Source organism: Leptosomus discolor, chromosome 8, assembly GCF_034619465.1.
Source record: "Leptosomus discolor isolate bLepDis1 chromosome 8, bLepDis1.hap2, whole genome shotgun sequence".
NCBI lineage: Eukaryota > Metazoa > Chordata > Aves > Leptosomiformes > Leptosomidae > Leptosomus > Leptosomus discolor.
This window is the reverse complement of record NC_141398.1, coordinates 20,020,435-20,092,523: the sequence shown is the minus strand read 5'-3', so window position 1 is coordinate 20,092,523 and position 72,089 is coordinate 20,020,435.

The following is a 72,089-nucleotide window of genomic DNA, read 5'->3' as shown; positions in this document are numbered from 1 at the left end:
CATATCAAATCGAAGTAACCATGTGCCTGTGTTACTTATGATTGTTAAGACCAGTAATATGCACATAGAACCTTGACAAAATTAATGTTTTTTCTTCCTCATCTAATATCCTGCTCATTCTGAAGCAGGAGCCAGCCTGCCAGGATGTCACTAAGAATTGCATAGCTGTGAAGGGACCCCAAATTTGCCAGTACCCTGAGGTGGGTCTGTCAGCACCTATTTCTCAGAGCAATGGCCCCCAGAGCCAGGCTGTGCTTGCAAGCTCTAGAGCCAGGCTGCATCACAACACGAACAAGAATAAACATTTAAAACACAGAAAGCTCAGAATGAGACAGTTTATAAATAAAAATGTTTCATAGATGAGTCTCCCCCTGTCCACTGTGTCCTTGTATTGAGATCCTTTGTCTCTAGGCCTGATCTTAGTTCAAAAACTCAGTTGCTTTTTGGACAAGACTGAGATTTGCACAGTACTGAAGTTTGCACATTCCCTTCTGGGTTTCTTGGGGGAAAAAAATATCTCATGACCCCTGGGGCTTGGCTTTTTCTGCTCCCTATTTTTACTGTCTGTCTTCCACTGTCTGCTCTGCTGTAGGCTCCTAACTCTGTTGTCTTTCAAATGCTCTGCCTGCCCTACTTTACTATTAGCAAGGGTGCCCCTCAGCTGTGCACAGTTGGAGGGTCAGTCTCCCCTTTCCTCCAGAAGGCTTCACATGACCCAGCACGCAGCCGCCGGGTCAAGGAATGTTCAGCCTCCTTCCCCAACAATTAACCACAGCCTCTGATTAGAAACAAACATTCTTTAACAAAATAAAAAGGAAAGATTTAAAATGAACAGCAAGCACCATGAATCTAATTGTGATCTCCCATCACTTGAACGGACCCTTTGAATCTCTGCTACCTATGCTGAAGTCCTGAGTTATATAACTTTAACCAGAAGCAAAAACGTTCATCCTGCACTTTGTCCTCTCCATCCTGTCCACCAGTGCATTTGGCAGACGCCACAGCTTTCTTCAAGCCCTCCCTCTAGTAGTGGTGTTCTTGCTGACTGTGTATTTAACCTGCTCTCAGAGAGCTCAAGTGGGCCTTTTCAGACAATAGCAATTCGGCACATCAAATGCGACAAGAATATCCCTCCTGCAACTGTGAAATGTAGCCCAAGATTATCACCCTAACTGTTTGCTTTGGTAGCCACTTCTCAATCCAACCTTTGCTTAATTAAGGGTTTGAACTTTGGGCTTCTTTTAGTTCAGCAAGAAGCAGCAACTGTTTTTTTAAGTTCTAATAAACAGCTATCAGAATGGGCACATCTATGCGTCCGTACTCAGGTGATGCTGCTCCTTCAGAACATCTCCAGAACTGCTTTTCATTTGTCAAGTAATTCATTTACAGATCTTTACCTGTCAATCCCTGTGCAGAAGTAAATCAGTTTCTGAAGAGCAGGTTTTTAATTCACATTGACACTCAGTGCACTTTTCAGTTTCACAACGTTGTTATCAAACAAAATAGTACATGTTCACATTGTACACAGAGGAAGGAGGGTTACAATTACCAAGACGACAAATTAATGGACTGCACTTTTGAGAAGAGTTATGAATTTTTGCTCTGCTCTATTTGCCTAGCTCCCCAGCAATCTTTAAACATAGACACAATTGACAGAGTGTCTCCTGCAGCAAGCACTGAAAAACCCAAGCAGCCATTTTGGTCTCTTCTGAGGCTTTTACAGAAATGCCATACATTTTTAACGAGGAAAAAAAGACCCATTTCCACTACCAGGAGTTCAATATTCTATGTTCTGTGGTCTCCTTTCTTTACTACCATTGCTTCACATTTTGGTTTTGTTTTTCTTTAATGGCAAAAACATGCATGTTGAAATAGCCTGGTTAGAAATATGTATTTTTAAAAAATGTTTAATCCTGCTTATCTGCATGTGTAAGTTGCTATCAAGTAAACTATCAAGACTATGCATCTCAGACCACACCTCTGTCAAAGGGCAGAATAATTCTCTCATAAATAAAAGGCAATGATGTAGTAATGTTCAGAAGACTAAAGCACGCACAGGTTAAGATGTCTGCAGTATCAGCCTTTGTTTAAGTACATCCAAGAAGGGAAATCAATATTCCTCAGGAGAGCTTTTTATTGGTACAGCTGCTGTTGCTAAGATTGGCTCAGTGTCATGTTCTCATTAATACAGTCTAATGGCAACCGTCAGATTGAGAATGTGCAGACAGACATAATGAATTTATACTAAAAACACCACAAGGTAGAAATTCTAATTGCTTTGGCCTAATTGGGCACTTTATATCTTGAAAGAATCATGTTTTTAAATTAGAGTTTAATGGTATTTATGAATCACAAAATTAAGTCCTTCCTTGTAGCAATCATTAGCATGAAAGTAATCGCTGCTGCAGTTCGTCATTTAAGAGCTTCGGCACAAAGAAACAGGCATACTCGAAAGCAGTTTTGCGTTTTAGAGCAAATTGTCACTATTGCAAAGAAAATGTAAGTTTTTAGTTATACAAGCATTTTTGCTAGTGTTGAAATAGCTCTTTGAAGCCCACGTCTCTTAGAGGAAGGTATATGCATTGTGTCCTGCCATTCTGTGAAAGGAAAAAATCCCTTTGTATCAAGCGTTATCAGAACTCCTCACACTCTCTCTAAACACACGCACTGCCATGGATGTCATTTGTCATTCAGCTGCTAGTTTCTCTGTTGGTGCTCTGGAAGCTGGAGAAGTGCAGGCAAGAAACATGAAAAAAGCTACTGGAAAAAAATTTGAGAATCAATGCCATCGGGAGCTTGAGCAGAAAAAAACAAAACAAAACAAAAAAAAACAAAACACACCAAAATTGAAGACAGATATGACATCCAGGGAGCACAGAGCTGACAGCCTCAAAATGATTACTGATCAAACACAGGTTACAACCCTGAGAAAGAACCCTGGAGGTGAAATTTGACATCCCCCTTTGCAAAATGGCTACATCTTGAATTAAGGAAACATTTGTAATGAGGCTAGATGATTAATTACAATCTTGCAATGAGAGTTACACAAGCATCAAGCATACATGCAAGCACAATGTGCAAGGTGTACGTTCATGGACCACCACGCTTCTGCCCCATCCTTTCTTCATTAGCAGTGTCTGAAGCAGCCTGTGCTCTTTGTGATGCAGCATGGGACACACTCTGCCTCCAGTGGCCCCCAAGACCTGTTTGTCCTTACTCCCTAGGACTTCAACATCCTATAGTTTAGACTAATAGGGGTAGCGCATCAGTCTTTACAGCCATTTGTGCAAATTTGTTCCGCTGGACAAATCTTTCAGTATATGTTTTAATTAAAGCACAGAATTGCACCATAGTAAAAAGTCCCAAACTTTGCCCCACGTGTATGCCTATCAATAATCAGACACAAGTGTGAAGTCTGTGAAGTAACTGTCTCCACTGTCTAGACTAAGATGGTATGTTTATTGTCTGGTATGCCTCCATAAATTATTTGACTTTATTTATTTAACGAAACATTATTTCAAGGATTATTAGGGTTTTTTTTTAGTTAGACAAGCCAAAATAAGGATGCCTGAGAGTGCATGTAACTTGTACAACCTAAATTAATCTGCTTGGACACATATACTACCTAATGATTGGGCTGTATTACAGCATGGGTTACTCTGAGACTCATTCATGTGTTCAACAGGCCTGCTTCAGTCTCAGAAAGCATGTGCACCATTGTCAGCTAAATTTACAGATGGTATTTTAATATCCCAGTATTATTTCCTATCACCTAATGTTTCAGCATCCTGCCTCCAATGCAAGGCTTCACAGCATCATATACACATGCACCCACTCCCCTATACAAGGAGGGAACTAACTCTAAAGGAAAGCTTCAGGAAGGCAACACACTGAGCAGGCAGCCAACGGGAGCTATTAACGACGGGTGCATTTCTTACATTCCACTACTTTCTACAAAGTAGACATTTTATTTTGAACTGTAGAGAAGCATCTTTGAGGATCTCCTCTGGGAGAGGGCCTTGAGGCCCCTTTGTAACAGATGCCCAAACCTTCCCTTTAAAATGAAATGTGAAAAGTGCTCTGGTCTTTTACTGAATGACTGAAAAAAGCCATTTCCCACATGCACACACTTCTTATCTCGTAACTTGGTGCTCAGACAATACACACTGAAGATTATACAGTCAGCGTGAATGCACTATGCTTTGTAAAGAAATAACAATTGAGGTCTTAAATCACGCTTATTTGTACACACACACTCCTCCATTGTTTAATTACTCCTGTACTAACAATTCCATGAAAGGCCAGTTGTTTCAGCTGATGAAACAGGGCACACCCATACCAGAAAGCACCTTAATCTAATATACAGAAGACACCAGCTTTCTGTCTGCTTATTATGCACACATCTGTATTCCTATTTTTCTGGAAGGCATTTATGTGGAAAGAAAATGAATTAATTATTATCTTGAGCTGAACAGTACCTAGGCTGTGTGAAATCAGGAAACCAACAAACAGAAATCCCCCAACATCAGTACAAATGGTATTTGAGCATCTTAATACCCCTAATAAAGGGGATCTGGTCAGGTGCTCTATTTTACTCCACATGTGTCCAGGCACAGCAAGGAACAGCTGGGGAACCATGGTCAGACACAGCTAGGCAGGCCCACAGCAATGAGCCAGGTCCAAGGCCAAGCCAGGAAGCCAGCCACAGGCTGGAGCACAGCTTGGTGAGGCCTGTGGCCAGGCAGGGCAGGGCTGTGAAGAGCTGGAGACCAGCCCAGCTTGCAGCATCACGGGGGCTGACAAGGGGTCAAGGGTCTTGAGCAGGTGTGGGCAGCCACAGAGAGTGGGCAGGGATAGTCAGAGCCAGTGGTGCTCTCAGGTCTTAGAAATCCTCACAGAAGACAATTACTGCCACATCCCTAAGAAACATGCTTCTGCAAACAGGGCAAGAGCAGACTTCACATCCTAGCAGATGGCATGTGGCTCAGGAGGGGCTGAGGTGCTGGGCAGCGATTCAGTCGAGCTGTGTCTCATTAAGCCTCACAAAGCCCAGCCTGCAGACCTCAAGTGTTTCTGGATTCAGGTGACTCTTAAGTAGAGTCCTGAGAAGCACATCCTTTAGTCTGCTGGTGTCAAAGGAGCAGCTGGGGACTAGCTCAGAGACCAGCATGCCCATGGGTGACCACTTCTGGATGGACCTGGCTCTCAGTACTCGTACCTGCAACCAGCACCAACAGAAGACATGAGGCACAGAAATTAAATGCTAGTATGATTCAAACTACTCCGTAAAAACTGGGTCATAGGTATTTTTCAGGTTGTCAGCTCAAATCAAAGGGCACTTAAGGCTGAGTTTCTGTTGTCCATACGTATTTAATACCCCTTAAAATATCCAAGGCCTGAACCACAAGTCCAGACAAGCATATGTTGTCTTTTTTTTTTTTTACCCTGATGTGGATGCCTTGAATTCCTCTAAATCCCTGTGTTAGAAAACAGAACCAAGCCCCCCAATATCCTCTCTACCTTAGAAGTTATCTGTAAAATGGGCATGACAAATTATTGCAAAGGTTTCTTATAAAATTTAATGTTTCTGAAGCTTCCAGATAGTTTAGTGTTTAAGGTAAAAAATATTTATGAAGAATCTAATATCTAATATTTCCTTCTTCAATGCTTTAAAATAAGTTTACCACATTCAATGGAGAGAAAAAAATGTTGAAGATCTACCCATTCAACTTCTAGCTTATAGGTCATACTCCACCCAGAGGAAGACTCATTAACTTGTCCCATTTACTCTGTGGAACTGGTGTGCTTTTATTCAAAGTCAAGTTATAATCTTTGTGTTTAAGATTTCACATAGAATTTTTGTTAAGGAGGTTTTTTCCTGCCATAATGTACCTTTTAATCTAAAAAGTAGCATTATGAAGTTACATTCATTTTAAACAGCTTCAAACAATGTGTTTGGAGGGCTGCAAAATAACCTTTTATTTTTCCTCTTCTTACTTTTGCTGAGTGGTAGGAAGCCATTCTTAGACTAAGATAAGGTCAGGTGTTATCAGTAGCTTAATGAGACTGGTACAAGCTGATGGGGAAAAAAAATCCTACGCTATGGGGTAGTGAGGTGTCCCAAAATTTGTTTTCCCCAATCTTGATGAAAATTCAGTTATTCATTACTTACACCAAGAAGAGACAGAAGGGCTAGCCTAAACACACACAGATTGCTACCAGCAGTTCATCAAATGGCAGAGCAAAAGATTTCGTTGTAGAAAAATGCTTTTTTGAGTGAGCTCTACTATTTAGAGAGAGTACTTTGGCCTAGCTGGTTCCCCTGAAAAATTATTAGAGCACTCAGCTGCTTTCAGCTCCTTTCCATTTCATTACAGTGTAGTTGGAGACAGACCACCTGCAGAGACACTAATTCAATCTAGGCAGACGGTACAAAGCAGAGTGACAGAACTGTGGCTGAATTACGCCTCTTCAGAGGCGGAACCGTATCAAGAGTGCTGAGGAGATGTACCAACTGAATGCAAGGCACTGCACTGGCCAGAAGCAGTAAGACTATGCAACTCAGATTGCTCCCAGAAGTACCTGAAGGATTCAGTTGAAAGGTGGCCGCAGCTACACTGTTCCCAAAGAAAAAGTAACAGGGATCTTTTCAGCTCACAGAGTATGTGTCACTGGACTGAATTAAAATATTTTTTTTTAAAAAGAAGGCATGAGTACACTTATTTAGAGGAAGAAGTGTTTGTACAGAGCAGAAGATGGAGGAGACATAGATAGAACAGGAAACTGGGCCAAAGACTAGGCCAGGCTACTTCAGAACTGCGACTTACTCTTACTTTGTGTGCTGCCATTAGGATAAAACAACGAGGAAAGATCCTATGTGCTTTTTGTTGGGACCTCACAACGCTGTACTTGCCCACATTCACTTTTCTACCACTTTTGAAAGTGCTGCAGAAGTGACAGGAGATGAGTTAAATACATAATGGCAGAGAGAACTCAATTCATACTCTACAAGAAAGACTACAACAATTCCACAAGGGTTTGTGAAATTAAGTCTGTTAGACTTGGTATGTAATCCAATAGCCAGAAGCACAAATTCACAAGGTAGAATTCAGAGGAGGGACTTCACACCTGCTGCCAAAGAATCCCCACAATAGAGAGTTTCACAAACAAGCACCAGAGTGTCAACTTGTAGGATAAAAGGGAACTGTTCAGGTTTGAGAAAGCTACTTGGGATTTAAGCCTGCATGATCCGTGACAAATTTACTACTGAAACCTTCTCTGAGGAGGTTAGTTGCAAATAGCAACTAGCAATTAGACAACACCACCACACTAGTACCTGAGCAACCAGCAGGAACACTAAGTGCTAAACAGGAAGTACCTAGTGTCTACATTTAGGCTGTACCAGAAGCTAAACTGTAACAGTTGTTTTAACACCTGACAAACCCTCACCAGCCAGGAAGGAAAATCAGGAAAAAGTAGAGCAGACCTGTGGGTAGAAGTGAAACAGATTTAATGGAACATCACAAATACCAAGCAAGACACACAAACTTATACTCAGCCAAACAAACAATCAGTTGCCACAACTGACCATAGAGAAGCCCTTAGGAAAAGCCAGAGCAGGACCAGAAGAAACCTCAACAGGAACCCCACAGTGGCTCTCTCTCCTTTGCAAACCTTCCCCCTTTATAATGACCATGGCATGATGGGATGGGCTGCACCTGTACCTCACTCAGGTCAGCTGCCCTGACTGACTTGAATCCGCTAACAGCGTGCCTGGCATGGCTGGGCTGTGATTCTGTCCCAGCTGAATCAGGACACCTGGAAACAGTTGGCCAATAACAAAAACAAAACCAAATTTTTGTGGGGGTCCTCAGTGCAACAGTTCTGGAGTCATTAGAGTCTGGGACCTCCGGTTTCTCTCTAAATATATTTGGCTGTATTGTGCTACCTGGTAGCCCAAGGTGCCAAAAGTGAGTCTTACCATTGTATCCCAAATAAGCATGTGTGGCCTCACAAACTAATTCAGCCATGGTTAGAAACTGCAAAAGTATCTGCTGGATGTCCTCAGATAACCTTTACTAGCTTGACAGAAAGACCTTGCCGCTCATCCTGATGCATTGTCTCTGCTTGACAAAATATAAAGCAGATTTGGAAACCCAAAATATTGACTGACTGCTTGATTGCAAGCTTATCCTGCTGAAGCAACTGACTTTGAAAACAGCACTTGTGTGCAAGAGACACGGCCCTTCAGCTTTGTCCTGCTCTCCAGGAGGGAATGGGGAACGTGGGGATATGGCAAGAACCAAAGCAAGTCTTCTGGATCCAGGCCTGAATTAGGATTAGTCAGATGCACTGAGGGCTGCAGCTCAGTCCAGAGGTGAGGGGATCCTGGCAGGGGGGGATGGACAGCACAGAACAGCTGCTAGATTCAGCTTTTCGGTGGGCAAGTCAGAAACAGCATACGATTCCTACATATAGCTTAACCAGGGAAGTCTGGATATGCTCCAGAAAAGCCTTGCTCAAACCTTTACATAGAAACAGCTTGATAAATAAGAACTGCTGCTTTTGTTTCACTGTTTCCATGTAATCAGGGCTGTGCTTGTGTTAGTTAAGATCACTTCACAACTTCTTCCACGAGCCCGTTTTTCACTTGTTTGCCTGCAGTATCTGCCTGCTATCAGCTGTGATTGGAAGCTCTTCATAACAGGGGCTAGTTGTGCTTGTGCATGTTGTACTGCTTGATTGAAGTCGCTGAGTGTTCATGAAAAGTCAGAACACCATATTAAGAGCAGGACCCCCTTACTAATTCATTGCATTGAATTTTCTACATTTTTCTTAAAATACTGAGTAAACTAATTCATCATATTCCCAGTTTTAAAAGAAAAAAAAAATCTAAAAGTGCCTTGATATGTAAAGAAGAAAATGCATATGAAGGTGAATGACAGTCTCCAAGTGCTGACAGGCACAGTAAAGGCAGAAGTTTAGAAATTACTAAATAAGTGTCCTGTGGCTTCATTGGGTTGATTTGGTGTAAATGACACAGTAAAAAACACTGGTTTAATTCATTTTCTGCTCTTTTAAGTCTCTCCCTGAAAAACTGTCCTTAATTCTTTTATTTGTAAAAGGACAACCAGAGAAAAAAAAAAGGCAAAGTGTCTAAAATGTCAAGATATAAAGCTGAATGATATTTTTTGCATTGGTCAATGGATTTAATTGGAGATAGCTCATCCAGAGTCTTCAAGTGAACATTTTTAAGCTTTTTTTTTCCTAAATAATTACAATAAGATTAGTTTAAGTCACTAAACTTCATATAGTCATACCAGAAATGTTCAATTAATTTTCAGATGTTATCCTCCCAGTCTTTTCATAAAAGCTTGTATACAAAAGCATCCATTTACCAGCATGAATACGGACTTTGAAGTAGAGTACTTAAGCAGCAGCAGAGTTTCCTCTTCTGCTTTAAAGAATTAAGTTTTCCTTCTTCAGCCTGTATGGCCATTCTCTATTAGATGCACACTTATTGTCCTATGTATAATGTTAATTCAAGAAACTGCAAGAATTGTGAAACCATTTTTTTTAAGCTGGGCCTGTTTGTCCAGTTCTTTAAACTGGAATCACTTTTACCATGTTCTTATATCATGTTCTTATAAACAGCATTTTACAGTAGTTTGTGTTCACTTAACATTCATAATCGATAAGGTGCAAGACACTAGGGAATAGGTCTATGCTGTGTTATATTCATTTAGCATTTGGCCTCTATCCTATCAGATTTTAATATCCTGTTTGAATGTTATTATTTGTATCCTGTTCCAGCTAGTATTATCATGAGATGCCAATAAACCACTGATCAACTGATCTATGGTTGATCTGTCTACTCTATGCCGCTGAAAAAATTGTAAGTGAAACTCTTGCAAATGTTACTATCGGACAAAAAGAAAGGAGAACTTAAAACTAAATGGTGTGAAATGCTCTGCTGAGACCAGACTAAGAAATTCAGGTTTATGCGTTCACTGTTGTGTTTTGGCTGTGCAGACATTTCAAAATCCTGCACAATGTACAGATGAGATAAAACAGTCGAACGGCATTATCACACATAAAAGTACATTTTCTTCCTGTAAAACCAAGCTGTGTCAAACATGGCCTGCTTACTTGCCTACCACCAACAACACTGTTTAAATAATATTGCTCTGTATTCAGCATCCTCCACTGCCACATCATAACTCAGTATTTCCATTTAATCTGATTTCACAGTGACAGACTATGCCAGGTTTCCATATATTCAAATGCACCTGAAAATGTCTGCTTCCTGCAAGACTTCTCAGTAGCTTGCAGATAATGTAGGATATAAATATCAAAACCCTTACAGAAGTATGTACCACCAGCTTTTTATCACAAGGTAAACTTCTTTCCCTGTGGCTTACATTCAGCAATGTAAGCATTCTGCTTTTTGAAGCTGAGGTGTTTCTGAATATGCACGGTATGCTCTTTTAAAGCAGGACATGACTCTGTTTTGGCTGATTCACTCCATTGTTGGATTGTGCACCCCTCAAGATCACACAATGGTGAGTCAGTCATTTATAAACAGGGGAGGAAAAAAACAAATGAATAGAGACAATCACAGGCTTCATTTTTGTGATCAAAGGCCTCAAAGAAACCATGCAAAAGGAGCAGAATTATTTATTGAACGAAACCCATAGCATGATCTTTCCTGTACAACCTTGTCGGTGCCTGCAGCTGGCCTTACCCGCTATTGAACTAAGAAATCATTTGCCCCTCAGGAAAAGATAACACACATTTTGGATCCCCACTTTGGGAGAGCAGGATGAACTATGTGTAATGCCTGCTGTTCATTTTCTTCTGATGGACTGCAGTGTGGGTGTTTAAACTAAGTCATTTTCAAGGACAGAGACATTATTTTAGGTGTATTTCATAAAGAAAAGTTAAGTAAGTATAATGTGTTGGTTTTGCAGGCCTGAGCACTGGAATAGCACAGGACGAGTTCCAGTAGAGGTTTATATGATTTCTTACAAGCAGAATCAGTCTGAAGAGGCTTTAAAAAACAACACTGCTAAGAAAGGATTTTTGCAAACACAGAGCTAACGAGACTACTTGGTACTATGTCAGATGTATAATGTTTCAGTGTAGTTTTTTGGCAGTGATGGTTTGGTTTTCCTGGGCTCAGAGCCCAGTTTCTGTTTAATTTTCTTTAAAGTTTCATAGCAGCCTAGGCATGCAGAGATGGCTTGCTTGCAAATAACCATGTATCTCAGTATACATATTGATTAGAATTTAAACACACCCAGCAGGCTGTTGGATGGACAAGCATTGCCTGCTTACGACATCTTCATCAAAAAAATCTCTTCTTGAAACTAATAGGAATTTTGTCTATGGAAGAAGCAGTAAGGTTATACATTAAAAAGAATAGATGGAATAAAAATGGAACAGATGGAATAAAAATTTAAAAGGTAAACTTCACATATTAAAAATACATTGACTCATCATTACAACTTTGAGCCTAAATCCTATCCCAGTTCTGAACAGTTTTGTACACCTGCAGTGACCTCCAAGGTTTATTAGGTCCAAAGCAAGGTGCCAAAACAAACAGAAGACTTTTTTCCCAGGGTACCAGCAGTCTTTCAGGTCCACTTGCTTCCAAACATCTTGTTTGAGGCAAAGGTTCTTGAAGCGGAGTTTCCTGAGGCACTGCAGTTCCCAGGCAGTTCAATCCAACTCACAGATGTATTAGCTCAGATCCAAATGGACCCTACCTGCTTGTATCCAGTGTTATTCCCAAGCTAATGAGCCTCACGAGACAATAAGCTCTTGGCAGAAGAGCCAAGACTCCTGCGGAGTCAACCCTAGGGCCAGCTCCCATTGCCCTCCCCACCTTCAGCATTACCTTGTGTGACACAAGCATGAATGCTCTGCATTTGCACTCCGCTAATAATCTGTGCATTTGTATGTAGCTGCAGCTCTATATGTAGCTTAAGACAGCGACACTGAAAGCTCTACACCCAGTTCTACACCTCCTTGAAAACTGGAGCCATTTTTTATATTAAAAGGTGAATATATCCCTCAATAGTGCACTTATATACAAACATATTCATCTTGTTTGAGAAGCCTATTGATTCACCAAAGGCTAGAATGTGTAATTAAAGTTGGATGGACAACGAAAAATAATTAAGATATGTAAATGACTGTTTACTGTAGCTGTATACATCTTGCGCTTGCTTTCTGTGAAAGGTATATTTTTGAAATTTTCTTTCTGGAAAAAGTTAATGGAATGGCATACCTTTTATTGTCCATAGCAAACAGTACATGTAATTTTTTTGCAAGCAATTTTTGTATATGCATTCAATCACAGAGGAGAAACTATTTTGTGTCACATTTTTGACAAGTGCGAGAAAGTGATACAATTCCCAGTTATAAAATTTTAAGAAAAGATTTTGAATGGATACATGGACACTATGACATGGATGGAGCTGAAGACATTTTGATCTGCTTATGGCTATTTGCAGAAGAGCGGAAAAGATACTACGTATATATATATATAAACTGGGATGACAGGCTGTGACTTTGGGTCTTTGCATTAAAAATGTGTACTCATCACTTCCTTTCCCCTCTGCCCACCATGTCCACCCATTTGTTTTATATCATCCCTCAGTGACTGCTTTGAATAGAATTTTTTGAATTAGGCACCATCTCTTTTTGTGATGAGCCTCTGTTATATCATTCAGGTTTGTCTCGTAATGGCCACTAGTAATCAAACACATTGTCCACTTTATTATGCAAAAGTACCTTTCTTACAGCTGTTTAGAGCATTTGTGTTGTCCTAATCACTGGTTTCCCTTTTCTGCTAATGAAAATTACAATAATTGAATATGATAATAACGGAGTATGTGGTGAAAACGAGTGAAGAAAAATACCTGTTCATTTTTTCTTGCCCAACGAAACTGCTAGGATAAGTAGTAGTGCGCAAAGACACTGTTCTCTTTTCTGCACTAGCTTTCATTACACAAAGTCACCTTTAAGTTACATAGCAGAAAAGAAAATCCTTAAATTAAAACATTTGAGCTTCGGTATCTCTTGCTTTGAAATGTCTTCAGTTCAGACTTTGTATATTTGTGTGCAGTAGGAGATCATTATCCTGGAGCTGCAGTCTGATCCAGAGGCTCTGTCTTGATCTTATCATCTCGGACTTTCAAAAAGCCCAAAAAAAAATCCCAAGAGAAAGAGAACTATTGGTGAACTATTTAGCCCATCCAATCAGGTCTTCAGACTATTATGGTTATAAGGCTGTCTCAAAATACAAGAAAATACACTTTTATTAAACATATTAAAATCTTCCTAATAGACACATGGTATTGTTTGTTGCTTGAATATCAAAGTCGGATGTCTTTCCAGATTATGTGTTCTCATCCAAAAATTATACATGAAAGAGAAATTATTTGATTAAGATTTTGGCATAGATTATGCCAAAGAAAGACGAAATAATTTCATTGGATACATCTCACCCAAAAATGATAGGCAGATAAAAATTAGAGCTGGGAGTGATATAAAACAGTGGGTCACTAGCAACCAAATGTCATTAAGCACATTGCTCCCTTCATAATGTACAGGCATCCAGACAATTGAACTCACCATTACAATTAGTCCTAATTACCCCCATTGTTGACAGCCTTGGTAAAGAAACCAGAGAATTAATTACATGTTGAGCCTACCACCGATCACTGTAGACACACATTGGCAAAAATCATACTTTGATTTATTCCTTGCTGATGTGGTCCTGTACTTGTTCTATTTAGTGGACTTCTATTTCTATTGCACTTCCACCAATCAATTAAAATTCAATTAAAGATAAAAATAGAACTGCAAAAACTCAACATCCTGGTAGCTGGAGGATTTGTTGGTTTTTTCCCCCTTCTCCTTTCAAAATCTTATATAAATTCAATTGGTAAAAATCGGGGGGGGGGGGGGGGGGAATAAGTTAGTGTAAGTTATTTTTGTCAAAATATATGTGCTCTAAAATTAAGTTTCACAAACTGCGCTTAACGTGATGGGCAGGTGAAAAAAAAAAGTCTCTTTTTTACTAGTTTACTTGGTACTTTATCAATAAGCAGTTCCATTTTAAAAACCTAGAAATGTAAGTCATTATGGAGTTAAGCATCAGAAAACATGTAAAAGAATTAGGTCCTTTATTAGTCACTTTCTGGATTTATGACTCACAGAGATAGTAGGGATGGATTTTTTCAGCTCTGTGGAGATTTTATTTGGTTTTATCCCTTCTAACACTAGGGGAAATCTAACATGGGAAATGCCTGCTATTGAATGCAAATAGAAGTTTAGTTCTTAAATTCGAATTGAATACCTCCTCCCAGATTACATGCTCTTTGCTTTTTTACTGTTTGGTATCAAAACACGTTTCTGTAAAAGAAATATCCTGATCTAGTTATTCATAGTCTAATAGTGATTTGAGGACACCTTGGTGAAGTCTAAATTTTGCTAATATATGAGACTTATCCTTTCTTATACCATCTCAAACGAAAATCCATGTGACGCTGTCCGTAACTGTGTGGTCATAATCTGAAGTAGTGCAAATCAGTTCTTTTTTCTTACTGTTCAGCTTGATTATTGACCTTGCACCTCTGACATGCCTAGTACCAATGATTACAGATGCTTCTTCTTTTGACACAACACAGCATGTGAAAAAGTATCCTTCATTTAGTGTAGTAACTTAATTGTCAAACTATACACCATAGCCTTGCTGATACAAATAGCAGTTCTCAAATCCCCTAGCAACAACAGAATCACAGATGATCTTTTCCCTTCTCTATTCATGTCCTTTAATTAGAATGTAACAATATAAATGGGGTTCAATACGTAGAGTGTTCATATAAATTATTTTAGTGATACGATAACTCAGCTGGTGCCACAGCATCTTTACATTATGTAGTACGCATTCAAATGCATGCTACACTGACAGAAAGAAAAATTCTCAAATTGACTGTATTTCATTCTGTTGGGTCTGATGGTGGTTCCAGCAGGTACACCCAAAGCTGAAAACAGTGTGGAGAAAAATATCTGAGGAATGTTTCCAACAACAGTCTCTAGTTTTCAGAGAACAGTGATGAAGTCAGGGCTGGAGCACAGCTGGAAACAGGGCCGGAGACAAAGCTGGATATGGGGTGGTCCTAAGTCCACCAGTAAATCCAGACTATTAACCAGGACAGCAGGGGGGAGGACCAGGACCGTGACTACATCCAGGAACCAGGTCCACCTAGAGCAGTGCTGGGGTAGTGACTGATGGTCCCAGGCTGGGCTGAAATTAGGTCCTGGGCCACAGGCAGGGTGGGGGGGAGGTCCCAGCAGAGCCTAGGAAGGAACAGTCAGGTCTGGTAGTGCCCTCAGGGTTTAAACATTTTTCCAGTGGCCTAGTGCAAGAGATTCAGGAAGACAGTAAAAGACCTTGTCGACATACAAGGCTGTTAAACTTAGTGATGTACAAGAGAATGTCTTTCATTTCATTAAAAGTAATCATTAGTTCCCAGCTGGGATGGCCTACAACTTATCTGCTTTTCATAAAATACGCATTACCTAGTAAACACTCATTCTCAAAAATTATTTAAAATGTCATAATTAATTATTTCATTTTTTATTTTAATAAAATGGTGTATCTCTTAGAGAATACATGAAGAAAACAAAATTAGGAAAAAGTAATAAAATCATCTTGCTTTTCTAAAGGATATGAAGTCAGGCTGTCTCAGAAGCTGGTATTGAAGTCCAGAAGATGAGTCAACTCCTGGTGCAGTTCACCACATGCTATTGAATGACTTATGACAACTACAGGGTGGAGAATCTTCTCAGACAGAACTGGTTTTTTAATCAAAAAACTGCCATACTGGCATTAACTGAACTTTATTGTTGGTGGATTTGTTTTTACCTTACATCCTTTTACAGCAGGACTAAAGCATTTGGGAAGTCAATACTACTAACTTTGCTCTGCAGCAACTATTCTGAGGCAGTAAACCAGACCTCCACAGCTGTGAATATGGCATCTTCCTCCAGAGCTAAATTCACGTAACAAAAGTAAATTAAAATAAAATATAGAGCCAGCAATTTCTGAGAGGAAATAAAAAATGTTTTCCTGGCAGTAAAGCAGTAGTGGACATGAACAAGGAAAAGAAGATTCTGGGTGGTTTGAGTAATTAGAGATCTTACCTTGTACTTTGATTTACACTGAAGATTTTCCTTCAATGGTGAAGTAGACACATTACTAGTGAATTCAGTGAAGTTGTTCCTATTTCTGTTCTGTTAATTCAGCTCCATCTGATGTTTGCAGAACACCTCTGGTTTTACTGGGGGTAGTAAAGAGCCTTTGGTGGTTGTGCTGTGCCACATGCATAATGAGTAAAAATGACTGAAACAAAGAACGTACATCGATGCATTGAATTTTATGCTTTTCCGGGCTATAGACTAATTGCCCCAAGTTTAAAAGTGTTAGTCTGATGATTATACCTATTGACGATGTAACAGAAGATTTGACTGTCTCTTCCTCCAAAAGAAACCCTCCTAAGCAAAAGACAGAAAATCACAGTTTTATAAAGCAAAAAATAAAGCAAGAGCAAATCATGTTGTCTCCTGCCATCCTTGTTTTCCTGAATTAAAACATTGACTGGATGGTCCCCCAGATCAGGAGATATGTCATTTGAGTAGTGACCTTGTTAGTTTTAAGTCTGAAAAACATAGGTGATTAAAGTGACCTCACCACACAGGAACGTTAATACAGTCCAAGAACCACAGTACTGGAACAGAGAGTCAGAAAAGTGATGCATAAGGTCTTGATCATTTTTGAGGTCTTTTATATGGTCCCCTGTGGGTTTAGTGCTTCCAGTTGATTTCAGTAAGATTTATCATGGGGTAAGGATCTATAAAATACGGTTATCACTATCATGGTCTAGCTACTATAGATTAAAGCCTGACTGTGAGTGGATCTGTACAAATGCTCATTAGACGAGAGACTGAGTAGAGTGATAGTCTGCCTCGTTGTCTCACCTTTTCCACCTGGGGACCCTGTGCAAGGGCATGCCACACTAACAGTCTCATTTCCTGGTTTATCAATTAGAAAGAGTTGATCATAAGATAAGGATCAACCTCTTTCAGTCAGCCAGTGGGGACAATCTATGGATTTGGGGAGTAGAAAAGTAGAACTTGTCAACGAGGTGATTTTCAAAATATTTATATTTGCAAAGTGCTGTTTTCTATGTAGAAAACTGAAAGAGTGATTTTGAAATGTATAAACACATGCATTAGATCAAGTAAGGCCATTCTTGACCTTGGTTTCACGTGCAATAATAAACACAGCCATTCCCATCTGGTTCTCTCTTCAGTCAAGAAAAGGTGAATGCTGACTACAGACTTAAGAAATATTTTCTATGCAGAGAAAGGATCCATCAGTTCACCTTTCAAGATGGACCTCCAAGAAGATGAGGGCTACATAAAATTGTTTCCTAACAAAGAGCTCAACAAGAGCAAGATATTGTTCTTCTTCTGAACATGGGAAGAAAAAAGGAAGCCACTAAGCTGGGATTCTGCAACCCTCCCACACTAACTACCCAATCCAATTTAAAGCCTAGTTATTGCTTAGTGTAACTTCTAGTGGAAGCAAGGTCAAAGTATCCAAAAGATAGCCTCACGCTCCTTGAACCCACTGGGACATGTGACATTTAACAGTGTTGTAGGCATTTGGCACAGGGAACACAAGGTGGAACATTTTCAGCGGTTGGATATAAAGATCAGAAATCTCATCCTGCCCCAAGGACATGTGGAGTAAGGCTGCCCAGACCACCAGTTAGCTACCCCTAAAAGACTTTTAACCTAAGTGATGCTAAGAAATCAGTACCAGAGAGTAAGGAAATGACAGCCACCTGAAAAAAAGGAAGAAAAACAAACACTAAGTCAAACTGGAGATGAAGCACTGTTTTCTGCAATCCATATGCACAGAAACTGTAGATCTCCAGAAAGAAATAAATTAGAAATTCTGATAGAATTATTACTTGTGATATACATGGCATGCCTGGTTTGTTGCTTATTTTGGGGCTACGGGTTCTAGTTTTACACGAAAGAAAATAATTTGGAATACTTACCAAAACGCGTAAACTAATAATTCATCTCAGTCCATCAGGTTTAGCAGTGTCTGCTCACCTGAAAAAGACTAGAGGTAAGGAAATGTCAAAACTGAATGATTTTATGCAGCTTCTTCCATAATTCAATCTACTTTTTCTTCAGTGTCAAAACAAAAACATAGTAGATTCTTGAAAAGCAATTATGCAATAAGTGATTTCCCAAGGTTTTTGTGGGGCTTTGGCATATAGACCGTGATCTCCCATTTCAATAACAAGTTCCTACATTAAATGAAATCACAGTACCTGTATTAGCCCACCCAGCATAAGGCTGTTTTATAATACCTGTCTAGCCAGAAAGCACTGAAGTATTTTGCTGGAAATGCAGCCAATCTGAATGTAATACCACTGCTAAAAAAATATGGTTAATAAGAGTCTTTGTGTCTTCATGTATTCCATGTACCTAGTGTTACTGTGCTCTCCTCTGCCACGTTGTAAATTGCACTTTCTCTCAAAGCATGAACTTCTGCACCCTCTCCATTTTTTCTCCATCAATTTGAGTGTGTCTGCAGCAGTAACCTAGGCAACAGCAAGGATTTTGCCTCCCACTTCTCTAAATTGTCCACCATAGCATTAAGAATAAACCTCAGAGAAACTGTGTGCCCACTAGACATGGGACTGCATTTTCATCTTTGGTATGATAATGGTTCGAGCATGAGTGAAGGTGCAAAGCAAAGGCAAGATTAATCCATGCTATATGTTCTACCAAAAGGAGTTTTCTTTTGCCTACAGTCCCAGCCCATTGTGACTACTGTAACCTTGATCAGGTTAGAGCGCTATGCAAACGTGTTCATACCTTAAGCACAAATGATAATGCTTTGAACTACTTTGATCCACTGATTTCCAAGTGTTCTGTAAATATTAATTACAGCCTGTCTTTCAGACAGGAAGTGAGCATACTTCTATCTAACAGTCCCTCCCCGATTTCAGAGGAATATTTACCCAAATAAAAAGAGCATATTTGAATGTATTTCCATTATCTGCCTACCAAAGTCAGGAAACTGGGCTTCAAGAAAGTGCAATGTGGTCGCTCTCCGTGAAAGTCAGGACAACAAATTGTGTTGCCAAATTCAGTACTGTAACCTAGGATACTTCTAGATGCATCTATTAGCAGAAGTAAATAGAGTTTGCATCGTAATCCAGACAATGCTTACGCATACTATTAGACACTTTAATCTTTTTTTTTATTTGATTGTTGGGGTTTTTTTAAACTTGGGCTTTGAATTTGGAAAGCCATGTCCTAAACATACAGCCATGTTCCATTTTACTGTGTTTTGGAATTTAACTGATTGCAGCAGGGTTATACTGACAGCTAACAGGAGGATGTAACACAGCACCTATGTTTGCAAATAGCTTGAAAGTGGCCATGCAGTTCTGAGGATTTTGGGAAGCTAGCCAGCAATTGCTAAGCTTTTTGTTACAAGAGGATGTCTTTTTAAAAATGATGGAAAGGATATAAGCTTTCATGAATTGCTCCCAATGCAAAAGGTAAAGGTATTTGTCTCTCTATATTTAGCAAGCAAGATGCAAGCCTTTCTTTCTCAATCAGTGTTTGCAAATCCTAATCAAGCTGATATATCAGATTTATGGATGTCATGCCATATATTCTTACAAGATTGCACGTCAAGGAATAGGCAAATATCTGTATTTTCAGTGGGATGATGCACTAGTACTAAGCACATTAAGTTTGCACAATTACGGCTAGAACAATCAAAAAATATATTCTATAAATCACAGAAGGACAAAGAAGCTTGTTCAACCTACTGTAGACAAATAAATCTCCTTTGACAAGATTCTGTGTCTTAAGCCCAACTCTCAACAGCAAATCACACATATATTGAGCAAAATACTGAAATATATATAGATACAGGAGGTGAAATCTAACACTTGGTGTGAAAAAAGTAAAGTCAGTAAAGAACTATAAACTCAAGTTATAACCCATATTTTCAGATAAAATGGACTTTTTAAAACCATTTACTTACGTGATTTGTAAATATTCAGAATCACTCAGGCCAAGAACTGGTAAGTATTCTAATAGCAAGTGCCTTGCATCAGAACTCCTTTCTCCATCCAGCACATTTGCCATGCAGAAAAGCATTTCATCTTTTACGTAGTTCATCTGCAAGAGTAATCCTCTGATTTACTAACCATACACTTTGAAGTCACAGATATGATCCATCCCAAGGAACTACTCAGATGTGCCAAGTTGCACAGATATTTAAGTCTGCCTGTGGTTGTAGCCGCATGCCATTGTTAAGCCTATACACATCACTAATCAAATCCTGCAATAATGACACCAGATTTTCAAAGTAGCTCATCTGTTTCAAACAAGGCCAGAGTTTTAAAGAGATATCAAGTGTTCCCACTGTGACATTTATGGCCAGATTATGAAAAATCTTACAGTACAGTAGGACCCTTGTAAAGCTCTAACCACTCCCTTCAGACCCTAGGTAGCTGCTAAGTTCCTCCCACAAAAGTGAAGACTGATGGATTCTGAAAATCCGTTCTGTAAAAACAAGCCTTCTTTAATCCAGCAGATTAGTTGATTTATTGAGATACACTGTGACCTAATACTAGCTCATTTTGCAAAATGTTATCAGGGAAAGCATCCTATCAACATCATTTGATATAAAATTCACTTGATATGTACAGTGAAAAAACTGCATAGATCCACTGTGAATCTGGATCAAATACTTTTTAGAAACATGCACAAACATTTTGGGGAGTATTCTGCAAAATTATGTAAATGCCCCAAATCAGGAAGTATATTACTACTTCTACAAGGTGATTTTGAATAAATGTTTATAGATTATTTTTTCCATTTGTTTCTTTGCTGGACTTTCTTCTTATGAAATAGCTTCTATCCCAGAAGGTAGTTTGAGTCAAATACTGAAAATTCATATCTAGTTTTGGTTTTGGATTATCATTTCATATTTAGGCTGTTTAGGGAGTACTTTGGAGATTTTTTTGAGCCAAGCACTTGACAAAGTTTTCATTTGTGCAATATTTTAAAGCTCCCTCAGCTGCAAGGGAAAAAAAAAAGGAATAAAACCTTTTTTTTCTTTTTAAAATTCCTCATCCTTAAACAAGTGCTTTGCCCGCTCAGATGCTGTCTAGGACTTTTCAGGATACGCTACCACATACCACAAATATTATCTGAATTTCAACTTGAAATGAAACATAGTCTTTTGACGGCATAAAAGTCACCATTGTTGATTATGTCCACAGTTATACTTTCTAAAGGAGAGCTGAAATATTTCTCTATCTCAAAAGCAAAAGAAATACGTATCACAAAAAAAAATCTTCCTTATTAGTTCTATACTCACAAACGTCCACTTTTATTGGCTATTATTCTGTTATTGTTTTATTTATTAAACAAGTTAAAAATCTGATGCTAAGTTCAATGATGAACAACTATAATCATGTGAAAGTACAGACCAGTCATAAGACTACTACTTATTAAGGAAAATATTATGCAAGGAATGCATTCTTTTATGAAAGCCTTTAAGTAGAGTGCTTTATGTATTGCTGCATTATACTAGCTAGATTTTTAAATTATAACTCCCTCTTCGTCTCATGACACAGGAAAAAACATTTCTTTCGTTGATAGATAGATAGGGATGCAACTCCCTTTTTTAATACAAGTGGGATACAAAGGCAGAAAGGAATAAAAAGTATTTTCTAAGTTCATTCATTCATAAAACAAACTAGTATTGAAGTTGCCTTATTTTCCTCCTTTTCCTTTTAAATACATTTATTGTTGATGAAGTGAAGCAGACAGACAGAACAAACACTAGAACTCCATAGTGACCCATGGCAGAGACAATTCAAACCTGACTCCGTTGTTCAAACAACATACTTCAACCTTATCTTTAGGGGATTGTCTCTGAGGTAAAAAAGTAGATGAAAGCTGTTTCTATTGGTGGCCTTTCTGAGGCTGACAATAACTGCAGCAATTTGCTTCCATAAACTTTGCATCATACAAGCTTATAGAATAATATTCAAGCGATTCGATTTTGTACTCCAGCATGTTTGACTGTGTTATGACTGACGTCTCAAACTACATTTAAGCATGTGCCCTAAATCCTGATGTGAGACCCACCTAGAGCAATACATACTGAAAGATGAAGACACTGGTTATGGTTCTGGGTACATTTCAGCTCACTGGTTACCATTCAGAGGATGAGACATTGGGAATTTGTTCTCATGATGAATTTGTAGGGTATCTAAAATACAGGGCTATGGGCACCAGGGTAATTTGTCTCAACAAGGAGTAAAATGCAATGAGACTAGTTCACTTTTCCATACAAACCAAAGGAACAGGAAAGAGAGGACAGGAAGTCTCTGTCATTCTTTTGTTCCTTCAGAAAGTCCAAGTTGAGGGAATTACCTTCTAAGCTGGAAAAATTCAGATTACTCAAAGCTGCTTCTTTGGTGAAGATTCTTTTGAAACTCCAAGATGCTCTGTGTTTTAATTCTATATCTAGGCTCTTGACTTCTATTTCCCTTCACTTCTCTTTTGCAGAAACACTGTCCAGTTAGTTCCTCGTGTCTTTGTACTATCTAAGAAAGATGCTAACAATAAGGTACTTCTTCCCGCCTCCTCACAAGCTGAGCATCAGTGATGATCATGTAAGTAGTGTTCATCAACCTGTTGTTTCTCTTGACCATTGTGTATGAAAATACTTTACACTGATTGGTTTTCATACTTAACTCAAAGATCTAGCATAAGCCAAACTCTGAAGCTGTCATAACAGGACCCTCAAGATCCCTTTTCCCCTGGCTTTCTAGAGGCCCTCACCACAGAAAGTAGTCTGAATACATGTTCATTAGATATAGCCTGCTCAGGTGACAGTTGGGTGCTAAAGTATACAGATGTCCTGCATAAGAAGCCAAGATATTCATGAAGAATGTTATATTCTTGTTTCCAGACAGGCAGAATAGAGACCTGAATACTTAGGGGTTTTCTAACTATCACTTTTTTCTGAATTGGATATCTCTGTCTTTTCTCTGAGCACTGTACATTTGTATAGCATTGATCTATTGAAGCATAGACCCTGATTGACAGCTTTCCTCTTCTTGTTCCTCTCCACTCTTTGTGATAGGGAAATTGCTTTGACTTAGCTGCAAAACAGGTCTTCTCTGTCGGTAACCTCTTTCCATTTGTACTTCAAGACTCACAATTTCTCCTCAGCAGCTGTTTGGCCATCTGGCTACAATTCCACCTGCAACTGACTTTCCTAGTTGTGAACTGCTGGGCTAAGACTTGCCCTTTTTTTTTAATTTCATAGCTAGCTTAAGCCGCTCCCAGGTTTTTTTTCCCCACAGGACTTCTTTACAAGTCTAAGCCCCCTATTCACTGAGGGGTGAAAGGTATCAGATGGGCTATGGAAAAACTGGACTGCTCAGTGGAGTAGTATTAGAGTATTCTTACAACTTGAGTTCACATGACTGATTTTTCTGCAGTGCTATCAGAAGTATACTTTAAAAACAAAATTATTTTGTCTTGGGAGGATATTGGAAAGAGGGGGAAAAAAATAATGGAAATTTTGCAGATTAGGGACTGAAAGTTCCAGTGTTGAGACATTAAAATACCAAAACAGGAACATGAAAAACACTATACTTGCATCCAGTTGACTTTCACCTGAGCTAAGTGGCTCTGTGTGTGGTAAAAGTGACTTTATTTTCTGATTTTTTTTTTCTCCAAATGGAAAATATGAGACATTCCTTGTTTAAAAGGGATTGGGGAATGACTACAAGCTGAAAAGTTCTTCAATTTCACAAGACAAAAAAATGTAATCTGAACATCCTCACCCCATTGGATTCCCCATCTTTAAAGTAATTCAAACAGAAATGGCCCCAGAAGTCCAGCAGTTTTGGAAAGGAAAAATAATCATTTCATACTGAGCAGAAAGCCATGTTGCATATATGAAATAAATTAAACTAAAAGTGCCAAGAGCTCAAATTTGAAGGCAAGAGAAAAAAATCTTCACTTCAAGGGGAACAGGAGGCTATTTTTTAGGCAGAGAAGAAATTCAAAATACATTACTGCAGACCTATCCACAGCAAAAGTAAACCAAGCACTAAAAAATGATGCAAAAAACAAAAGTAAAGCTGAAAAAAATGCTGAAAAGTATATACTTTTGTATATATGCTCAGTGAATATCCTCAGCATAATAACTAACTAGAGTAGTAAGTATGAATTTCAGTCTTTTCTATTATTTGTGCATTAATATAATGTAAGGAAAGATATATTTTCTATAATCACTTTACTGAATAGTAATTTAACCTTTTTTCTTTCTTTGTAATATTGCAAGTTAAGTCCAAAAGCAAGCATTTTAAATTTCTAAAGCAGTGACAACGGAAGAGTTAGGAAATGTACACTTTCACCCCACCTTTGAGTATAGGACTGTTTCTGGTGGTAAAATTGTCAATAGCAGGAAAATAGGTCTAGAGCAATTTGAATATGAGATTCTGATTTTACAGTAAAAGTTCTGTGAGTATAGGTGGCAGTCATACAAAGTTTCCTAAAGGAGTTGACCACTATGAGCCTAAAAATTAAGGCTGTATTTTGTTCTGCTGAACACAAAGCCACAGTTGAACAGCACATTCTATGTGGATGTGCAAATACAATGCCATAGGAAAGAAAAAGATAGTTATGCCTGATTTACTAAATTGTCTGGTGAAAATGCTTTACTTAAAAGAATCAAATTAAAATTATTAGACCACATGCACTGATGATGAACAAAGATTCAACAGCAGTGATCTTGGCAGGATTGCAAGCATAATCTGTTTTACGGCCATTTGCCAACTATGTTTTATAGGTCAACATGAAATAAGGAATATAGGAGAAGATAATTTTATTAAGTAGCATTCATTCTCCTGTGGAAGCACCTGGCTTTGTAGGTAAGCTATCAATCTTTGCAAGACAGACTGTGAGTTTGAGAAGTGGAACAGGAAAATCAGCAGGAGACGAGACAGCTGCAAGAGATCTTAGGTTTCAGTTTAGAAAAATATCCACAGCCCAAATACTTGCAACCTAAAAACAGTGGAAGATCCTTTATTTCTTTCTAGCATCTGAAACAGGTATTGGCTCCCTTCTTATATGTTTTCTACAGTCCACTCTTTTTTCTCATGGTGGGGAAAGCCCAGAGTAATCAGAAATTTCAAAGCAGAAGAGGGGTTATTTTTACCCAAGCAGTCCCAAGTGATCTACTAACTCTCTTGAGGGGGAAAAAAAAAAAAAAAAAAAAAGAGAGAGAGAACTTAAAATAAGGTAGGAAGATATGTCAGGAAGAAAAAGGGTGTAAGAATTTAATCAAACAGACACAAATCAAAAGAGAGGAAAAACAGGAGTCTTAAAGTTTGGTCTGTTACTTTGTTTTGATCATACTTCACATTCAGATCTCCCTTTGCATCCAAGCTTCACAATTCCAACTATTTCTAAAGCAATATTTCATTTTGTTCCCTGAAATGTATTACCTACATTCTCATGTGCACAAAACAGGAAGAAACTAAAGTACAAATGAAACCAGAGAAAAAGATCAGGCCTGATGCTTTTTCTTGTCATTCTAGATGGGTTACACAATGTTTACCATTTCTTTCTTGAAATACATTACATCTAGAGGTACTGTAAATTTTTTATTCCAAATATGTGATTGTAAATTCATACTTCTGACTTGGAAAAGTATATTCACTTGGTTTGAATTTCTTCCATGTTCCTGTTTATAATCAGAAGAGAGAAAAAGACACACCTAAAAAGTGATACAAAGAGTATAAATAAGGCCGTTAGGAAGATAGTTAAGAGCCTGCCAAGAGAAAATATTAAGCTTGTGATTTTAGGTGGAATTTTGACACTGTAAGTTTCATAAGACCCTTCAGCAGATGTCACATTTATAAATGCTTGATAGCAGTATATATAATTTAGTAAGACATTACAACTTTGTTTACATATTTACTAATTTATTTGTTATCTAAAGGAAAATTACTCCTGTTCTCTAAGATTAAAATTTTATCCAAAGATGCAAAAAGCTTCTCAGTGCCACAGCCAAAACCCACATCCTGTATGTTTCAGAAGATATGATAGACGACTGTTAATAAACTGGAAAGCACTGGAGTACAGATTAAACTGTAGCTAAAACACAGTGTTGACAATAAAAACTAGAGCCATAATTGGAAGGAGCAGGTAAAGTACTTGGAAGTTTCAACAAGTGAGAAGTAGGAAAAATCTATAAATTATTTCTAATCTTGTACTGGATGTTGTGTATATCTGTTGCTGGTATTGGAAGAAGACAACAAAATATTAATTTTATAAAGAAAACAATTCGAACACACATATTGATCTTTCTATGTAACTAAAACTTTAAGAGGTATAATATGGAATAACTTGATGTCTGAGCCCCAACAGCAACCTGAATTTATGATGCAGGAGAAATAAATCTTTAGGCTCTCTTGTGTCTCGAGATCTGTGATACTGAGTAGGTTCTGCTGACAGTAGGTTCCTCTTACATCATAATTTTGGAAAGACAAAACTCTCAAAGAGTTTCATTGGAGCACGATACCATGGTATGCAGGAAAAAAAAAATTAAAACAAAAGGATCTTCATATATATATCAAGGCACAGATACTAAATATGCTTCTCAAGGTACCTCTGCAGCCATGTACAGACATGAGTGCTTGCCAGCCTGCATGACACCTGGATGAGAGTTAATACAGCTTCATGGCTTTTTGTTAGTGATAAAGTACTTCTCAGCAAGGCCTGACATGCTTTTCAAACTAGAGTTGGCAGGAGCAGGGAGAGCAGAGCTTCTTCATTTCCATCTGTGCTGCCAGCGCAGGCACTCTCTTCATAGGCATTTCTTTCTACCTTCTTCTGAAATCATTGAGACTAAAGCATCTTTGAGTACCTACTGGATTTCACACCCAGTCAAAGGCCTCAGCCTCCCAAAAGCAACTTATGAACGTACCATAGGCAAATAGCCATAGGAACTAAGTTTTAAAGAGGTTTTTTCTTTCTATCCAAAGCAGCATTGTTCACTCAACAATTTTTGGCAACCAATCTCTAGCCTTGGCAAGGAGGCTTTAAACTGACAGCTTCAGCTTACATGAACCTCATGTACCTGCCAAAAGCTTTTAGGCAAAGATCTAGATTTGCATTGCTTTAAATATAATATGTAACTCTAGGATTTTAGATCTATTTTCTCAGTTTACAGGCATCTGAAAAAGGGAAGAAGAAGAGAAAATTATATCAAGCCAAATAAAAAAAGAAGGAACAGTTTGAGACTCCAGTATTTTCTGAGGTCAGACTGAGACCCCAGAAGACTTTTACTTGTCTTTTTTCTCACACATAGATTTGTGAGATACCCCTAAAAATCTTCCCCATACAAACTTTTTGAACCCAGATCAGAAAACTGAACATAATTTCCAGAAAGTTTTGATATTTGCTTCATTTCTTCTCCAGTGTGAGACACTACTAGAAGTGTTTTCTCTCCCTCCAAGGGAGAAGAAGCAAGAGAAGGAAAACAGAGTCTACAGGACCACAAGTGCTTCTCAGAAAAAAAGGGCAGTTCAAAATGCTGTGAGAATTCAGGTAGCAAGAAGGCATAGCTAAAAATCTAATAGCCAAACAAAAGGTAAGCTTATGTCACGTTACCTTGTTAGCTGTAAGGTACCCTGTTGTGAACAGAAAGACTGACTGTACCTTGTTGAACTTGATGTGAGCACACTGACAGTTGCTATACGCACCGCACAAGATAGGAACATGTGAATGAGCTCCTTCTTCTCCTGATGGAGGTCTGGCTGACGATGGCCATAATACCAGCCTGAATGTGATTATGCCAATGACTGTGTGTGCTCCTGAGCAGACAGAGACAGAAGACTGGGGTCAAGTCTTCACTGCACAGCACGCATGGTGCCAAAATACAAGCTAACTGCAAAGCCTAAAGCAATACTAGAACAGTCATACTGTTCTCGGGACCTGAGAGGCTGCTTTTATACAGCCCCCCATTACACTCGGGAAAGGTGCCTACACGGAGATTATGAAAGTGCCTGAGTTAATTACTTTGAATTACAGCTTAGATGTACTGGTTTGCAACAAGTATTCTTACAGCTTTCCTCCAGCCAATGCATCCCTGGTGTTCTGACCCTTGAATCTTACCTGTAGAATTTATGTTTGGGGACTGGTGTTTCTAGAGTGTGTTAGAGTAAGAGAACAGGTTCTTTTTTCTCAGAATAAATCTTCTGTCAGTTTTGCTGTAGAACAAGGGTTGTTCCTGTTGAAAGTTACAGCATGCTGCTATCGTACTTCCTTATAGCATCAGTTTTATGATATTATTTTTATATATTTCAGGCAACTTTCCCTTCACCACAAACTGTGACAAAATGAATATGTAATCCCCATTCAGTTGTTAGTCTCTAAAATGAAAGAGATTTCTAAAATTCATAATTCATAGATTTCAAAGTTCATAACAATAAAGTCTAATTCCTGTTGCTGCAGAAATAGAATGAACTTTGCACATTTTAAAAAAAGTCTCCAGTTCTGTAAGGAACTGCCCAAAACCTGCAAGTTCCTTAAAAACAGTAGAGCTGAATGCCTAAAACTCTAACACAGAAGTAGAAGGAAAATCAGCTGATGCTTATCTATCCCACAAGCAGCTCTCATCACATGCTAATTTCCACTTTTTTAAATGAAGAGCAATGCAAATTAGTTCTTTTAAACCATAATTATCACTTCATCTATTACAAGGCAAAATTTCCCTCCTTCTGTAGCTTTCTTATATTTTCTTAGTTACTTTAATAGGAGTCAGACTTGATTTTTTTTTAACTGGGAAGAGAAAATATCTCAAATGATTTTATTTTGTGGTGTAGTCAGTTTCTGGAACATGCAAATGTCAGGCACAGGCATATTCCTTATCAGTGCCTCTGCTTTGATCGCATAGATTCCTCACATCTATACCTATTGTTTGTGCTAAGTAAAGATTAGCAGCATAACAGCAGCCTCTACCTCTAGCTGATCAACATTCCTTATCAAAACAAAGTTCACTGACCCATAGCAGATGGAGATCTTTAATGGAAGAGTTCATTCCATACGCTGGTAACTGTATAATTATTAGAGGCCTCATTTAAGTTTCTCATCAAAACTCTTAAGGTCTCTCTCATACCTGGAAAATGGAGGGCAATTCACACCACACAATACACATACTGAGCCTTCTTTCAGAAGTGCCTTTTTCCCTTGACTAGGGAGGAATCACAGTCAACCAGCCGAGACTGAAATGCACACACTGTTTTTAAAGAGTATGTTAACAAGTAGTTCCCACTGAAAACACGGCTTTCAGTCTGTTACCTTCAGAGATTCTTCTGAATAACCCAGTCACTCTTGCTTGTACTTAACACAGGATTATGTAAATATAATTTGCCTATTGTTTTACTGAACTGCTTCTGTGTATAGCTTCGCAAACAGTTCAGGAAGAGAGAGCTGTGCTCGCTGAAGACAACAAATGCAAATAACATGCTTCAAACTGAAGCTGAACACTTACCCGTTTAACTCCTTCCAGATAAAACCACAGAGACCATAGGGAGGAAAGAGCTTTAACATGCAGTGCAGTACAAAGAACCACAGGAATCCTCTAAAGCTACTTAAAATTCTTTCAAAGTGAAAAAATCAATTTGAAAAAAATACCTCCTGATGTATTTCTAAAGCTCTTCAGATATTTGTTATTGTACTCCATACAGTCTTACCTAAGTTCAAGAAACCTCTGATAGATGTCTATAAGTATAAACAAGGGTATCTTAGATGAATCCAGATAGGGAATACTGCCTTTTCATCAGAGTGCAATGAGCACAAACTGCCTAGAAAAAAGAAAGATTTCATTTTGGCCCTATTCAGAAAACAGCAGCAAATTATATGAGACAGCCACACAGAGGGGGAAATACAAGAGTAATTGCTAGAGAAGTGTGTATGTCCATGTTTATGTCTAAACTAGTGCTGCTGCTTTGACTTTATTGAAAACACTGTTGTTGCAGGGCATGTACTTTGACAAGTAACAGTTAAAAAATCATACTGCTTAGATGTATGAGTCTAGGTGTAATAGCTAAACAACAATTTCCAAGCAAACTTTTAGTTTGGACATAATAAAATGTGATTTGTTCTTTTATTTGCAAAGTAGAGAGGTTATTACTCACTGCTAAAAGATAATTGTATGTTATCCTTTGGAAGCGTGTATATAAATTGCACAGTTTCATGTCATGTATGAATTTCAGTGAAAGTGCCATGGTCCACTGGACTACTGTTTTACATCTCTAGTATCATTGCATTGATTACCTGGTTTCTGAAAGAAGAAAGGGATCTTTCAGGAGAAATAAAACTGCTTTCATAAGCCTTCATAATATTGAATGATACTAGAACTGTATTCTCATTTTGGCTATGATGGTATAAAGCCAGAATGATTCCCCTGACTTCAGTGCAGTTGCACCAGACTTAACATGGTGTTTCTGAGTAAGGAAATTCATAATTAAAGCTTTAGATATCACCTAAAAAGTTTATAGGCAGAAAAGAACTTAGAGAAGACATTTGGCTGATCACAGTTTCAAATGAAATAATACTTAAAAAGAGAGTGTAATATTACACTTGTTACTCTGACTATGGCAAGAATCTGTTGGAATTCTGAAAGTATCTCAGGAATATGGTGTCTATTGCAAGGTAATAGTTTTGCTTTTTTCTTTAGCAATCTAACAAATGGTGTCTCTCAGCTACTGCCAGCATCATTACATACCCTCCTCAAACTACATGATCTCATTGTAAAGAGTTTAGATTTGGCACAAAAAGCATAGAGACCTCATGGTTCTGGTCCCTGTTCTGTCACTGCTTTTTATTCAGTGATTTCTTCACATATATAAGCCATCCTTCCATCCAGAATCATAAACCAGGACTGGATTAGTCATTGTTCATTTAATCAGTGAAGCGGCCATTGTAAATCTTGTTTTGGTCATCTAAGTTTTGCCAGCCACCAACCAGAGAACAGATGGTTTAAAAGACAGATGTGGCAATAATGAGAATCACTTCAGCTAAGTTATAAATTATTCTTAAATCACTTATACAAATTAGCTACAAACTAAATTATCGTTTCATAATCTTGGCAAGAAAAAAAAAAAGTAGATTCATCTAGGTCACAGTGCAAATATTAGTAAAAGCAGAAACAAGCTAGTGCCCTGATGATTCAGCTATCTTTCCTCCCAGCAGTAGCGTTCATTTTAACTGTCACAAGGCACAGCAAACAAGAGACAAAACTTCAAGTACCTGGAAAAGAAAAATTAATTTGGGCTTATCATTTTCTATTTTACAAGAGGTCACTTGATATCTCTTGCACGATCCATTAATGACCATTTCTGTGTAAAGATCAAGCAAGAGAAAAGCCTGAAAACCACTGCTTTGTAGAATTTGTTCTTTAACCAGCTATTTCCCCTCCAGAATAGAAGAACTTGTTCAGAACATATCAAAGAAATGTACATCCTTGTTAAGAACCTCTTTTTTTTTTTGATGCTATCTCCAAAACAGAACCTATCTCACTTCTATACTGTCCTAACAGGCTTGCTGCAAACCTGTGAAATGTTCACAGGTACAAATGCAAGCAGACCTAGCTGTCAGGATGTTCTAGACTTACCATGAAAGCCCAGGTTGTTTGCTCATAAGTAGCAAGAGAGCTGATGATAAGCAAGGACGGGCACTAAGGCAAATCTAGAGCCAGAATTTGAGTGTGCCTGTACAAACCTGCCATTCTAGTCCCATAAAGTTGGCATAAAAACAATAGGCAAGAGCATCTGTTAAGCAACAGGTGATTTATAAACCACAGAATCTCTTACAGAGCCAGAAGTCTTAACAAAAGCATTAAAAGTGCCACTGACTTTCTTCCTCTATGTCAGCAAGAACATTAAAAAACATGTCCTAGTCTGATTACTTTCAAATACTCCTACTTCTTATAGTCTTCTGAGTGTGTTGTCTGTTAAAGAAGTAAATTAGTCATAGATTTTTATTGAGACAATATTGTTTGATCCTTATAGAGCAGAGTAGATGGTTTGGAAGGTACCTAACCGTGGCAAAGATTATTATTTAGATTAATGGTTCCTCTGATTTCTGGTTGTGAGGCTTTGAGATTATGAATGGATTGAAAATGAATATTTGACCAACAATTTATAGCACCTTTTGGCATTCCACCTCTTGATTGTGTGAGCAGAAAAGAAGTATTGAAGGATAGCTTCTTTTTTACAACAGTGATTGTAAGAGAAAAAGAGATACATGCTAGTGCCTCTTCATCATTTTCAGTGCAGCACCAAGTGAACAGATCCAGTCATAGCTTTCTCCCAGGAGTCTGTCAGCCTTTCTCACAGGACTGGGCTACTGATAGACATTACAAATTATTCTGATGATCCTCTTTGGATCTGTAATGTAATGAGTGAGTACCTTAGAGGCCTTACTCAGATAAGGAACTGGCTGTGGGAGAGACCTTCTGCAGGTCAAGAATGTCTCACATAAACTAATAACACAGCTGAGGAAAAGCTATGATGAAACTTTCTTCAATAGTCTTTGAAGCTTCTATGTATTTATATCACCTTGGGAATTGTAAGAGGTTTTCTGCCTGAAATGTAGCACAGTGCATAGAATCATAGAATCATTTTGGTTGTAAAAGACCTTTAAGATCAAGTCCAACCATTATCTTAACACTACCAAGTCCACCACTAAACCATGTCCCTAAGCACCACATCTATACATCTTTTGAACACCTCCAGGGATAGTGACTCTACCACCTCCCTGGGCAGTCTGTTCTGATGGCTAACCACTCTTTCAGTAAAGAATTTTTTCCTAAAATCCAATCTAAATCTCCCCTGGCACAACCTGAGGCCTTTACCTCTTGTCTCGTCATTAGTTACTTGGGAGAAGAGAACATGGAACATATTTGTTTAAATAAAGTCAGTGGTTTAAATAAAGTCTCTGTTGTTCTCTGCAAGCCATTCTTTGATGTGCAAAACCACAAAGAATAAACTCTGACAGTCTTCTCAAATGGAACAACCTACTACACTGCCATTCAGAGAAGTCTCTAAACAGGCACATGTCAAAATAAGCATAATTTTATATGCTTCACGTTGCCTTAGTTTCAAAAAGCAAATTCCTCAAAACTAAGACTTTAGTTTGGTTTTGAAATAAACACACTTGAAAGAAATATTTTAGTTTTCCAATACATAAAACTTAATCAACAGGTATAATAGAGAAAAAGATGTATTAGTTAAGTTGAAAATCATACCAATGTGCTTAGAGTTCTTAAAATTGAATTAAATTATGCAAACTGATATTTGCAAATACCTCACACTGACAAAAAAAAAAAAAAGGTATAGTTCTTTTTAGTCCAAAAAGCTGCTATGTTGAATTCTGTCAAATACGTTTCTGTGTTAATTTAACATTTAGTGTTTGTTTACACACTTCCCATCAAGAACGAAAGAATCCTGCATGCTAATGTAATCCCATATTGGTTTTTCACACGTTTTTTTATCATTTCCATGTCCTTAAAGATAACTGCAACGTAGGGTGATAAGTTCAATTGTCAAATACAGCTGCAAAACTTTGCAGAGGCCATCTCCTATTCACAAAAGGGTGACTTCCACACCTACTATTCCTTTCTATGGATGTTCTGCTGAAACTATATTAAATAAAGATTTGACAATGATTCTTCTCTGATATATGTTTTGTAAGCTGTGTAACTCTTTTAGTGAAAACCACGTAAAACTGTAGTTCTAGTTCAAAAAGTGAGCCAACATCTATTGACCCTCTAAGACAAGAAATAAAGTTTTGTATTTCTGCATACTGGGTCTCCATCTCACTTTTGCTGAAATGGATGGCAGCATTGCCACCAGAATGACTAGTCATTGACTATTTCTGAGTAGCAGAGCTTTTCTGCAAAAAAGACAATACTGATTATCCAGATTATCCTAATGAACACCAACAAGACAAATTTGGGAGTGAAGCTATTCCAAGAAATGCCCATTAACAACTGATTTTTTTTCTGAGTTAAAAACATCAGAATTTAGCCTATTAACAATGGAGGTCATGCTTGGAAAGAATCCTATGAAGAGAGATCATGAAATTTTAATTACATACTACATTTTAAGGCAGATGTAATCTAAAACATAAGTAATGCCACTAAAATAATGACATACTTACATCAAATTGTGTTAAAATGGGGCAACAGTCAGATCCTTAACCTGGTAATAGAAAATCTTTCCCTCCACTGAAGATTAACAGCATTTCTGTTACATTCGTGTTGCTTCTAGAGTAATGTTATCTCTAGTGAAACTGTGGGAGTGATTCTTATAGCAACAGGTGTTACGTCATAAATCACAAGCTTCTGATGTCTAAGAACTCAAGACAAAACTTTCAGCAAAAAGCAGAGATCAAATGTGTGAAATGGCTTAAAGCCTTACTTAATAGGGGAAAAAAAAAAGCTTGCTATGTGACCTTTTTTTGTGTGTATCGTGAGTTTTGGTCTAGGGGCACCTATCTGAGTTTTTCAAAGAAGTTGACCTTTTGAACATCTCTTCTCAAAGAAGTTGAATGTATCTTCCACATTCTTTGGCAAACAAACTACCCAGAGGCAATGCTAGGAGACTAGACATTAATGAGTTCCTTAACAACAAGAAGCCAGGGATCTTCAAGACAGCAAGAGGAGAGGAGAGGAGAGGAGAGGAGAGGAGAGGAGAGGAGAGGAGAGGAGAGGAGAGGAGAGGAGAGGAGAGGAGAGGAGAGGAGAGGAGAGGAGAGGAGAGGAGAGGAGAGGAGAGGAGAGGAGAGGAGAGGAGAGGAGAGGAGAGGAGAGGAGAGGAGAAGAGAGGAGAGGAGAGGAGAGGAGAGGCGAGGCGAGGCGAGGCGAGGCGAGGCGAGGCGAGGAGAGGCGAGGCGAGGCGAGGGGAGGGGAGGGGAGGGGAGGGGAGGGGAGGGGAGGGGAGGGGAGGGGAGGGGAGGGGAGGGGAGGGGAGGGGAGGGGAGGGGAGGGAAGGGAAGGGAAGGGAAGGGAAGGGAAGGGAAGGGAAGGGAAGGGAAGGGAAGGGAAGGGAAGGGAAGGGAAGGGAAGGGAAGGGAAGGGAAGGGAAGGGAAGGGAAGGGAAGGGAAGGGAAGGGAAGGGAAGGGAAGGGAAGGGAAGGGAAGGGAAGGGAAGGGAAGGGAAGGGAAGGGAAGGGAAGGGAAGGGAAGGGAAGGGAAGGGAAGGGAAGGGAAGGGAAGGGAAGGGAAGGGAAGGGAAGGGAAGGGAAGGGAAGGGAAGGGAAGGGAAGGGAAGGGAAGGGAAGGGAAGGGAAGGGAAGGGAAGGGAAGGGAAGGGAAGGGAAGGGAAGGGAAGGGAAGGGAAGGGAAGGGAAGGGAAGGGAAGGGAAGGGAAGGGAAGGGAAGGGAAGGGAAGGGAAGGGAAGACACAGATTAATATACCTGCACAAAGTCTGTGTTAAATATTGCATGTAAGAGGTGATGAGACAAGAGAAATTTATATGCAGCATTGTAGATCTTGACGATAAATAGTAGCTTATTTGAGTTTTATTTCCATTGCTTATTGAGGAAGTTTTATAATCATTTCAACTTCACTATTCACTCAATACTCCTAGTTCAGACATTTAATCTCTTATGATATATTGCTGTCATGTGCCTTGATGAGTGACATTACAAAAAATATAAGAATGTGTGAGATTCATCATGCAGCCTGTAGATACTTTTAAAATAAATAAAAGAAATTCTTATTTTTGGCACATGCAAAGTGGTGTAAAAAAAAATCCAAAACCCTTAAGCAGGCTTTTTAAATCTTTATCCTGTGTCCACTTCACTCGTATAATTACATATTCAATTTATTTGCAGACATTGTATTATCCTCGCCATGAAAACACAAAATGTGTGAACCATAAAAAAGTGCTGACTAAAACAGGGAGAAGGCTACATTTGTTTTCATGTTCTCCTCCAGCTACCCAAGTATTATGGTGGTACATCTGGGAGAAGGAAACAGAGTTTTTACTGTTATTTTTATTTCCATACATTTGGAACTTGCCTAGAAATGAATAATGACTTTATCGAAATATCTCAGAAAAAATCCAGTAAAAATTGTTTTTACACTATCATTGGATTTGCCAGGAAATAAAGTTTAGAAAAAATGTCCAGTTCAAATGCTTTATGTCTCTCTGTTCCAACAAAAAAAAAAAAACTATAGAACAATACACCCTTTCCTCCACCCCTGAAAATAGTAATCTAAAAAAATCAAGAAGAATAATTTGATTAGATACATAGAAATATCAACAGAAGAACCTTGATAATACTACACAGAATTAGAAAAATACCCTCTTTCAGAATCCAGATTCTAACTAAAGTTGTTTCCACGTTTACATCAAGGCATTTGTATTTTATAGAAAAGAACCTCAAAAAAATTTTGGCAATTATAATGGAAGTTTAAGGATCACATCCTCAACAAATACATATAACTTATAGGCAGTTCAGCTGACTTCAAATGGGCCGTGCCAATATCTGCATTGCAGTGATGCGGACTCTAGCCAGGTTAATCTGTGAGAATCCACACTGCCTCACTCATTCCTGCAGGGCCATCTCTTTGCTGCTCCTGAATGCACATTACCTCCCATCCACACTGGAAAAGTAGAATGTATATCATGTGACTTGGGTCAACTCCTACGCTCACCGAAAACAAACTTCATGAGACCAAGGTTTCAACCTGTGAGCCCTGCTTAGTTTAGTGCCTAGGTAGACTGCCATACTGAGTACTGTGCCCACTGGCTGTTGGGTCCAAGAATTAACCAGAACCATCTGATAAAATGGCAAGGCCTATTATGGTTTTCTCTGCACTGCATCTTAGACTGCTCGTTTGCCTTGTTCCATATTTTTATTACATCTTCCACTTTACACATGCAACCTGTCAGGTGGCATAAAAAGACTGTTCTGTGAATAGTATCCATCATGTTGTCTAACCTACACAAGAGATACAACTGCATGCATGGATTGGCCACTACAACATATAAGGTGTGCAACTGAATAAGAAGATTGAATGGACATTGACAGCCAAAGACCATCTGAAAGTTATGGATTATCCTTCAGCATTTGCAGAAATCAAATGACATTCGGATTAGACCTGGGCATCACCAGGAAGTTCTTGGAAACTACTCAGGAAACAGACACTTTGCTACTTTCTAAGTAGGTACAAACATCTCTAACCCTTACTATATTTACACGGCTCTGCTGCACCCTGGTTTAAATTCTCATTCATGGCCTAAACTCAAATCCTGTTTGAAATCATTCTAGCTGAGCAATTGAGGTTTCCAAGGCCACACACACTCTGTCCATAAAAAAAAAAAAAGGATAAAATCTGATTCAATGATTGATGTCTTCATGACAATTTGTATAACTCTAGTCCTGATGTGGTTTTGAACTGTTCTTGCATTTAAGAAAATTTCTTTTTGACAGGATCTTTCAAATCTACTGAAGAGCTAATTACAACACTTTATCTTTCCTAATATTGGAAAAGAATTCTGAATAAAAGATAATAATTAAAGAGGTGTTTTATTGCACAGATTTAACAATGAAGCGGACATAAACCCATAATGCTAGCAGTGTAGGAGTTAATGAAATTCAGTCACAGGAAAAGATGAAAGAGCACATAAAAAGAGCCCATTCTTCTATCTATTTCCTTATAGGAAGCATAAAGGAGTGAGAAGCTTACTCTGTTGAGTGAGAGAAGGTGGTTAGAGGGCAAACAGCTTCCTGGAATTTCACCAGAGACAACAAATCAGAAAAGTACCTGCTAGGGAGTTTTCTGTAGCAATAGTGATCACAAAAGAAAAAGATCTGTGATGACAAAGATAAGCTTCAACTAAATATTTCATTCCCAACTTTCTCACCAGAAGCTTTGTGCCATCAGCAACATGGATGTTGAAAAAAATATGCCTTCATAAAAAAAACACACCTTTCATTCCTTAACGCTTTTCACATGAGAGCTTGCAGAATTATTCCGAAGGAGGATTTGCATCCGTACAAGTGGAACTTCTCTTTCTTCTTCAGTCAAACAACAGTTGTAACACACAAAGTAGCAATCAGTAATTATATTTCTAACACCTTTAATCATTTTAGTAGGCCAGGAAGGCTCCAAATAAGCATTTTTCAAATGTTTTTAGTGATAAAATACAAGTAGAATTCCTTGTCTTTTTATGAGTTCCTTTTCATTGTATATTTCAGTGCTGTACTAAATCTCCTGGTACCTGCTTTTATGTTAGCTGAATGATTCGTTTAATCACTGCAGCTGAATTTTCTTTCAAGACATCCTTCTCTGACATTACTCCAAGATAAAATGTGTCATAGAGGCTGACACATACTATAGCAAATCTCTCAAAAGTTGTTCAAATGTCAGCTGCCCAGAACTTCTCAAGCACTTAAAATGCACTCACCAGTTCCTCCAATAGTCTATAACAGTTCACTCCTTCCTTCCCTTTCCCTATAAGCAGTATGGCCCACTTCCAGATAGATGTGTTACCCAACCATTTCCCAGTGGCCAGAGATATATTGCAATTTTTTGTTCAGAACCGTGACCGGAACATTAAGATACCAGACTTTATTCTGTCACCTGCTCCATGAAATGAGACAAGGATATCCATTCACAAGAAGCCCATTGCTGGGGAGACTTACACACCCGCTTACCTTTGCATACTGTAAGCTATTCCATTGATTTTTCTAGTGCTCTCATGCATCAAATCAAACACATGTTTAAAATCTTATAGGGTCAAGGTTTAAAAGATGAGTTTAGGCAGATTCAGAATACCATGACCTCAGTTGTAATGGCGGAGGCAGAACAGATGTGTGTCCACTCTTCAGTTGCCTCAGTGCTTCATTCTGTAAACTATAAGTCTAAGCCAAAACAAAAAAATAGTGAGAATTATCCTGGCTTCATTGAATGATATATTTAGGCTTGGCATAGGAGTTGCTTTGCTCAGAAAAATACAATTTTTTATGACTGTGTGGAACAGTCAATCATATGTTTGTATCTATATATATTAATATGTAAATAGCAATATTAAGTTATTGTTACTTTTCTGTGTGCAGAAAGATAACAGAAAAACAATTGATTGAAAGTAATTAAAAAATGTCTGCATATTTCCAACTTCTAAGAAAACCCTATTTCCTTGTTTCATTTCAAAACTTGTTGTGACTCGGTTGCTACTGTCTTTCAATTAGGTCATTTTAATTTCAAACACTTCTAACATCTCTCCCATTGTGGGAATTCAGCAACTCTGGAAAATAGAATAGAATAGAATAGAATAGAATAGAATAGAATAGAATAGAATAGAATAGAACAGAACAGAATAGAATAGGTGTCTGAAGTTTTTGCCTTAATCTTTGTTTTTGAGTGTTTCACTACATGCACATACAATGCACAAATGAAGCTGTTTGGCTGGTTGCATGTTTGTGTATTATAACATACAAAAGCTCTCACTTAACTGTCACATAAATCCAATATTTGGCACTTACGTGCTGTGACAAATCACAGTGTCATTTCAGAGCTATTCACACACTTTGTGATCAAAAATGTAGAAGAAATTGATTCTGTAGGAGATCTGCTATTTCCACTGTTCAGAGAGACCATGACTGCAGGAAGAAGGAAAAGTTGAGTAAAAAGTTAAATAGGGATCTGAAACTGATAGCTAGCAGAATGAGAAGAACATGAACCAAATTCAGCTAAGTTTATGGCAATATAAGCTCCTTGCAACACAATTATCCTGTGCCCTTTTCTGGGGCCCCAGTGGCAGAACACACACATTTAGCTATTGTGTTTTGCAAATAAAGGTATGTGCTAGCTATCAAATATGAAATAGATCTAAAAGGTCCCTAAAAAGTAGCTGCTATAGAGGAAAACATATTATAATTAGAAAAAGATCTAAACCATTCAGCTTTCTCCAGCCTATTTTTTCAGATGCCTCCTAATTAAAAAAAAAAAAAAAAAAAAAAAAAAAAAGAACATGAGCTTCAAAAGCTTTGATGGAAATTCCTTATCTATCAGGGCTTGGGTCCCAGATTAGACAAATCTCTGGGCCAGATGCCCAGCTGCTACAAATCCATGGAATTACCCAGATTTAAACCAGCTGATGAGATGGCCAACTCTTTTGCATGCACAGCTCAATTCCTTTTACCCAGAGATTTTTTTATTTTCTTTCTTAAGAAAACCATTTTGAAAAACAAGCTGTAAATACTAGGGTGAAATATGATTTAAAAGCACAAAGCAGTGTTGTGAACCCCCCAGCCAGATGCAAAATCTCAACCCTGCTATGCAGTTCATAAGTTTATACTCAGGATAATCATGTTAGGTTACTTTCATATGTGGAGATACTTATGTTTCCACAAGTCAGAGATGGAAAATATTATTTGGTCATCTAGCCCTGTCAGCCAAAATGCTTTCTAGTTCCCCATCAGTCTATCTTTCAACATCTGAAGCAACAAGTTTCCGTCTGTGTCTTTCGTTTTAGAGTCCCATCTTAGTTTTGTGAATGGCATATAATATTTCTACTTCAATCATCAGAATGGCTTTAGGAGTTCTTTTTGAAGTTGAAGCTTGACACTTTAACACTGTCTAGGAAATTAAAGTGAAGCAATAAAAGACAACCTACAAAGCAGTTCCACCTGAGTTGAGGTGGTACCACTCGTCCTGGTAAAACTATTTATTTTGAACAACTGCCAAGACACTAAAGAAGAGAAAAGGATTGCCCCACTCTGGAACTTCCTATCTAGAAGTGCATGGACAGGTAGCAGAAATCAATGTGTAACTAAAAGCTTTGGGTTTTCACTAAAAGCAAGAAAAGACAGTGCCACCTTGCTTCAGGTCTAAAACTGGTTCAAGATTTTCTAGAGAGAAGCCAGCAAGCATGATAAAGAGTTTGTCCAGAAGGGCTGTGGTACTAGTTCTGCGGTGTGCATAATGACATTATAAGGTGCTGCTGCTGCAACAAATGTGTCAGGAAATGATTTTCCACTTAGAGGAGCTACCAAAGGCAAGTCGCACATAGGAAAACTGCTTAGTCACTTCTTTGAATCAAATGGAATTGACATATCTGAGATTCGGCAACAGAAAGCGCTGTACAACACCTAGACAGGTTCAACATCTCGAAAGTCTGGCCCATGGTAAATACACATACGCTATAGGACATGGGAACTCTTCAAGCTCTAGATCTGTGTGCTTCCCAGCTTCACACCGTTGAAAGAGACTGGCTTCCTCTATTCCTTGCAGGAACATAGCCCTGCCAGTTGGACTGAATGAAGGCTCTGTGAATTTTCTCAACATTGCCAACCTACATTGGACGCCAGGGCACATTACAAAATGCACAAATATTGCAAGCAGACACAGAATTCAGTTCACTTTTTCAACAGTTTGCCAGTGCAATATTTTAGAGCTATTTTAAAGCTCTCACTTCCCTAAAGCAACTAACCTTTAGAACTGAAAATGGGCAGCAATTTCATGGCAACTGAAAGGGAAACTTAAACTTTCCCCACGTACACAAGTGTGATGGAAAATACCACCCTTAGAGTGCACTGAGGCAAAGCTTGGTAGCTTATACTAAGCAGGAGCAAGAGTCAGGCATTGGATTAACCATGTGATTCCAGGGGATTATCTCTTACTAGAACTTTTTATGTGTGTCACTGTGGCTGATAAAGTGAAAACACAGGCTCAGAAATGCGTTCACATATACATATCTCTTAAAGACATAACTTGAAGTGCTGCCGGTGGCAGCTTTAAATTTAATGTCCCACCTAGAAAACAGAGAAGACTCTAGCACAATTACAATGAAGGTGATGCTAAACAGCTTTTAATACTCCTTCAGCCTCTCAGATTCACACAAATTGGTACTACATAGATTCTGTCTATTGTTCTACTCCCCCGTGAAATTAAAGCCAAAGATAAAATTCACACCGATATAGGGAAATAAACCAAATTAAGCCACAATGGAGATCTATAAACTTGAAATTAACGTGCCCAAAATTTGACTGAGCAAAATGTGCAGGAATTTAAATTCAAGGGCATATTTAATTGACGTCAGGGAGCCATTTCTTCCAGATTATGCTCAGAAATGCAATTTCATGTAGCAAAGAAGACAGAGATCTCCTTCAGAGCAGTAGAGAAACAAAGCAATAAGGTCCCTGCTTAACTGCTGTTTCGTTACTGAATTCAGATTTACAGGTCCCTTACATCATTTGATTAAGACTGGGTGAGAGATATCTGAAAATCTCTTTGGTTTGCTGATAAACCATTTGGAAAACCTGAAAGTATAAACTAGCTGTTCAATAACCATTTATGAGGTTCTATGAAGCTGATTTCCCCAAAAAGTCATCAATGATTTTATATCACCTGCAAAATGTTTGAACACCAAACATGAGAAGACTCAAAAACCGTGTTTATAATGGTTATGGGTATTTTTTATTTGACATATCTGTGAAGACACGTTCACTCCAATAACCCCTCCTAACAAACTGAAACAGAAGTGTTGACTGAGCTCTCGTGAGGTTAACATCAGCATTTAGTCTATTACAGCAAATTGACCTGAACAGTGAGGAGTATAGCACTACTATTTGTGGAACAAAGGATTGAAGATATTTTGAAGAATCTCTTGAAAATTTCCTTTTACATTGAATTTACATCCTTTTACATCTGATGTTTCATATTAAAACAAAAAAAGATAATAAGGATAAAGGACATGTGAATTTCTGTTATCGTATAAAAAGCCTCAGTTTTGCCTAATCCTTAGCCTGTTTGTAGAAATAAATCTTGCTGAAGATTATAAAGTTTTTGTAATGCCTTTAAATTTTTTCTTTCCTTTTTGTCTTTTTGCGTTTCTCATTTTGGAAAGGAAAAGCAAATGCTGAGGTTCTCATGGAATACCCAACTATGAATTTACAGCACAGTTTTGCAGACTAAAAGTACCAAATTAAGTTCAGATGTGGAAAGCAGCAGCTCTAGGGAAGTGAATGGTGATGCAGCCTTTTACACCTGGTTCGAATTTTGTTGCACTCTGCTAATTCAGATGTGCTACCAAAAGTATTTCTCCCTGAAGCTCTCAAAAAACTAAAATTTGCCCAAGAGACTAATTTTTTTAAAAAAAATTTGTATTATTACAAAGCTACAGGAAGCAGGACCTGAAATGGCATACTAAAATTCATTTTATGACAAAAACAGAGAGAGCTGAGCCACCATTAACTATGATTTTAAATAATTAAGATATTTAAATAAACATTTATGTATAATATTATTATTTGTTTCAGTAGCTCATGTAAAATCTAGTCCTGGACCACCTCAGATAGATGCAATATAAGCAGAATGAAAAAATGAAAAAAAAAATAGTTTCAGATCCCAGAGCTGACTGGGCTCCTATTAAGAAAAATCTTTTTAAATCTTTCTAAATTTCTTTGAAAAGAAAACAGAGAAAAAGAAAAAGGAACTAATCTGTGTGACTTAGTTCAATAACCCACTAACATATTCCATGTTTTCCTGCTTTCATGACTTCTAAAGGTTTGTATGGATTTTCCAAGTTGTACCTTATTATACATGCTGTTAATAGTAATTTCCTGTAGTTATATGTTTTATTTGCCAAGCTTTTTTAATACTACAAAATATTGCATCTATGAAACCAGACTTGAACACAGCTCAATAAAAATGCTTAAAAGTGCTGATGAATTAGAATACCTGCTGATCAGCAGAAAATGTGTTTATTTGTTATGTCATTATTGATCTTGACTCTCTACAGTCAAATCTGACTATTTTAAGCATTTTAAATTAAAGGCAGATATTTAGCGTCGGTACTAAAACAGAAACAATGTTGCATTTTGCCATTCAAATTTGGAATGTAAGGTGACATGACAGAGTGACATTTGTTTCAAACTAGCAATTTGAGTAGCAATTGTTTCAAATGACAAATCCAATTCTATTCTCTTTTTGACAAAACAAACTGCCCACTTCACAGTAGAGAACATTGCAGTATAAGTGCTTTGTGTGCTTTTATCCTACTTCACATTTGTGAACTTAAACAAGCAGCCAGGAGCACCGACGTACCTATGGCTGGATAAAACTCTTATGTGGGTATTGCAAACTGATGATGAAATTTGCTGGACAAGTTTCTTTAGTTGGCAGGGTTGTAGTCATTGTCTACCAAGGTTTGCTCTGTGAATGTGAATTACTTTTTAAAAAGGCTTTTAATCCAAGCTTCAAAGTTATCGTGGAGTCAGGTAGAAGATAAGCATAGCTTAGTTTAAGAGAATAGTTAGGAAGTAACATGTCATTTATTATTAGAAGCAGGTGTGTTATCTCTTGAAAGCTTAGGGTTTTTTTCTGGGTGCAGGGTGTCAGCATGATGATATGTCTAGTTTATAGCAATGAAAGTGCTTCTTCATCTCAGTTCACCAACTTTCAGGCTGTTATGGAATCCTGCCAAAGTTTAGTGCATGCTGACAGATTCAATCTATCTCAGAACTAACCTCATTTTAGCCTTATTGCTGTCTGCGCCACTAAATTGATGAAATGAAAAAGAGGAAGTCTTCTATAGACTTGCAAACAGAGGAAGATGTCATTTATCACCTCTACTGCTGATTTTTCCACCCTATTCTTACATAACTGTGTAAAAAATTTTCAAGTGCACTGGACAATTCTTTTAAAGAAAAATACTGCTGCAGCCAAAACTTTCTGCCATTTACCTAAAGTTAGACTAGACAAAACAGCTCTAAAAAAAGATCATAATTATTTCCCTAGCATTTATAGGAAAGAGCAGATACTGCAAATTTACTAGGAAAAATTTGGGAAAGAAATGCAACAAGAGTCCTTCCCTGCCTCTGTGACTAAAAGGTCACAATCTGCTGATGGTCCATCCCTGTAGCAAACTGCATCACTTACCAACTTGCATGTAACATAATGTCTAGGATGATGTTCAGAAGACAAAAAAGTTTCTGCTACAACTAGTCTTCAGATACTCATGCCTACCTGTCTTGCACTACAGAGTCTATTCTCCTTTTTGATTGCAACATCACGAGGTGAAAAAGGCCATCCCATACACTTGAATTGTGTAGCAGTAACGTATGTCTGATCTAGCTTTGATATTTTCAAATATTTAGGGGAAAAAAGGGAAAGTTTGGAAAAAAACCCACAGAACGCAACTAACAGTCCACTCATCTCCAGCAACATATATACACAAGTCCTAAACAGTGCCAGAGAAACAATTTCTGTTTATATAAAAAAGATGTCCATCCACTGAAGAAAAAATGAACCACCAAGTTTGACTCTTACTTACTGACAGGTTTCTATTCATCCTAACATTACTGTAACTCACCTTAGTATTCGGTGTGATTAGGTTACAGATGCACAGTAAACAGTCCTATAACTACTATGAGGAAAAAAAAAAGTGCCCATGTTATTCAAAGGTGAGGACGTGATTTTTGTGAGCAACAGCAATTTTACAGTAGAAAGTAGTCATCAAATGAATGGATCATGTGAAGAAACAATGATAGTTTCATATCTACTTGATTTTGTCTTTGAGCTATATATGTTTTTCTTTAAAAGCCAAACTGACAAAAGGAAGAAAAATTAAATGACAAATGCGGAACTTAGTTAACCATTGTGCATCTATCTGTACCTTAAGTAAAGTGTTCCTTAGAGCAAAGAAATTGGATTTAAAGAAAAAAAGCAAAACCAACATCCCTCTCCCTTTAATAAATCAATCCAAATTGTATTGCTTTTTTTTTTTCTTCTGCTTTTATGGGAAATGTGTCAGAAGAATGGATGCCTACAGTTAAAGACAAGTAAGTAAAAGACAATCCTCAATGACAAAAACAATATTCTTACACTGTCCATTAAGTTCCTTGTACAGCCCTGAAGGGAGGTAGCCAGTAGTTGCAGGGAAGAGACACTAATACACACTTTGCTAAAGAACATAGCCAAACTGGACATTTGAATGTTCTGGATACTGCCTTGATCATAAACAAATCACAACTGATTTTGATGGTAAAGGTGTGTCTAAAATGTCATCAAGTACAGGTGCACGACGAGCTTCATGATCCATAGAAGCCATTAGTCTAGTTTAGAATCTTTTAGCAGAATGGGATGAAAAGAGTTAAATTATTGCAACATCAAATTTAGTGAGGGCTAAATAACGACATTTTAGAATCACTGAAATCATGACTGATCAAGACACATTTGATAAGTATAAGGATTCTCTAATATGATCCTTAAAAATGTCTTTTCTTTTTTATTCTTACGTTACAGTTATGTTTACTTAAATATAACAATGACTAATTATGGGAAAGAGCTAGTAAATTAACATATTCAATAACCTTCAAGACAAAGTATAATTTTCATAAAGCTTATTAGACCAACATTTTATGAGAACTACTATTGCTCCACCCTTGCAATGACTCAGCTATAAAGTGTAAAGAAAAAAAATGTGCTGCAACTTTCTGGACAATTAAATAATTTCAAATCATCAGTTACTGAAAACAGCAGAATATTTTCCAGACTGAAATTTTTGCATGGCTCTGAAACGTTTTAGGTAATAATTTTTCACTGAGCTACTTTCCCTGTAACTGTGAGTTTTAGGTAGACCTACCACAACCATGGAAGGAGTAGAACAAGAAATGAAGTATGTGAGAAGAGGGTAAAGACACCTATATAAACCTATATAAAAATAGTTATGAGAAGGTGGTAGGGAACTGGGAAAGCCAACTAAACAGAAAAATACTGGTCTGTGTTCAGATGTCTGGACGCTGAGCTTGTTGGGGGGTGCAACTGGTAAACAGAACAGCCAGGATTGTTGGAAGGAGTGTCAATGTTATACTTTGCCCGTTAACTGAAGGTACCAGAAGAGCTGATAGGCACATCCGTACTAGTTGTGTACTATGGCTGAATTGCTGGGTGTGTGGAGGGCTTTGTTTTCTGTGCTGAGATTAACAGATACAGAGATGCCTAGACCTATATGCCAGCAGGTGAGAAAAGAAGCAGGAAGGAGTAAGCATAAGCTGTTGTCCTTCTTGACTGAACTCTACTACAGAAAACAGTAAGATGACAAGCAGAGATCACTCAATTGCCTGTTTGGCAAGCATCACAGTGACCCTGACCTACAAAGTCATGTTTAAAGTGGACTACAAAGAATAATGAAGCCAGACTTCGTTGTCATCCATTAACATATTTTGGATCAGTACTTAAACTCTTCAATCACTACCAAGCTTTACACAGCAATTACATAATTTTTTGAGAGTAGAATTACATATTCTGGTGCTGAGGATTGACAATAATTTTTCACAGTGTACATCGAGTCTAATTCATGGCAGAGTAAAAGTTGAGCACTCAGGCCCATGAAATACTGGGACATGTTTGGAAGCCCCATTTTGACTCTTTCTGCCTGTGTTTTTAGCTTAAATTGTGGGTTCTGTGGGTTTTGGTCAAAATTATGCATTTTAGAATTACATATGACCTGGAATTTTTTACAGAGTCATATGCACCATGAACTAGAACATTATGTATTCTCCGCACTCTGAAGTAGGATAAATCACACAGAGTCAAGGTCTGTGTATTTATTTGTTACAAAGAGCTCCTTTCTCTGCCAAAACAGAGCACATAAAATATTCATAGAGCCTTGCAGAAAGGGATGGAGATCATGATCTTGAGCCTAGCAGCATGTAAATGGACATGGTAGAAGCAGACCAAGACTATCAACCACAAAAAAACCCAAACCAAACCAAAACAAATAAAAATCAGGAGTCCAAAAAAAATAATAAAATATGGTTTTTATTTCAGTGAGAATTAGTCTCTTACCTAGAAACTATGTTTAAATATCTATAAGGATGTAGGCCTGACTGATCACTGAAAGAAAGAGGAAGTGAGGCAGATCAGAATTAGATGGGGTTTTCCCCAGAGTTGAGTCCCAGAAAAATTAATATTGCTACAAAACTGGCCCCAGATGAAGCTACAAAACCCTGAGACTTGCAAAAAAAATGGTAGGAGCTGGACTTGCTAAGAAGCAGGATACAAGCACCCAGACAGATAAAGGCAAGTCCTAGGAAAATAACGAAATAATATTCTCTCACCAGCCTAGGTTTTAGGTAGCAATTTTCCTGAATACTCAGATTTGAGAGAAGACTTTGCAGCCTCAGGTTCACAGTTCCAGGTTCAGGTCAGTCACACAACCCATTTCCCCCAAAAGGAGGTTAAGCCAGAATGATTTATCAATTTAGATAAGGAAATGTGTGTCTCCTTGCAGAAGCTGCTGGGCAAAATCCATAGCAGAAAGACAGAATTCAGAAACAAACTGCCTTACCTTTTACAGAGTGTTGTCTTTTTTAATTTTCCTTGCATTCAGTGCATTAATGTGTTGTCCCTGCAGAAAACTAGCTCTGAATTTCATAATTATAGCTGTCATAAACCCCAATATTTCTTGTTCCCTACCTTTGTTGGGAGTGACTGGGCCCAGCTGTAAGAAGAAACGCAGTACACGCACACAGCAGGTAAATAGACAGAGCAATTGCCAAAGTGTCAGTCCCAGAGTCACACAATCAGTCTTCGGGATGTATCTCATTTGTTGCATATGTAAGTAATACGATGGGTTTAGCCAACCAAAACCTTGTTTACTGTTCTTATTAAAGTACCATTTGTGTTCAGCTGAGGAAATGTGGATTGACCATGAGTTTTACAGAGTTTATAATTAATGACTTAATAATGAATTAATAAGGAAGGACAATTTTGTGTTTTGTTTGCACCAGTTTTGCCTTTGCTGTCGCAATTTCAACAGAAATGTTTTACTAAATATTTCCTGTGGGCTTGGACTTTCTAAACTTTATATATTCCTTCTGCTCCCATGTGCTTTTTTTTCTGATGGCGTTTTAAAGACAGAGCACTCTCTGAAGATTGTGATATGACTTAATTAGCTATTTAGGGGAAAGAGAAACAGTTTTGTCTAGCATTACACTGCAGACAAGTAGAAAGAACTTAGATTAGATTCAATAGCTTTTTCAAACAACTAGTTGCAGCTAAACATCTCTGGTGGCATCCATGAATCTTCTGTTCCCTCTGTATCAGTATATGTAAGCTCTTCTCAGAATTTCTGTTCATATGTGCCCTGCCAGACCCATTTCCTCAAAGTCGTAGTCTTATTCTGAGCCAGAGTTGGTCAAATACAGGTTTTCATGGTGCTCTTCTATCTGGTCCCCACAGCTAGTTTTATATGACCACATTCCTAAGGTGCATGAAAGCCCTAACTCTAGCAGACCTTTTGCAGACTTCAGTGCTTCTCAAGAAATGAGATTTATTTATTACACTGCTGACTCCTGTAAATAAAGAAACCTGTGTCAAAAATAATGTCTTTTACACTTAACTTTTGCAATTCTGCTGTAACATTGGAATTTTCTTCCCTGTTTACAGCTTCAATTATAAATTCTCTTATAATGCTCACTTACTCTGAAGTGCCGCTTGACACTTTTTTGTGTCGGAGACTGTACAGGGCAGGCAAGGACATATTTATGTTCTCATGGGTTCCTCTGAGTTTATTTCCTTCATTTTTCACTCTTCTTTGGTTTATTTTAGTTCCACTTACATTTCTCTGCCCTTTGTCTTCATCATGAGCTCCACAGTTTTCCATATGCTGAACTCTCCAATCTACCCTACAAGGTGAAACCACGCCACAGAAGCTTCACCATCCATTCAAATTCTAGCTACAGTTTTCCTTTTCTTGTAACAGGATGAACACCATCATATGCAAAATGGAGAGATGGAAGCTATCCTATCTCCAAAATGGATTATTTCTATAGTCTCTGAGGCCATTTATTAATTGATAATGTCAAAAAGAACCAGATTGGGAGTTCTTCTAGAAGTTACCCACAGTAAGACATAACATAATTTTTACAAATCACATACAAATGACTATTTCTGATATACAACTTTTTGTGCAAATAGAACACGACAGATTTTCTTCAAGACTGCATAATTCTTCGTTGGCTCTAGACGAGGCTAGAGAGGAGAGCAGAAGAAAGTAAGCAGTTAATTCCCAGATCTGAAAGATTCCTGGTGTGCATAGCCATCTGCATGGATGCTATGTGTACACTGACATATCCCCAGTCTTTTGGGACCCAGATCATGCTTTCTACTGGCACAACAGGAGCATCAAGAACATCTACATGAAAAAGTTAATTCTGGGGCTGGACGCAACTACAGCACAGAGGCAATAGTGCCCAGTAACATGATCCCTCTTCTGCCACATCACTTAGACTATACCTGTGGCCCCATACATGAATGTGCAAAGGAGAGAGCAGGAAGGTTACACACAGAGCACCTGTGCACACCTCTTCCAGTTAACACAAGACAGTGTCACATCAACATCCTCAGTGATCTAACGAAGAGTGAAGACATTTTCCCAACATGCTTTGCCTCTCTTCTCTGAGTTAATTTAAGGAAGACCTGGGGATGTTTTTGGGGAAAAAAAGAATGTACCCTATCACATTTTGAGAAGAAAAAAATGTGTGGGTAACAGACGAACTGTCTCTGAAAAACCTGAAATGCCTGTATGGAGCAGAGAAAAAAGTCTGAAATGGGCCTGAGGCAAGGACTGCATGACACAGCATGAATCTCCACCAGCATCCAGCCACTTTAGTCAGTAGGCATCACCCTCAAAACATTGCCTGTACAATGTGTAGCTATAGCCATATATGTGGTTCTGTCCTGGTTTTGGCTGGGACAGAGTTAATTTTCTTCCCAGCAGCTGGTAGAGTGCTGTGTTTTGGATTTAATATGAGAACAATGTTGATAACACACTGATGTTTTAGTTGTCGCTAAGTAGCGCTTAACCCAAGTCAAGGACTTTTCAGTTTCCCATGCTCTGCCAGCGAGCAGGAGCACAAGAAGCTGGGAGGGAGCATGGGAAGGACAGCTGACCCGAACCAGCCAAAGGGATACTCCATACCATAGGATGTCATGCCCAGTATATAAACTAGGGGGAGTAGGCTGGGAGATGTTGATCACTGCTAGGGGCCTGGCTGGACATTGGTCAGTAGGTAGTCAACAATTGCATTGTGCATCACTTGTTTTTCTTGGGTTTTATTTCTGTCTCTTTTTGGTACCTTCCTTTTCATTAATATTATTATTATACTTTATTATTATATTTTATTTTATTTCCGTTATTAAAATGTTTTTATCTCAACCCACATATTTTACTTTTTTTCAATTCTCCTTCCCATCCCCCCCGGGGTGGGGGGTGGGCATGGGGGGAGGAGTGAGTGAGCAGCTGTGTGGCATTTAACTGGCATCTGGGGTTAAACCATGACAGGTTCCAAACACAGCAGAAACATAGGAATTTCCATAAAAGTTAAAAGAGTGCACTTAGTCTAGGGACTTGCCAGTGGTCAGATCCTTCAGAGGATGGAAAAGGCATCCTGCAAAAGTTTCTATACAATATGCTAATGTGCAAAAAACCAGAGAGTCTCGTATTAGATATCTGCCTCCTATGCTGGAGAGCTCCTAACCTTTGCTAGTTAGTTAGGGACATAATCATGAGTTTAAATATCCCTCCAAAATGTTATCACTGCAAATCTGGATATTCTACTCTCCCATGTATATATTGAGTTTCCCTATACCACCAACAATCAGACATTATGTTTATTATAGCCTTTCAGTTTGGTTCCCTAATTCTTCTGCACACAGTATTGTGTTTGCTTGGAGTTTAATATCATCCATAAATTTAATATATCTCCTCCTTATCCTGTCCTCTGGGAAGCTGTTAAAATAAAAATGTAAGATTTATTACTGTCTCCAGCATTTTTGGCTCTTGAAAGCAATAGTTCTACAATATCATCATGGTTTTGACTAGCATGAACCAGCACCTACAAACACTTTTCTCCTAGGAGTATGGCTTTCAGTGACGGTATTTTCTGCAAGGATAGCAGTCAAGATTTTTTGGATTATTTGGTCAATTTCAAAATAACAAAATTACATTACAAACTCTGAACTGTTTATTAGATATAGTAAGAGACAGCAATGTCAGCCAAAGAAAAGAAAACAGATCAGAAAACTCTGTCTGTCTAATATGTTAAGAGTTATGTTGAAAAATAATACAACCCAAGATACTACAAAAACTAATAGAAAATCAGGGTGTTCTCTATGCAGTTTTCTCTCTCTGCTCCCCTTGGGAAGGTTGCAATGATTCTCTTTTCTTAGCTCCCCTATTACTACCTCTCATTCAGTTTCTGATTTGTAAAAATAACACCTCCTAGCCTAGGCATTTAGGATGTTGATGTGATGATATGCCAATGTGATTTAATGTTGATATGCCAATGTCTTTTAAGCATAGCTGTCTTCCCCAAACCTCCAGTTGTACACACACTCCAGATTTACAGTTCAGTTTTTCAGGGATGTGTAACAGCAAATTGATAAGCAAATTTTGTCTTGCATGAGAAAAAGCGCCTCTCAATATTTTCCTGCATACCATTTGACCGCCCTAAGGTATTGTCTGGGTTAGGTGAGTGTACTGTGAAGCATTCAGAATTTTTCCTCTACCCTCCTCTGGCTTCTCATTGGTAAAAAGACCATCCTCTTAGTGTCACCACCAGCCATTTAAATTTTGCTTCTATTCCTGCTCTCTTCAGTTTTTCAGAGTCTTGCAAAGAAAATTTCTTAAAACCTGTCTTCTTTCTCAGGCTTCCTCTTTTTGGAGTCAAAGTACTGTTTTGTCATTCAATTATCTCTCTGGAGAACTCAGACTTGAAAAAATGCTTTAGTAGAAAAAAAAGTCAATTCATTCAGCTGAGCTTCCAAGCAAATAAATGATTGTCAAGAGATAAAGACACTTTGCTACCAGTGCTGTGTTACTTTCTCTGAGAATTGCATTGTAAGGTAAGGCAAAAGTGAAGACAGGTAAGATCTTGCATTATATTGATAACAGAGAAATTACAAAACCAAGTGTATTTCATGTTATGTATGTACATATACGTATTTTCTCAGTTGTCTCAATATTCAAAATTCATTGATGCTGTGTGTGAAACACTGGACAGCCCTAACAAGCAATATCTAGAAAAATGTTCACTGGAGTTTCATTTCAAAATTGGTGTTATCCACCAGGAAGGGATATCAGTATGAAAATACAAAGCTTTTAAGCAACATAAACATGCACAGGTACACTTTCCATTCACAGTGAGACCCCTTTATACTACACTGGCCATGTGTAAGAGCTTTAGTGTGCATACGTTTTACCCAATAGATTCCACAACACTGCATGAGAATATAATACACTGTAGTACCAATGAAATTTGGACACTATTTTATTCATTAAAGGCCAGGATCCCATGAAAAGCTAATTGCTAGAAGCAATAAAACTTCTGTCTAAAAGAGGAGACAGATTCTGCTCGACTCAGATCAATAGCCTTCCATCGATTTCAATAGGAGCAGACCAAAAACATGTTGTGCAGCAGATTTTCTTGATCAGCCCTAGCACATGCTTCTGCTGGTCTTGGCTTTCATAAAATTAATGGCAAGTACTCAGCTGGGAGGAAATGCAGAGCCTCAGATTGATGGTCAATTCAGCAGGAACATATAAAATCAAAATGGTCCCTATCTGAAAGCAGTAGGCCACAGGTTTGTAAATCTGTTTCTCACCAGGTGATATTCTGTCCTCTTGGATATTGCCTGCTGCGTCTTGTGCCCTTTGCATTAAAGTTCCCAGACACACATCCGCAGAGCTTTCCTTTGGGTAGATTTTAAAAGGTTAATTAACAGCTTTTTTCCCACAGTGCCTTATTTAATAAAACTATCAGAATCCCCACACCCCAAAAAAATATTAATACTTTATACCCAGTCATGTTTGTATAATTAGCATAGGTCATTCTGTTGCCTTGGTGATGGAGTATCTGTTTTTTGCCATAAATGTTACGCCATTCTCCAGGAAAAGAAGGTAAATGCATTATGTAAATAGCTTCTTAATTCCACCTTTCATCTAAACTTACGTCTTTAAAATAGACTTAATTAGAAGTGAAGTTAGAAGTATTCTGACGATACCTGCTTTTCCCAATCTGTCTACATATAGGACATGCTATTAGGATGTGACGGAAAACTGTACTAATTCAAACTAATCCTATCAGTGAATATCCACTTCTTTATATGAGACTTCACAGCTTCAGTAAGAGAGATTCACTACTGAGCAATCCGGTTTGACTCCAAGCCCCTGCTCATCTTCTTCCTCTTACCCCAAATATAGCAAATCTACAAAGGCAGAAGTCACAGGCAGGGTTATTTTTAGCACAGTCATATGACTGGAATTTAGAGGAAAAAATAGCGGAGTTATTGAACATCCTTACTATGAATGCATCATGGGAGAGAACCATGTAACAGTTCTCTTTCTGTGGCACAGTTGAGAAAAGGCAGAAACCAAATTTAATACATTATACGACCAAGCTTGAGAGATACTTGCTGTAAAACTCCTGAAACTACGTTACTCTTTTTTTTTTTTGAACAACAATGACAGTAATATATAAGAAAGCACGCTGTAGGAAAAAATACATCTACTTTTAAACACAACAATCAACCTTTCTATTGACACTCGAATATTTTAACACAATCTTTTAGATCAGGGAGGAGTAAAAACTGAGAACACTAAACTGTCAACATCTCAGGAAACAGATAAAGATTACAGTAGACTGATCACTGTAATATAAGTGATAAGAGGAGACAACCCCACACTCCTTTGCTTTGTAGACAGAGTGAGGTCAACACATATCAGGCTCTATAAATCAAAACTACAGGGGCTCATTCCATGCCATTTTGAGCTATATTTTTTCTTCATCACACAGAACATTAAAAGCGTAACTGTTAATTTTATAAATCCAAGCATAGGTTTGAATTCTTAAACAAGAATGTGGAAAGTTTTTTCCAAATCACGAACTCTTCAACCCTGCAAAAATCAATGATGCATAAAAGTCAAATAAAATCACTGCTGGAAACTAACTTGCGTTTTTGTCATAGACAGTCTACAGATTTATACTGCAGTGGTAATAAGCCAATTGGTTACATGAGGAAAAGGGAGGAACCAACATGGACAAATGTAGGAATCAATTGTTCTGTCGATTTTGGCTCTGTGCCTATTGAGCTTTCAGATACAAAAATTCTTACTGCTTCTTAAAGAATCAAAATCTCTAAAGATCCTCTTTTTCTCTTTTCTCCCTTGGTTGTTCTAAGCAGAGAAAAGATGGAAGTAATTCAATCTGGCAGCTGCAGGCAAATTTAGTGATAAAAATAGGAACTAAGAGCTTGGAGCTGTTTCACAAGATCATTTCTCTAGCAGTGAGGTTTCTGTTCAGACAGGGAAAACTGAAGCTTTTAATTCTCTAGATGAGTTCTGGAAGTAATAATTCTAACAAGTGAGGTTGTTCATAAAGGCTATATGATGTTCAGCACTATTACAAAATCTCTTTGTCTTGCAACACCCAATATTTGGAAAACTTATAAATTAATCCATTGGCTCCCATTCCAAAGGCTGGCCTTTTGGATTTCTCCTGCCCAGGAGGAGAAATTACAACAGATGAGAACTCAGTAGTGGAGCCAGTTGAAACATTCAAAAAAATTCAACACATTAATGAAAAAAAGTTAAGTTTTGTGATCATCTCTGCTGAGCAGAAGGGGCAGAACACTGGGAATAATTCCATGACACACATCTAACTGCAAAAACTACCAAAGCCCAGAAGACATTCACTGAAATGGGCCTTTTGTATATGCTACACTAGCAACAGACTCAGGCAGACCAAGTACAGATGCATTCCTGGGTGTACACCAGAGACCCCCAAGGACAGGGTAACTGCAAAGCAGAAGCAAAGGCCACATACAGGCACGGACATACACATGCTGGTATTACACATACAGCACTTTGTACACAGCTGGATGCTTTTGTTCTGTGTGATACAGATGCAGCTGCATGTGGGGGGCTGAGGAAAAGAGGAGCCTAGAGTCCCCCACTGTCCCCTTCTTATGTAAGGACAAGGCTGAGCAAACTGCCTGTCTGCCAGCTCCGTGGTTACTGCCCTTGGGCCAGAATCGTCAGCAGAAGAAATAGGGGAACTATTTAGTGAGCAAGTAAGGGGATAAGTAGGCCTTTGACCTTTGTTTTTCCCTGCCATGTGACAGCCATACAGCTACAGCGTGGGGTGGCTGTTCTTCCCACAGGAGGTGAAAGCTGACCACTCACCCTATCATTTAGTGGAGCACACCCATTCCTCAGCCCTCCCTGAGCTCCAGATTCAGCATAGTGGGGCTTCCGGTGGTGCTTAAGGTAGACAGGGAGTTTTTAGGCACCTTCAGGACCCTGAAATCTTCAGGCAGTGCAGTAAACACATTGAGAAGCAGAATATCGTGATGCCTAACACTGCAAGGGAGAGTATTTATGCTGCTGTGCAGCTGTCCCATCTTTTAAGACAATGCCCAAGGGAAACACTCTCACCTTTAAATGATTACATGCCTACTGTGTTTGATTATAACGGTATTGTTATGCTGCTAGAACTAGTGTTAAGGAAGCCCAGTAACACATAATACAAAACATTTTTTCAGTTCTGAAGAATAAAAAACTAACGCCAACTATGTATCTGTCACAAAACAGATAAAGAAAATGTATCTCAGTAGACAGAGCAGGTGAAGACAGGGTAGATGGGCATAATCAGTCCAGAGATCTGAGGAACTCTGAATACTTTCTGTTGATAAAAAACTAAGGCTGAGGCTGGAAAAAAGGTATGTATATCTAATGGAATTAATTCAGACACAGGGTCTGAGGATTCACTATAGAAAAGTCATATAATTAATTATGCTTTAATCCTTGACCTATTTTATGTCAGTAAGCCACAAATCCTTATGTTCATGAAAAGCTTAGAAGTTAAAGTAATGCAGTGTCAGCTTTCAGGGTGAAAAACACTACGTTTTTGTTGCCTCCACAAAAGTGTGTCTAACTACCTCCTGAGGCTGAAGCCAATAGGAAAGTTAAACTGAGATCTGTTCTTATTATTCATTATTCAGACTTCTCTGAATAAGAAATGCATAAGGTTTACACCAAAAAAATCTAACCATCTCCAGGCCTGTTTACAAAGTAATTCAGGGTTTCCTCCAGTACTGCCTTGATATTTCCATGGTGCAGAAGTCTGAAAGATAGAACTGCTGCTAGACAATCTGATTTAAAACCAAAGAAATGTCACTTTAGATATTAATGCTGAAGTCATACAGCAGAGAACAACAAAGCGGTTTAATAGGTCTTCGAGCAAGTCTGCTAGCTAATGGAGGTAGCTAAACCCCCAAGAGGCTAAGCAAGGCTCGAGTTCAGGCCAGCTGTGTCTCAGAACAAGGCACCATGTGCCTACTTTTGTTCTCCTCTGTGTCATCTTGAATTAAGTATTGCAAAGGGTGTGTCCCCTACCCCAATAAAATCATGAACTTTATCCAATTGTTCATGGCTTATGTTGATTATCAACCAGCTCCACCAGACAAATCACAACAGATGCCCAGCCACATGTAAGAAATGGTAGGGTATTTTGTCTTATGAACAGAGAATGGAGCACAGTCAGCTCAGCATAAGCCTGCCTGTAACATAAAGCCAGGAGCTCAATATTTCACATTAACACTCTGATAAAATTGGAAACAGTTGGGAATAGTAGACATTCTTATCTTGTCCTTATTTTGCTACTGTCTACAGTGCTATATCTATTATCTTCTGTAATTTGTGAACTATCTTATTTTAAATTTGCTGCAACATAATTATCATTCAGTTTTCAAGGAAAATTTGGACCCACTGTTACTTCTCTTTTGTCATCTTCCTGAAACCAAGAGAAGACTGTTAATAATAAATATGTAATAATGATATGTTGATGGAATTCTGCAACATTGAGGAATGTATCACGAGAGAATGACAACTACTAAAATTTAAGTAGTTTTAAAACTCAGTTGTCCTTATCTACCCTAAGAAGTAATGTCGGGTTAAGTAAAACATGTCAGTTAACACCACTTCTAATATAAGTGTTCAGCTATTTGGATATACTACTAGTATTAAGTCTTCTAAGGTTATCACTTAATATATTGCCAGAAAAATGAATCTTTACATTTTGCAGGACTTTTTGTTTCCTATCATTTCCACAGTGCTGTGTCTCTGCTTACCCATACCCAGCATGGAGCTGTAAACTTAAAAATGATCATACTTAGACGAACAGAAAAAAATTTGTACAGAGAACCAATGAATGTCAAGGGTCAAGTCTTAGTGGATTTTATATTTCAAAACTCTTTTAGGAACAGTTTTTCACTAAAAAAGGAAATTTTCAGCTTTTTTAATAAAGATTTGTTCATACAATACAGTTTGCAAAGACTTGTTATTATGTCAGTTGAAGAACTCACGCTGAATTAAGCAGCACAGTACTTTCTGAAAAAGTGAAAAAAACAATGAATTAGGAATAAAAAATGCAAATGTTTGTAAATAAAATGTGATAATAAAGTGCATTTTAAATAAGAAAGTTCTTCTATACTCCTGTGACTGGTACCAAGTTTATAATTCGCAAGAAATTGGAATTTTAAATGGACAGATAAAACAATAACCAAAACCTTTTTTCAACTATTCAAAGCCACAATTTCACTTTAACACATATGTTTCCTACTCATTTCTTGGTACACATTTCATATACACACATTTGATTGAGGTGTGTAGTAAACAAACTTCAAATGATGCCTAAAGCAAGAATACTGGATCTGTCACCTTAGCTAACTCTTACAAATTTAACAAAAATGTTATTTTAGTTCCTGCTCTGATCGTTTTCCCTTCAGCCTTAAAAGCAAGGAGGGAGGGAGGGAGGGAGAGAGAGAGAATGTGCAGGAAAGAAAGGAGACAGGGAGACAGCAAATATTTTGCAGGTTTTCTGAAGAAAGTGTACTACAGAAAATGAGACAGCCACAGAGTTCCCCTCTGCTGTATGTGGAGTGGGTACCCGCAGGAATAGACTTTCAAAGCCAAGCCCTGAAATCATGAGTCCTGGCCACAGCACTTCTTGTGTCTATTGCTAGTATGTCTGCCCTCCAGAACCTTCACTATGAGCTAACGTATTAGCCCCCTTGTCATATTCATTTGCTTATTTTCCAGAGAAAAGTAACTATGGTTGTAACATATGCCATTTTAAAAACATGTCTGGAAATCAAAGTTCGTTGCTCTCCAATGTAACAGCGAATTCACAAGTTCATCTTGTGGCTTTTCAGGCAAGAATAAATGAAGCTACAAATAAGGCAAACCTGTAGACCACAAGCCTACTATGCCTCTCTGTCACCTCCACCACACACAGGAGTTTATGGGCTGGATACCACATCCTTTTGAAGGGATTTAGGCCTTCAGAGGAAACAACAAAAATCCATGCTCTCAAATGCTGAACTCTGAGAAGCATTCCCTGCAGGAAACTCTCCACAAACTCTATCTTCTAATCATTCTTCAAAATAGGATGTACAACCCCGATTTTGAAGGTCAGGTGTTGGAATTAAAAGGGGAACGCATGGCCTCTGGTTTATCTAAGAAAGAGGAGCTTCTAAGACAGAATTGGAGCAGCAAGGACATGCCATACACTGGATCAAGGGCAGGCCATGCATTTAATGGTGGCAATTAAGCATTGCTGTTCCCAGCTGTCTATGCCATTGCCCAAGGCAAAAAACAACAGCAGAAAGTAATTGTGCCTATGTATTGGTCACTTCTGGATCTTTGTTTAAACCACCTGTGAAGGTGAGTTGCTCTAAAATGACAACTATAAACTGGAGCATGGAAACATTGTTTTCTGCTGGGTGTGTGTTAGGAACAGTATTGCCCAGCACAGGGGCAGAGTGCCAGTTCCAAACAGTAATGTCTGAAACAGACCCTACTGATTTTACCAGTGTGTATATGTCAGAACCCTGTGTTTCTCTAAAAGACTAGGCATTGGCTCAATTCTTTGCATTTAACTTAGGCAGAAAACTTATTTAATGCAGGCTTTAGTAAAATCTAAGTTTAAACAAGTGTGATCAGACTGGTCATTGTTTTGACAATAATTTCTCCATAATGTTTAGTTTTAATTACCAAAAAAATACCATCACTCAGGGACAAGAATTTAACATGGATCCTTAGAGAAATTACCTTCCTTGGGATGTCCCTAATGATCTCTTGGCTCCTTTAGCAATACACCAGCAAATAGAGGATAATCCAGTTTGACAGGGACTAACTGTCATTTCTGCTGCCCAACAGGGACTTCAGTATGACCCGAGTCCTCGTTTTCATGTTCATATTGAAATCTCATCATTGCAACAGCTTCAAAGCAGGGTCTTCTGGGTTTTCGTTTGCATTGCCTTTCATTTTGGGGGGTGGGATGGGCAGGGGTTATCACAGCTTGTTTTCTTCAGCTTCTGGGGACTGAAATTACCAACCAGGGAGAGGAACTAGAAGAGGAAGTCAGCAGAGGAATTTGGAGGAGGTAGTGGTGGTCGTAATAAGGAGAGAAGAGGGAAGGCAGGCAAGGTCAGAAAGAAAGTCTTACTGTACAAAGACTGTGAGGAATAAGTCAAAAGCAGAAAAACAGCATAAATTGTCCACATTGAATGATTTGACTGCTTTAGGCTGAAGATACTAGATTATGATTTTCAGAGAATGACAATGATAAATACCATGTTACAGAGATGCACAAAAACTGTATCATTGTCGGGAATAATGCTACCAGCCATTTTGCAACGATTAAAACTGTACTTAGATATCACCCCCACAACACAGAAGAGATGATACAATTTGATTTCATTGGAACACTTCATCTGAGGACTAGAAACATCTGACTATAGTTGAAAATGTGCAGCATATTTCTAACCAAACTTCCAAATTACAAAAAACACTGGAAGGTTCTAAAATCTATTTACATAAAAGGAGCAATACTAACAATAGTGAATAATTGGGTAATCGTGATCAAGATGATGTCATTGGGAATAAAGAAAAGGTTTAGGCATGTATTATTTATTATCCCGTTTACAAATAGTGTATGAATAGCTGAGAGATCCTTAATAGCAGTCCTAAGTGTGTCACAGACCTTCATAGTATGTGCTATAGCTGGTTATAAGCAATGCATTGTTATAAATTATGCATGGATTTCTAGGACTCCGATGGTACTTTATTAAAATTCTGCTAGGTCTAATATTGACCTATTCCACATAAATTATAAAACCTGAATGCAAAGTTTGATAAATGTTTATTTTGACTTTTCAGTTACAGTCCTTATTCTCCGTTTGCTGGTTAAATCAATGTGTGAAGAAAATTAATGGAAATTACTATTGCAGAAAAGTACATTTTTACCAAGCATCATTTTTCAAGAAAAGTACCTGTGTTACGTAGAAGTGTTAACTTTTTATAAAGACCTAAAATCAAGATTAAAATTACATTGTAATCAAATTGTGAAGTGCCTTCTGCTATCAATTTACTTTATCAGTTTAATTTATTTGCCAAATTCTTTAGTTGGCCACCTTCTCTGTTGATGCACTACAGTCAGAGATAGCTGTAAAACGTATCACCACTCTGAGACAGGGAAAACACTGAATCTGAAATGATGCCATAGGAAAGGAAGTTCTGGTGCCCTTAATTATCATTTTGCCTTACAGGCTTGGATCTGTTTCCAGACTGATCATTTATAATACACCTGTTTCTTACCTTCATAGTTTTACTAGATCTCTGACAATCGTACACATCCTAAAGTCTGATCCTTTGCCTGTACATACATTGCAAAAGATTGATTTAAAACATTGTGAAATTTAATCTGTTTCCAACAGACCCTTATTATACATGTGCTTGTCTCCCTCCCATGTACTGTCTCCAGCACAGAACATTGAAAGTTATCATGCCCTTTAAACAGCGAATTGGTGACCTACTCTGAAGAAAATAAGAATCACTGTTTAAACATTTACCCAAAGCCTGGCTTGAAATAAAAGCTTTCCATTTGCTTTTTGATATTCTGAATAACTTCAAGAAAGAAAATATTGAGAAGTCTTCCAGTCACTGTTGAGGAACGATCCTTTATTCCTCCTCTCTGTCACCTTCTTTCCCACAGGGTCCCTTGCTGGATATCTGCATGACCCTTTTGCTTTTCCACTGTCCTAGGGTACTTGAGGGGACCTCATCCTCAAGTTGATTGTGCTCTGCTGAACTACACTATGATGAAAATCAACAGACAAACACCTTTACCAAATTCTAACACTGTTGTTCCCTTTCTCAGGATTAAAGGAACCAGCCTCATTCACAGTAAAACAGAAAACAAGGAAAATGTCTGAATTTCTTAGCCATTTCTTTCCTTTCTAGAGACTGCACCTGTACATCAGCACCAAACATCTGTCTTTTGGGCTACCAATATGTTTCTCTTCTACAGAAAAAAATCCCAGAAAATGCAAGACTGGTATAGTACTTTCAAGTTAAAGTTTTTTGATGTTTCCCTAATCCAACTATTACAGATGAAGAAATGTGTAGAAAAGCCCGAATCCCTCCCAGCTGTCCTTAAAATGACCAGCCAAGTCATTGCGTAGCTGTGCAATCACCCTTTCAGTCTAAACAAATCACCTCCAAAGTGCTAGATCAGGAATTCTTTTCCAAAGGTACAGTCTAACGAATGTGCCAGGCAAGTCTGCTGCAGTCAGTTATTTGCTATCAACTGTTTGACAGCTCCCTGTTTACGCAGTATAGTCTGTTTCTGCCTGGAATACCTACTGTAGTCAGACAACATACTCTGTAAACAGAAACAGAATTCTCCAAGGGGACCGACGCAGCACCAGCAATTTGCTTTTAATTATTTGACTAAATTAACCAGTTTGTATGGTCTGTGGTTTTATTTATTTTGTACTAGTCCCCTTAATAATTCAGTCTTCCTCACACAGACAGTTCACAATGACCATGCACAAACCTGTTGTATAAAGTGAAATAATGCCTTAAGACTAATAATTGATAAGGTATCACACAGATTATTATCAGCTGTCAGTCTGGAAGTTTTATTAATCTGCATAGTACACAGACTTTTTTTACCTTTGTTTCCTGGAATTTCTATCCAAAAATTCATTAGGCCTATGAGCATGGCATACCTGAAAGTCTAACCCATTAACACTGATGAAAGTGTATTCCAAGTTTTCCAGGTTTCTTTTCTTTGTGGGGAAACAACTGATTTAAACCTGTCCTGGTGAGTAAATCCATAAACATGTTGCTGCTCTTGTACTAAGGCTCACATTTCTGAAGATAATCCAGACTCTCCTCTACTGAACATAGTCTGAATTTTACATAAAGTAACTTCTCTTTCAAAGTGGCCCGACTATACCTCAAGATATTTTGCAACCTATCTAGAATAAAGTGGGCCAAGTGGTAGGACCATTAACTGCCTGAGTAACTCTGAAAAAGAACTCAATCATCTAGGTCATTCAAGCCAAGGCAATAACATCTATAGGAGTTTTCAGATATTCCTGGGAGTTTATTTCAGTTTATTTCAATGAGGGATTAAAGAGCCTACTTGAGTCTTTCTACCTCTAAGTATTTTTTGGATCTGGCCACTAAGCCATGAAGCCTAAAATATTTTAATATTTTTGTCCGAGAGCCATAATTCCTCTCTAAGCTTTGGACTGGTTGATCTCTATGCCCATGAGTTTCTCACCAAGTAATGACATACAGAACATCATTTTAAAAAATCATCTCACTTAAAGCAATATGATGTTCTCATTGCGGTACTTCAACCCTCATTTGCAACAACTTCCAGCTTCCAATAACACTGGAGAATCTTTGTTTTATCTTGAAAAATATCATGAATGAAAACAGACAAGGCTTAGTTTGATTTGCAAGAGACAAATAAAACTCTGCAAAAACAAAGTTGAATACTGCCCCCCCCCCCCCCAATCGTTTTTTTAGTTCTATGTTTACAAAGAATACAGTGAGCTTTCTAATTTCATGAGGCGACCACAGGACACTGCAGGAGAGTGAAGTGATTACTTGAAGAAAAGAGAAAAATTATATTCTTTTTGCTATGTGTTAGTATGTGTTGTTTATGGTATGCACTTAGTCATTTGAATACTGAAGAAGTAGCAACACAGCATAGTCAGAAAAGCCAGAATGCATTTCTGGAATTTATTTCTAGCATAAGCTGAAAGTTCACAGGCTAGTGCAGAAAAGGTATTTAGCTATTTCTGATTGTTTAACATCGGCTTGTCCCTGCCTACAGAATAATAAGGTAGGTTATGCTCTGCAGTGGTTAAACAAAGTCCCTCTCCATACTTCCATTGTGTCATTGCAAGGGATCATGGGAAGCCCCCCTTTTATTTTGATCTCACTGTAACTGAAAATAGAATCATAGAATAGTTTGGGTTGGAAGGGACCTCAAAGATCATTTAGTTCCAAACCCCTTGCCATGGCAGGGACACCTCCCACTAGATCAGGTTGCTCAAGGCTCCGTCCAACCTGGTCTTGAACACTTCCAGGGATGGAGCATCCACAACTTCCTTAGGCAACCTGTTCCTGTTCAGACAGCTTTTTAAAACTATCTCGAAAATGAGGATTTTCTTGCTCAATTACAGATGGTATTTTGCTTAGCAGAGTATTTTCTCATGTTCCTCCATTTGTTTGAATCAAATTACATTATAAGGCCTTTATTACAACCAAACCATCAAAAACATTTATTTACTCTTAAACATACTCTGAAACTTTTTAAAGGTTATGTATACATTCTAGTCAAACTCAGACTTTGACATGGGCTGCACCAGTTCCTGTTTCATAAACATAGACTTTTAAAAATCATTACATAAAACTGTCTATCCAGAGAAATCCTTTGGACCAGAGCTGTTCCTCCCACCTGCAAGCTTCTCCTCATGCTTGGTATCATGACCAGATGATTCATCATTACAGATAAGCCCTCAGGCAAAGATCTGGTATTGAGCTTTGAATAAAATCTAAGTTCTCCAGCAAGGCCTCAGACCTCTCATCTAGGATCTATTTTAATAAATTACTCTCTACACAAAAAAATCAGCAAGTATTCCTTATAATTCGTGACATGGCAAACCATGCATCCCTCACAGATGTATACGAATACAGTCACACAGTGTAAGTGCAAAGGCATCTCTAGAAACCAGCAAATCATCAGGCTTTATTTTACTCTGCCTTTCTAGTTTGAAAGTATGAAATTGTCTGTAGTGTAAAAGAATAACTATTATAACCAGATCCACCTTTAGAAGACATTGGAGATGGCAGGGAGACATTTAAGTCATTCAGGAAAGTAATGGGGCAGTTTAGAGTTATGGGAACAAAAGTAACTAAAGAAGTTAGCTCAAATGGCCTTCAGTGAAATAGTTAACTATGTTCACAGTGGCAAATTTTAACGCTACTCAATCTCTGGATGGACACTGAGCACTTAAGACATCTCTCAGTCGTTATTTCAGCTGTATGGTGAAGACTCAACCATTAGCAAAACATCAGTCCTCAGGTGATTCGTGGCTGGGACTTTTATGGCTACATGAGGAGGAAAAATATGCAAAACTGGACATTTATATCGTGGATCACAGTTCTATGGAGAGGGTAAAGGATGCAAGATACTCCACAGGCATGGTACCAAAGGATGTAAATGCCTCTGATCTTATTGTGACTAGCACCATCACATGCAGCAACACTGTTTCTCTATAATACACCATAATGCTCAATTCCAGGAGCATAAGCTCAATGTGGACCAGCACACATTACTGCATTACACCAGCAGGGATTTTCTTTCTTTATTTGCTCCCTGCTGCTTTTCCCTATTAGCCTTGTTGGTCCACTCTGTTAGGTCTGCATTCCTGTCAAGTTACTATCTCTGCTGACTCTCTTAGTAAGGACAAGACTGGGAGATTTTTGTAATTTGCAGCCTTTGACATGCAACGTGTAGGAGGTGTGAGGAGAAGAGAAGAGAGCTATATGTGAGGAAATTGTGGCAAAAGAAAAGGCTAGGAAACAAATAAACAAACAGAAAACCCCACACCTATGTATGCTCATGATTCCTTTTCATTTAGAAGCTCAGTGTATTTTTGCAGATGATGGGTTACTCCAATGTAGAAGGTGAACAAACTCAACCCAGTGACCTTCAGCAATATGTTCAAGGTCCTTCAAGCAGTACTGAAACCCCATTCTTCCTTTCATTGTCCATTTAATGGAGATCTAGATCACATCTTAACAGAACAGACAAACAAAGCAAGATTTAACTATTTTATGTATTATATACAAGTTTAAGAACAAAAAATGCCAAACCACATGGATAAGCCTTATCCCAAACCTGGGCTACAGCTATTTAAACATTCAGAGGAGTTGGACCGAGGAATTTGCGTCTGCCTTACTACAGCAAGGACCTCAGCTTTGAAAAACACATTTGAAGTATTCAAAATAGACTTAATTCATGGTTGTGTAACTAAATTATTTTACTTTTAATTATGCTGTAAAACTTTGTGGAAAAGAATTCTAATTCTTGTTAGGAAGTGTTGCATTTTAACAGCTTGTGTCACCTGATTGCCACAGAGGAAGAAGGGGAACTGTGTGCAACAAAGTTAACTAGCCTGTTTTTGCTAAAAAGTTAAGCAGCTAAATAGTTAATAACTTTGATTTTTATGTTATATGCATTCAGTTTTATTGTCAGCTTATTCATGTCACTAATGTCCCTAACAAGCATAATTCAGTTACCTTGTCATAATTAATTTTCAAACCCAGGAAAAAATAAAAAAAATCACCTTTTAAATCAGAATCATAAATATTAAATGTGAAGTTAAAAAAAAAAAATATCGTACGAAAGACAAGACTCCAAAATCAACAATGCAGGAAAAAATGGACAAGTCAAGAAATATGAAGTGTAAGCAGAAGTTAAGGCCTATACTGCATAGAAGGCCATGCAAACCTTTTTTCAACACCCCCCTCATGAGGCAACAGGTTGAAACAGTCCTTAAAGTCATACAAAATGTGACATTACCCAAAAGCAGAAGAGAAAGTCACGAAATGATCCAAAGCATAGTGACAGTGAGTATTTAACAACACTTGCTTTTCCTCATAACGCATAGACTGAAAAGTTGCAAGCAAAAATCTGTCAAGAATGAAACACTGATTATTGTCAATAAATTATAACGTTGCCCAAGCAGTGCCTACATTGCCTATATAACCTGTGTATAACACATTGCCATGTTTTTTTCTGCCCATGTGCACACTTTGGCCTACAGACTACTTCTTTTCACTGTCTTTGACAATGATCTTCAAAGGACTCCAGTTTCTCAGCAATATATATGAAAGGATTTGACCTCCCAGGACAAACCACAGCAAAATAAACAAAAAAAAAGCCGAAGCTGAACTTTGAAATTATCAACATTCAAGCACGAGTATGAAGCCAAACACTGTCAGCCCTCAGTAATGTCCATAAAGGACTATAGACAGATACACCCAGAAAGGAATGAAATTAAGTTAATAGTTTTCTAACCCTGATAAAAGAGTGATCTATCAATTAAGAAAAGTCCAGGACAGGTTGCTCAAAACACTTACTGTTTCACTGAAGAAATTTTGTATAGGTTTCCTAACTTCCATAGTAATTTAAAAATGGGTTTATAATCAAGCTTTTTGTAGGAGGACTGAGTTTTAATTTTTGACCCCTAATTTATCACACTTGCAATCTCATCTAGCAAACACAAGAAACATGATGTGTTTTATTCAACTAGTCCACCTTTGACAGTACATGTTAATTTGAACTTGACTTCTAAATGCTGCTTTTGGACTACCCTCAAGCAGAGAAAGCAACTGTGTTCCTCAGGAACTGAGTATTTTTTGAGTTATGGCTCAGCTTCTAATCAAGGGATAATTAATAAACCAAAAATTACATCAAGAAATAGAAATTATTTTCAGAAAACTTTAAAGGACCAAACTCATCCTGAAAGTATCCATCTCATATAGCAACAAAATCCTGTATGAACACCCTATGTGTCTAAATACAGCTGTACACAGTTTAAGGAAAATATAGGAAGTTATGGTAGGTCTAATTTAAAGTAGTGCATAATGTCAAACAGACAAAAATTCAGTTTCCATGCAATAGGCAAGAGTTAAAGAAGATAAGGACACTATTAAATTCTCTGTGCTCAACTCAGACTTGATTTCCTCCTAATATTTGTTGTCATCATGAAATCTAAAAATGAAAGTGAAGCTTGCACAAGTTTGATGACACAGAATTCTCAAGGACATTTCACCCTAGCAGAGACAAGGTCAGAATAAATCAAATCAAACTTCTGTTGTCAAAGCTTGAGTTCAAAGCATATTGATCCCAAAAATCTAATATATATACAAGCTGTTCATGTGAATTCAGGCAGTAACAGCTGAACACCTTATCAGGAGCCTTTTTTTGAAGACTCCAGTTGGTGCTCTGCTTCTGTTCATTAGTTGGGGGCAGGGGGAAACATGTTCTGAATGGCAAGTACATTACACAAAAGATCAGGCTAGGAGAATGGAGAAGGACTAATGCTGTTATGTCCACTAAAGAAAAACAAAATGTGCTAATTGGTTTTGTCAGAAGACAGAAGCAGGTGCTCTCTTTAGGGCTTTAACAAAGACCTGAAGGCTCTTTAGCTGATTCATGGTATGATCTCCACCGGCAACAAATTATTAGGTACACAAGGGGCTGCAAAAGGAATACTCAGTCCTCATTGTTGTAAGATGTGCAGAATATAGACGACCATGCTCTAAATAGAAAATTATTAGTTTCATTATGGATTTTTTTATGGTGTCATTCATTACAGTATCTGAATGCTTAAAAAAATATATAATTTATGTTCACATTTCTACTGCCAGGAAAAGGGAGGAGGGATGAAGTTTTAAAGGCAGCAGGGCTTAACCCAATTTAGAGATTGGCAAGCAAAACAGTTACAGGAGTGCTACCCAGAGATGAGTAGTATCTGTTTTTGCAGAGTACTTATGATTCTTATAGCTATTTCTGTACTCAAGTCTCAGTTTCCAATGAATTTGGTAGCAGCTGTGTATGTTTCGCACTTTCTTTGAAGCTCTGGCTTATAGTTAACAGGAGTAAGTTAAACTTGTCATGACAGAGAGAATTCTCCTACACAGGAGCCAACTGCTTTAATCTAGCAATATCCTTTTTATTCCTGTGAGCCCTGACCTCGTCCTTTGAGTATCCTCCATGTTCAATGTAAGCAACAGTGAATTTCTGCAGCAATAAATGAAGCCTAGTCCATATACAAAGACGATAAATTATAAATTATAATTATAAATACCAATAAAAAATCTTCTTCCTTTATGTATTTCATAATTGTGTACAAAAATGAAAGGATAAAGCATCTTTACTTTGCAACAGCTATCCACATACAGCCATCCACACAGCATACTGAATGAGGTAGAGCCTAAGAGAAAAAAAAAGTATGTCATCAAATGATTAAATGTGAGATGATATTAACAAATTCAAGTTAAGCTGGTGATGTTTCATGGAATTTAAAATCACAAACTATATTTATTACGTGGCAACACAGTGACATTGAACCATCAGCAGGGCTTTTATCTTTAACTTCATAAATCTCTCTCTGTCTTTGAGCAAACAGAATGCCAGAGCTGCCAAATACCTCTGAATTAAGACAAAACTTCATAGTTCTAATTGAAGGGAAAAATAGGAAAATATGTTTTAGCAATGGCGTACTCATACATTTGCTGATAGCATGTCAGGACCTTGAGTGCACACCCCTCCTTCTGGGAGTCTAGCTGGCTACACATGGCCAGCTTGCTGATAAGAGCCATTTTGAAGAAAATCTTTGTGGGGAGGCTCCAGAAAGGGATCCTCCCTTCCTTTGGGAGCTGCTTTTAGCCATGACTCTTGCCACTAAACTCCACCGGGGCCATGTCATAACTACGTGGTAGTCACACCTGTGCCTGGCCATGTACCATTGACCGGGACCCCTGATCCTGACCCATGGTCTGACCACCCCGGGACTTCATCACTTTGGGCTTCAATCTAGACAATGTCTGACTTTATTTTCCAGAGTTAAACCTGCTCTGCTCTTTGGGAATTGTAAGACTGCACCCCATTGAGGAGGGCATGGCCTTGCCAGATGGGTGGGCAGCCGCCACCAAAATCCCTGCCCTTGTGGAGCAGCCCACATTGCCCCTGACAGAAAGGGTCTCAGATACGTTATGCTTTGTTGCAGTCACAGGAAGAGAACTCACTTCTCTTCCCAGTCTAGCCAGCCTTTTTACCACACTTCTCTTTCTAAGTGTTTACACCTTCTGGCTTTTATTCCCTTTGTTTCAGGATCAAACATTGTCTAGATGGAAGGAGAAAAGCAGGAAGGGGAGAGGGGCTCACTAGCAGGACAGGAGAGACAAGCTCTCAGTTTGGTACCAGCATACCCTCCAGCTCTAACTCTTGCCAAGAGCCATCACGGGGAAAGTGTAGCTTTCCCTCTGTAGTCCCTTGCTGGTGCACTCTTGGTTTCTCTCTCTAAATTGTACTTATGCAGTTCATCCTACATTAGGAGCTATTGGGAAATTCAACTCTGCATTAAAAGGCTGTTAAACTGGAGAAATCTTCTGAGCATGTGAAGACACAGCTTAGCCAAATTTGGGAAATACAGGAGAAATACAGGAAACATCCAAGAAACCCATCAACATTTTGCAACAAAAATGTTTAGAAGATATAAGAGTATGAGGCCCATTAACTGTCGTCCTCAGTTGTGCTGCCATCTCTACTACGGAGTTAGGGAAAGCCCACATTTTATGAATTACAAGGACTCATGCAAATTCTTACAGTACGACAGTAAGTCAGCCTCCTCTTTTTATGAATATATTTTAACATACTCTGTGACTATTTTACTAGAACTATTTCTGATATAAGCTCATTTCTCACAGATTTTTTTCATTGTCTACTGATAGATCTGTTCATTCTTATCTTTTCATGCATTTAAAGGAGGCTATCTGCATAAGATACATGTTAGAGACATGCATTTGTTAGGAAGCATATCAAAGTCACCATCATCATTCTTTGTCCAGCAGTCAACTCTTTGAGGCATTACAGTTTTGACCCCATTCTGACTGTAGAATTGTATCATAGGACAGAAAATACTTTCACCATGTTTCTTGGGATAAGTTATTTTTTTAATTTTTTGTGTTCACAAATAAAAATGGATGTTTCCTTATTTAATTATATCATAGCTCTCATTCAAACCCCAGAAGAATCCTTGCTTCCCAGTGATTTTGATGTCAGCCACAGAAAACGAAGATGAGAGAACTGAATGTATATTTTCTCACAATACAGAAACTGGAGGGCATCCAATGAAATTTCCAGGTAGCAAATTTAAAACCACATTACATAACAAACTGTCCAACTCATTGACACAGTAAACTGTTGAGGCCAAAAGTCTGAACGAGTTCAAAAAAGAACTGGACAAAAATCAGAGAAGACAGGTCCACTAGAAGCTTTTAAACACAATGGACAAATAACAGCCTCTGGCTTAGAAAGTCTGCCCTGTTAAATGCCTTAAACTAGGAGGTTTCAAAGGAGTTTTGTTCTGTGCCTGCCCTGATTCTTGTTCTCCCTCTAAGCACCATCTATGAGCGACCATCAAAACAGGAAACAGCAAGCTCAACAGACCTTTGCTCTCAGTCTGTATGACATGCTGCTTTGGAAGAAAGAATCTTTGAAAACAAATGCATTTCTTTCCCATTTAGTGGCATATGTTGATTATTTTAAAGTCTTCAGGATCATGACTGGGGGTAATAACTAAAGAAGGAAAACATGAGAAGAAATAGTAAGTTTAATCAGTAAATATGTATTATTTCAGTAAAATTTAATATATTGCTATTGCTTGAAGAAAATAACAAAATTA